Here is a 72,089-nt window from a genome sequence, read left to right on the forward strand (position 1 = left end):
CCATGCATGATTAGATTAGGTTCTCGAATATGCCCCTTCATCCGTTACATCCAGATATTTTAGCTGAAGTGGGTAACTCCATCGTTCGTTTCATCAAGGTAGATTCAAATAGGATGGAGAAGGGTATTGTTACATTTTCCCACATATATGTAGAAATAAATATCTCTAGTGAGTTTCTATATAATATACCTCTTCACTCGAAAGGATTGACTTATACACAACCATTGGTCTATGAAAATACTTTCCATTGTAGGATTTTTCAACATATGAGTCATCTTTAGAATGTCTTTCCTTATTCTTAAGGGTGCTCTCCCCCTTCGACTACCAAGAATAAACCCTGAGGATGGAAAGATACAAAAGTTTCCATGGAATCTAAGAAATTTGTAGACCAAATAACTCTCAACACCCAAAAACCTCCATAGACAAATCGAGTCCTTTAGATTCAGCTCAGCCACATGTAGCGCCATCACATCCTACGGATGTTGGTGTCCATCCCTTGAATGATGCCGCATGAGACACAACTATGGTTTTAGCTTCGTCAATAAGCAGACACAAACACTTCCATGAATCGGATCACTTAGATAGTGATAAGGAAGCAACTACAAATGCAGACCCCCCATTACTGTAGTTGACTCAAGAAAACACTAAATCTTCTCTTGAAAATTCCTTAGGGTGGATAGGAGAAACCATCCTTGGAGGGATCCATGATCATTCCTGGGTTCAACACTTGGGATATAAGTAATGTATGAGCTAGGTAGTAAGGCAAGGAGGTAGTGAATACATTTTTGTGTATTGTACTTACTAATGATGGAAAAATTGTTGTGATTGGATATTTTGAGGTAGTAAAAAAATTTACAATTAAAACAAATATTTCCAAAACATAACTTTGAATGTACTTTAAACCATAATTGAATTTTTTCAATTCTAAAGCTTCTTTTTTTTTTGATAAATCTTGGTTTTTATCATTAGTGACATAGGGTAAAATTAATATTATTTTCTATTTTCGATTTTGATTCAAAATCATAAATTTAAATTTTCTTTAAAATCAACTTGTATCTTTACTTCTAAGTCCTACATGTATTTCAAATAATAATAATGTGAGTAATTTGACTTAATTTAAAGTTATCTAATGCTTTGCAACAACATATCTCTCTTATTATTTTTTAATTTAACATTATTTAAAACTACATGAAAACATCTTTCCCTTATTATTTTTTAATTTAAGTCTATCTAATGCTACATGACAACATTTCTCTCATATTGGGTAGTAGGGCATCCTTTAATGCAATAAACACTAAGTGAAGGTCCAAAGCAACCTTTGCTCCACTCTCAAACCCCAATTACCAATGTCCCACGTGTGTAATGATGTGACAGCCCCGGTTACTTTCCACTAATGTATACAATGTAAATATTTGATTGAAAAAAGGGGTTGAGTTAAAGGGACAGAAATTCCAGAGTTGACGGGGTTACCTGCTTGAGATATTTTAAGGTATCCTTTTAGCAAGAAAAATGAGTTGGTTCATAGCAATTGAAATTTGTGCAAAAAGGCACAATTTGTATTATCTTATTAGTTGGACAAATAAATGTGCTTCTTTGCAACAATATACAAGGAATCATGGATGAGAATTAAAAAGGAAAATGGTCAAGCTATGAGCTCGTAAGGTGTGTGGGCCACCCATTGTAACAAATTAGCCAACACAAACAAACCTAGGGTACATACACGCAGGTGGCATCATTCGATACGCTGGCAAGAATTTGACAGACAAAGGAAAATGTATGAAGGACTATGTAAGGGACAGAGGAAAAGATCATTAGATCAACCTAGTACGAGAGAGGAGAATGTTGTTGTGGAATCAGGGGATAACTAGAACAAGGGGAAGGAAGCATAACTTGGGAATGACAGACCAAGAGGAGGGATATCAAAGGCAATGAGGGACATGCAAATGTAATAAGGAAATCAATTTTCAGTTGGCAAGATGGCACGAAGAAATTGCTCTCAGGTGAGGAAAAATGGGCTCTCAATTCCCTGTTAGCCAGAGGGTGGAGATGGTTTTCTTTGGAGTTCCTTGATGGCTGGGGTGGAGGATTATTCCTTAGATTCCTAAAAGGGGGATTTTTGAAGGCCTTTCTTATTGTGGTTATTTTTATAGTGGATTTTGGATTTCCCAATATGGGGGAAAATACTATGTGGTAATTGAAGGGTGGAGGTAACATACTTCTGGAATCCCTGTGTATTGTTGACTACTTAAGTAGTTGGTGGTTGGAGGTGGTAGAAGGTCTAGAATCCCTGTATCAATTGGCAGTTGGAGTTTAATCCCTTGAGCATAAATCCCCTCAGTCTTTGGAATCTGGCTTAGGGGTGACAACTGCAAGTGAGAATTAGCTGCAACTTGTCTATGGTTGGGTGGAGATTCGTTGTCCCAGACTCAGTTGCCTAGTCTTATTTTGGAGGTAAACGTGCCTCCGATTTGATTTGTAAAATGGACTTCAAGTTATGTTTGATATGATTGTTTACATGGTTCTGGATACTAATCTTTTACAATGCTTGTATAATGTCAAATGTGATGGAATTTATAGTTGGTGAGATACTTGGAAATAAGATACTTATTGCTATATGTGAATGAGTTGACCCGATGATTGGTTGCCTTAACAAGAAACTATGGACTTGGAAATTGCTTAGAAGAGAATTTACAACCCTATATTTACATATGTATATATATCTTTGTGTAATATAAGGATAATTGCAGGTATGTGATTTTGAACCCTAAAGCATGCATATTCATAAATATCCGATCAATGTAAGTGTACAACCTTTGTTCTTCTCATGCCAAGGAAAAACCATAACCCGTTGTAACACCTCACCCCACATTTACCTGCTTTTACAAGCTCACTAGGATAAACATGAGTTAAGAGTTACTATACATGACCCGACATCCAAGTTCCATTTATGGAAGTGGGGCATATTATCCTGAAATTTATTGCAACCTCCTAGGGACACCTAATCACCTAGATATCAGACAACACCCACTAGTGATCTTTCCCTGAGTTGGAACTACCTTTTTAACTGAATTTACAACCCAATCGCATGCATGCAGGTCAGTGCATGTGGCTATAAGGCTCCAACAACACTCACAAGTTGTCCTCCATGCGGCTACAACCAAAATTTTCTAGTTAAGAGGGTGTGGCTAGAAGCTTTGTTCTGGATTTTTAGGCTAGTCTTCAGGCCAATTGCCTAGATCTACCCAAAAATTTCTAGAACTCTATCATTAACCTGTAGTAGTCTTCATTCTTTATTCTTGACTCTATTCCTGCTCAATCTTGGCAGATACATGATAATCATTTCTACAAACACTTGGTAAACAAAACACCTGTGTGTCATGAATGCATATAAGTTCACGGATTCTTTAGTTTCATCATAGGTTCATCAAGAAGGCTCACTACCTTCTCTTCTTAGTTGCAACAACACATATTAGCTCATACATTCATAAAAATAACCAAGAGCATGTTAAACCATGGAATAGAACCATAACAAGAGAACATCATAGAATGAGATATATACCATGCATGTAACCAATATTTAAATAGAATGAAACCATGAAAAACTAGTCATAAAATCACACAACAAACCAAAACATGTGCTCATTTCTCTTAATAAGAAATAACACATACTAACATATGCATAATGCCAACCAAGTCAGGGACTTCCCCATACCACCTGACCATAGATTGGGACTGAACCAAATATTTCTTCCAGCCCAATCACCCTAGTGCCATATTCCAAGCATGAATGTGGGATCACATGTGATGAACCAAACACAACCAAATAGGTAATCCAAAGGTTAAAACACTTCCACCCTCAAGACACCTTGATTTCTCCTAAATCGATACATAAATCACCAAAACCAATACAATCTTGGATGCCTTAGGATTTGTTCACCATACCGAGAGGAATTTTCTTGTCTCCACCCACCTATCAAGAGCTTCCTAGAGAAAACCATATCCACTCTCGACCCTTGGGATTTTCCTGAGACCACCTCAACACGGATCTGAAATCTACTATCAATCTAAATCTCAACCAAATATAAAACCCACTACATCACGACTATCTAGGAAATAGCATAAGCAAAGGTTGTACACCACTGTCAATCTAGGAAATATCCATTCCAATGACCAATAAACTGATGCATGAACCATGCATCCAAATCCTAACAAGATAATCACACATGCAAATTGTTACCTACAACAATCCTCTTGTTGGTTGCTCTTTTCCTTACTTGATTTCTTCCCTTTCTTTCTATTGATCTAATTCCTCTTGCGCTCCTTGCTTTCCTTACCTGTCTATTGCTTGTTTCTTCCTTTTTTCCAAGCACTCTCTCCCATTCCCTTGTCGTCGAGTACTTATTGTTGTAGTATTCTCTCTCTTTCTCCCTCATTTTCCCCAAAAGAGAATGCTAGAATGATGTCTCTCCAATTTCTTTTGTTTTTCTTTTAATTTTCCTTCATTTTCCCTTGCAAGCATATTATTGTCTCTTCATCTTCCTTTTCTCTTATTTTCCTTTATTTCTTGAATCAATTGCCATTTATTGCCCTTTGCCTTTTCCAATGTCAATGCCAATGCCAATTTCCATAGCCAATAAATAATTAACCACAAGTGACCCCCAATGTGATGTTTTCCCCTCATTCAGCTTGGAATATGTGTCCCATGGCCTTGGTTTGATTTTTTTTTTCCTTTTTACATGGAATAACCAGAGGCTATTACACCCGTGAATTGTAATGACAACTATGCTACGCTGGTTACAGGAAGAGATATGTATCTCTTTAACTACATTATATATATACGAGACCTTGTCCTTTACTTACCTTAGTGCTTTATGTTAAGAGATTTGGGATATTAAGATTTTCAAGTCATTATTTAAGCCATGAGAACCATGCCCAAGCAAGCCAATGTGAGATTCTGGATGAGGGCCAAAGTTAGACCCCCCTTTAATTGTTCTATTAACCTCCTCTATCATCCTCTAAGCTGCAAAATTAATTGAATTCTCTAGTAACCATTCTTGAGCACCTAAAGATGTACAATTTAAATAATAAGTATAATATTTTGTGCAAGAGTGTGTTTCAATTTTGGATCTTCGTAAGTACATGACAGTAGCCTAAGAGGCATGGATATATATATATATATATATATATATATATATACATATATGTGTATATATCATCGACACCAACATAAATAAATAAATCACCGTAAGGAGGGACAATTGGGCACAAGCACATTTAATTATTATCGAGGAAACCTACGTGCATGTAATTTTTTTACAGGTTTCTATGAAGTGGAATGAGTGTATTACTGTAAGGTCTCAGTCCCATGTAAATGTGGAATACTTAACTAGCTTAGAACTTGATTCAGATATGGCCATACATCTCATTTGTGTGTTGCATTATTGTCCCTACACCAACTATGAGTAATCCTATTTTTGCAGATGATAAAGATTTATTATGAGATCGATGACCAGGGAAAATAGTGCCCCCCCACCCCTATGACATTAGCAGGGGGGTGGGACTATTGAGTTTAAATTGTAGGATGATTCAAGTTGCAGGGAACCATCAAATCTCCACCCTAGAACCATGAAATGGAACCAAGACAGCTGAGCCTCCCCCCTCTGACGTTAGTGAGGGGATGGGGTCACGCTTTTAATTGTTGCCATTATTTGAGTTGTAATATTTGGTTTGTTAGATGGTGTAGGACTACAAAGGGTGGGCCCATCGTTAAACACATGCAAGCATTAGTGGCTAAATGTGTAAGCGTTAGAATGTGTGTGTGTGTGTGTGTGTGTTCCACCATTATATATATACATATATATATATATATATATATATATATATATATATATATATATATATATATATGTATATATATATATGTATATATATATATATATATATATATATATATATAGATATATATATATATATATATATATATATATATGTATATATATATATAATATATATGTATATATATATATATATATATATATAGATATATATATATATATATGTATATATATATATATATATATATATATATATATATATATATATATCTAATAAGCATATGTATATATGTATATATATATATATATATATATATATATATATATATATATATATATATATATATATATATATATATATATATATATATATATATATATATATATATATATATATATATATATATATATATATATATATATATATATATATATATATATATATATATATATATATATATATATATCTAACGCAAGCACCTGCCACCATGTTGTAGTGTAGAAACATGCCACGTGGGTTCCACATGGAAGGAAGGTGAGGTAATACAATTGAATTAGTAATACTTTAAAGGACCATAATTTGTAATCTTGGAGTTCAATTGGCAAAAAATTTATACCATTGGAAAAGTCTTGCCGAAGCAAATACATTGATGGTATCCAACTTGAGTTTTGGAAATTTGGGTGAAAGTAAAAATAAATTACCCCAATTCTCTAACTATACCAGGTAAGTTGGGTTAGCATATTAAATACACTCACAAGGGCGTGGGAGTGTGTTTATAGGTGGTATCAGAGCTTCCAGGTTCAACACTTGGACTAGATGGGCTATATCGTAGATGAAACAAAGCCAAGGGTGCAACTTTAAGCCTTTGGAAGCAAAAATTGGTTCCATGTTATGAAATTTAATAAAGTGGTAAGTCCAATGATTGAATCTTCGGAGATGGAATGGAGAATAAGCTTTGGGCGCATAGGTGAAGGTAAATAATGACTACATACTACTCATAGCACTGATTGTGAATTTTATTTTGTTTATGGTATTTGATTATATAATTTCATGTGGAATGTAATAATGTTGCTAGCATGTTGTTTAAGGGGGATAGTAATGCATGCAGTTACTATCTTGCGTGCTAAATGTTGTGACAACTTACTGTTATGAATTGGGATAATCATTATTTCTTTAACTGTTGCAGAACTACCTGCACGACTTTGTGCATTATTGTTGTAGTGTATTATCACAACAACTGGGATGTATGAACATGTGAATGCTTATGTGATATGAAGGATTTAGGGGAATCCTTGTATTTCTTGTGTTATTTTGTGTTTTATATAAATGTATATATTGACTGGGACGTGAGAATCCCATGGTTTGATTTTTAGATGGCAAGGAACCTTGGTGGAGGTTGACTATTTCTATAGGATGATCCTCAATTATTATGTTTTTATTTATGAATGTTTGTTATTCGTGGTTATTGCCTTCCTTGTTTAAGAAATGGGGTGTAACATATGAAAATGGATGGTTAAATCCTATAAAGGTTGTTATCTCACTATGAAATAGAGCATCCAAGTTTAATGCTTCAACTAGACGAGTTCAAAGGCAAAGGTCTTGTGTAGACTTTGTGGATAAATGATTTGTAGCTTTGCTAGAGATTGATGTTCTTGGTGATTGCTTGTTTGTGCTAGTTGTAGCACTGTGAAGGTAAATGGCATGTTGATTTCTTGCTTGTGCAAGTAGGCATTGGGTGAAATACTGTGATTGAATGCCTATATATACATTGATTGTGAGATTGCCTACATATACATGATACATTTCGTAAATGTGATTTTTTTTTTATGAAATGGAAGATGCTTATATGTTCAATGGTTTTTAACTGACCTTTGAGATTGCAGATGTTTTGTTGTTGTTGGCCTTGAATAAAGAGGTTGAATATACATACTACTATGGTTGCTTATGGAAAATTGATTCTTCGATTAGTGAAGATGGTCTCAGTAAAGAGACTAAATGAAACTAATGAAGGTTGATTGGTCTCAAAGAAGAGGATGATAGTAATTAATGCCAATAATTTTGGGTAAAATTCTGAATTTTAATCCTGTAAAGGCATGATTATACATGAATTGATATGCTCATATGCATGAAAATTCTGATTTTTGAAAAAGTTATAAAATATGCATACTTACATCCTGGATTTTGAGACATATGACTAATGAATGAATTGAGATATGTGTGATGTAGGACAACATGCTTGGTATAGCATGGCAGGGCAACAACTAATATGTGTTATGCATTGATAATATTAATAGCTAAATGAAAATGACAATGCTTAAAGAGATTGGTACAACAAGAAGAGAGTGGCTTGCAAGAGCTCTCAAGCACTTGAGGCAACAAATTTTAATGTTGCAAGAGAGGGAAGAGGAGGGGGATTTCCCTCAAGACCCTCTAATAAGTATTGAAGGACTCCTCCTGGGAGAAATTGGAGGGGAATTACAAGTTTAAAAGGGCTGCCATGAAATCTTAAAGAAGGATGGGACTAAGCTTTTATTCATGAAGCATTGAAAACATTGGAACTCATGGGGATTGAGTGGTTGTGGTTGTTGAATATTTAATATTTTGTGTTCTTCAATTGATTTTATGTTTGAATTGCCATTTTTTTATTGTTATCTATGCATGGTTGTGCTACCTTGTCTGTGGTTTTGTATTGTTCCTATGAGCTTTTATGATGTTTCCTTCATTTTCTTCTTATTCTTGCCTTCTATGTTTTTGGTGGTCTTGGTAACTTGTTGGGAAAAATAAAACTAATGGAGCTCGGGGAAAGACGCGTGGAGCCCAACAAGAAATGTAAGACCTCAATATATACCAGAGCATGAATAAAGGGAAACTAAAGGTAGGAAGGAAAAATATGACAACTAGTTGGGCTAGTTGGGTTTATAGAAATAAATGGACAATGGCAAGACGACCATGAAAAAGGGAGCAAAAGGAAGATTTCTAATATTTTAAATGCATGTGTATTTGTGTGTCTATATATATGCATCCCTTGTATTATTATGCGGTGAAGGAATAATGATGTTGGCTGGTATGACATGATTTTAGTTGAAAGCCACCATAGTAGCAGGATAAGCCTAGTTATCCTTAAAAATATGATAATGCAAATGGAAAAAAATTGTGATTGCTATGTTTTGGTAACTGGTGAAGGTACCTAAGGGGTTCCAAATAACATGGAGCAATATTGGGAAAGTGCGGAGGAAAGGCCATTGCCAAAAACTTTGTTGGAATGACGTTCCTGAGTGTGAACAACTCGATAAAGAAATACGAAGTTCACGAAAATATTGGTGATTGTAGCAACAATAATATCAATTAATAATGTTGATGGTAGTAAAAAGGAAAGGTAAAATAAATGGATTTGGGGTAACAAACTCCTAGATCCAATTGGGAACTATTGTTCAATGTTGTGCATGCTTTGCATGGATAAAGGAAGTTCTCTTAACCTTGACTTTATGGACACATGTAATTGTGTTGTATTCATGATCATGTTGATGAATGAATAAATGTATATGATGCCATTGTGATTGATAGGTTATTGTCTAGAATGTTCTTGTGAAAGAATGATTGATCATGCTTATGCATTTAACATATGAATGGATGGCATGTTTGTGATTCCTGGTTATGTGAGGAATCAATTGGGAAAGAAGTAGCCTTGACCGATTTATGATCTTGATGTCATGCAATTATGATTCTCATACTATGCCCATGCTTGCATTATGAATAGGGAATGTTGAAGGATATATCAAAAAAATGAAAGTAGTGTGATCTGTGGCATGTTGGGACAAGCATGGACAATTAAAGGAGACACAGATCCATGATTTGAGTTGTGGTTTCACGTGGAAAAAAAATGGAAAAAATAATGTTCAGGTGAAGGAACACGGTCCTCTAGATTTCAAGTTTGGGTGGAGGCCTTGTATCCTTTGGATTCTCAATTTATACAGGTGGACATGGTATAGTTTTTGGATTCACAATGATATATACATGCTTGCAATTAGTAGTGTTGTACATTTTGTATTGTGCCAAGTGTACGTGTTATGTTGTATATGCGTATACATTGTATTGTGCCACATGTATATGTGTATATGTTGTATAATGTGTTGGGACAAGCAGGTATGGGATTGTCTAGGCCTTTGTGTTGTGTAATGTGTCGAGTGAAGGCGAGTTAACCTTTGGATTCTGGATGATAATATTTTGGCGACAAAAGACGACCTAGTTTGGTAGCAACTACCTAGTTTGGTAATGCCCATAGTCATGAATGGGTTTATATATATAATCATCATTGGGTGGAGGTATAAATCTTTGGATTCCATTGATGATTCAAGGTGGAGGTGTGCCTTTGGATTCCCCTGTTGCTTTGGAAACATATCCAACATGACTGTGGGGTTGGTAACTTAGCATTTAGCCTAGAGGGTATGTGGAGTCCTGGAGTAGCATGATTATTGAGTTGGTACCTTGAAAAATAGTTTGGAGGGTACCTGGAGCCTTGGAGCAGCCACTTTGGGTTGACACCTTAGTGGTGGAGGACATGTTATTATCTATGATTGGGTGCTTGCCAGGTGTTGAAGCCCCGAAAATCGGGTCTACAACAAGGGGGATACCTGCCCGGTCCGGACCTTGGTTGGCAGCTCCTTATCCGTTTGATATAGCGGGTCCAACTGGGGATATGGGACCAGTTTCCCAATCTATGAGTGTGTGTGTGTAGATTTTGATGTTCCTTATCTAACAGTTCCTAATTAAGATATTCTAATTCTAAATTTAATCTAATGCTATGCTATTGTAATCTAATAAGCAGCAACATCTAAGTCTAGACTAACCCGGGATGTAATTCTTCTATTATGCAATCTAAAAAGATTTCAAATAACAACTAGTAATAAAGATCATTCAGCTATTATGAGAAAATAAATCAATAAGGATGAACCACTTCGTATAAAAAGTTAGACGAAACAGTTGGAAAAACATATCGCATAATGAGCTATTCATACATTGAGCATAAATAAATAGCTATCACCGTACAAAAGTGCCAAATGATAACTTAGGCATTCATGCAGTAATACATAAACAACTAAAAGCTGTATATCACTTTAACACATAAGCAGAAATGGTCAAAAGATAAAAGTACCATTTATGACTAGTCCTACTCATGAGCTTCAAGCGACAATGATTTATCTCTCTTTGCTCTAACATCCACTAAGAGTACAGAAGTGCAACATCAGTAGCAGATATCAAATGCAAACATCAACAAATCTTGTTCCATTCATTCACCAAAACCTCCTCTGAGGGTGCAAAAGTGCATGTTCTGAGGACAAGTTTTTGATAAATTTCTGGACCCTTCTCTAAATGCATGAGAAGGGTTTAAATACTACTAACTAAATAACTTAATTACATAGATTCAGGATACGGTTTAAATGACCGCCCTTTTTCTAAGCAAAAATAAATCAAAACTATTTCTAAAAATTAAATCTAATATCTAACTATTTCTACATTTGCTCCTTAATGTTGCAAGCATTCAGTATTTGCCTGAGTAGAGTCGGCTGACTGTCTTCCGCTTTTGGTTGAGCTAAGCAAACAAAATTGGTAAGAGCTGGCACCATTTTCTCAGCAAAATCGATGATATACTCGAGAGTCATCCTCTGACTATGTGGCTTTACCGCGTGTGCCCAGTAATATTCTCAGTTCAACTTGGTTAACCCTTTGGATTGCTTCTGCCTTTTCTTTAGCTTTCTGTTTCTAGTTTGTTTTTTACCATTGCTTTCTTTCATTTTTCGGGCTTACAGGTGACTGAGCAGTTAGAGGCTTTCCTTCTTGAGCAATTTTCTCAGCGACGCTAATCGTGCATCGAAAACTGCCTCCGTTCTTTGATCCGGGCTTCTCTGATGCGTCTTTCGCCTTTTGCGCCTCTTCATCTTTATCAGATATAAAGCTTCAAAATTTGTAAAAATAATGACCTCGTGAGCTCTTGACCCTGAGCATTAAACTGCCTGTTGATATCAGCATCGCTTAGTACCCATTTAATCATGGTTGTATATGAGAGACCTGTAATGGATGGCTCAACAACATTCTATGAATCTGTGGCTCTGCTACATGCGGTCTCTATTTATGAGGGTGTCTTTTCTCTGTCTTTGAACATTGGAGCTCTACCCTTTTTCCTCATAGCTTCCTGCACATTGCTTTGTGTAACTTTTGTTTTTCGTTCCTGCAGTTCACAAGTGAGGAGAGAGTAATGATAATAAATAATGACAGGAAAGCTTTAAATGCTACAGATATGCAAAAACACGCCACCTTACGTGAACTGGCTCTTTGAACAACACAAAACCATATTTTATTAACAACTGGCATATAAATCATTAATTATCATTAAAGCACGTATCCAGTTCTTGGTTCATGGAAAAATTTTTCTTGAATATTGAGCCAGGAAAATCTGCGATGGAATGTTTCTGCGATCTGCATTGCAGTATCGCATTTCGCTGTATCGCATTACCGCAATCTCATCGTGTTGTTCTATCGCAAGGATCGCAGATCGCAATATCGCAAGGATCTTTGATCGCGCTATCGCAAGGATCGCAGATCACAGTATCGTTTAATCGTTATGTGTCCTCCATGCAATTTTGCGATATGCGATATCGCATATCGGCGATTTTTAAGGTTTTCCAACGTGAGCGTTTCTTAATGCATGCGATGCGATGGAGTTCGCGTCGCAATCTCACATTTTATCATTTTGACTCATAAGAAAATGCCCTATCATTCTTTGCGCGATGCGATATTTCTTAAGGAGTGACATATATGAGCACTAATTGATTTTTTGAATTTTTTGACTAAGGGTCCTCACTTACATAGTGTTATTGCTAATACTAAATAAGGAGGGGGGTTGTTGGTGGCCACAACACCAGGATAGGCAATTGACTCCGTGTGTACGAGAAAAGAGAAAGCCATCGAACTCAAGATAAGTACCAATACTTTTTTGATTTCTAAATTTTGATTCAACGCTCTGATTTACAATAGTTGGGTTCTTAGCTAACCTGATGTGATATTTTGATGGTTTTATTTATAAAATAACCTGATTTTGTTGTGATAGGAATCAAATAAATTTCAAGTTCACCTCATGGATAAGTTTTTTTTTTTTTTTTTTTTTTGTTAAGACTAACCTACGCACCCACGGGGATTTGAACCGGTGACCTATCGCAAGGAGTGCCTTAACAGCGCACCCATTCACCGTCAATCCAAAGCCCCGTGGGCCACCTCATGGATAAGTTACCAATGAGGTATGATTTAAATTCATTACAATTACTTTATGAGGAGTCTCATGGAAATTATGTGTTATGATGTAGGAAAGCATGGAAACTGCCTATTTTGGGTGGTTGGAGTTGGCTACAAGATTGATAGAAGAAACAACAAAATAATTAAAGCATGCAATAATATGTTGGTAAAAGATTTTAGGAACACGACCATTGTGGGACACTAGCACCAATGGTGCCAACTGATTGCCATAAAGCATGTAATGACCAGTATGATAGTTTTGAGGCATGGATATGGCTTGGATGTAAGACCCTTCTAATGCGAGGAAACCTTGCCAAGGAATGGATAGCCCAAGGGACTGAGAAGCAGAGAAGTGGATGTCTAAACATAGAAGGTGAGTGACTGCATGAAAGGGGGATGACCAGATTGCCCAAGGGACTAGGAAGTAGAGAAGGGAAGGCCAATAAATAAATTTGTTTTTGGTCATGAGAATAGTTGATTGGAATCAAAGGCACATTGGGGTGTGCTTGGAAAAAAATGAGTCAGGAACTGTTTATAGAAGGAACAAAGAGCACAAGATAACGATGCTAGACTTTAAAGGTAGGAAACACTCCATAGAAAGGGAACAAATATAAGTTGGATTGAATGTATCTAAAGCATCAAAACACTACAAAGAGGACCATTGGAAGATGGTTGAATTATAAATTAATGTTTTTTGTTTGTTGGTTGAAGAAAATGTATATAATTTTGTAAATATTTTACAGAGTTGTGTATATAAAGCTCCATAAATAGTATGTTTGTTTTTAAGCATGTCTTTTGTGTTGTATACAGACAAAGAACACTGAGGACGACATTCCCCCAAGGGGGAGGGGTTTATGATAACCCTGATTACTTTCCACCAATGTATATGATGTACATATTTGATTAAAAAAATGGGTTGAGTCAAATGAACACAAATTCTGGAGCTAGGCGGTTACTTGCTTGGGATATTTTAAGGTTTACTTACAACAAGAAATATGCATTGGTTCATGGTAGCCGACAACTATGCAAAAAGGGAAAATTTCAATTATCTTATCAGTTGGATGCAGATGACAAAAAAATGTGCTTCTTTGTAGCAGTATAGAAGGAATCAAGGATGAGAATTAAAAAGGAAAATGGGCAAGTTGCCAGCTCTTAAGGTGTGTTGAACACCCACTATAAAAAAATTAACCATTGAAAACAAACTTGGGGGAAATATAGACAAGTGGCACCATTCGATAGATTGGCAAGATTTTGGCAGACAAAGGAAATTGTCTTAAGGAATTCGTAAGGGATAGAGGAAAAAAACATTCGAAAGACCTGCTACAAGAGAGGATAACGTTGTTATGGAATTGGGGGCTGGCTGGAAAAAATGGGAGGAAGCATAACTTGGGAATGAGAGATAAAGAGGAGGGATCTCGAAGGCAGGGAGGAACACATAGATGCAATAGGTAAATCAATTTTCGGTTGACAAAATGGAACAAAAAAATTGCTCTCTGGTGAGGAACATTGGCCTCTCGATTCCCTATTATCTAGAGGGTGGAGATGGTTTTCTATGGAGTACCTTGATGGTTGGGGTGGAGGATTATTCCTTAGATTTCCGAAAGGAGGATTTTTGAAGGCCTTTCTTCTTGTGGTTATTTTTATAGTGGGTTTTGGATTTTCCAAGATGGGTGGAAATACTGTGTGGTAATTGAAAGGTGGAGGTAACATGCCTCTGGACTCCATGTGCATTGTTGACTACTTAAGTAGTTGGTGGTTGGAGGTGGTAGAACATCTGGAATCCCTGTATCAATTAGTAGTTGGAGTTTAATCCCTTGAGCAAAAATATCCTCAGTCTACGGAATCTGTCTTGGGGGTGACAACTGCAAGTGAGAATGAACTGTAGCTTGTCTATGGTTGGGTGGAGAGTCATTGTCCCAGACTTAGTTGCCCAGTCTTAATTTGAGATAAGTGAGCCTCTGGTTTGATTTATATAATGAACTTCAATTTATGTTAGATATGATTGTTTACATGGTTCTGGATACTAATATTTTATAATGCTAGTATAATGTCGAATGTGATGACATTCATAGTTGGCGAGATACTTGAACACAAGATACTCAGAGTTATATGTGAATGAGTTGACCTAATGATTGGTTAGCTTAACAAGAAACTTTGGACTTAGAAATTGCTTAGAAGAGAATTTACAACCTTATATTTATTTATATATGTATATATCATTGTGCAATAAAAGGAAATAATTTCAGGCATGTGAGTTTGAATCCTGAAGCATGCATATGCGCAGATATGTGATCAATGTATGTGTAAAACCTATGTTCCTCTCATACCAGGGAAAAGCCCATAACCCGTGAATCAACCAACTACAACAAGATTCTTTGCAGGTATCGATTTGCATGTGTGTTTTCCTTACTAGATTTGGCATGCATGGTATTGCATGTGGTTCTTTGCTATTATGGCATGGGTTTTGCTAGGTGTGACAGTGTTTTCAGCCTAGCCTTTCCATTTCCGGATAGCCATGGTGTGACGGGGTTCTCATGTTTTAGTTGAGATGGATTGCTAGATGGATTCGAAGTTGAGTGAGGTGGATCTCTAAAAGAAAGAACACATGGCCTAGTGATCCCTGAACTGGACTATGGATTGTGGTAAAGCCACTGGCCTAGTGACCCCTGAACCAAACTGTGGGTTGCAGTAAAGCCATGTATTGTGTGCCTCGGTGGGCCTAGGAATCCTCGACTAGTTAATGGCGGGATATATGGTAAATCCTAGAGGTGGTTTCCCTTGATTAGGCATAGGAATCCTTGCTAGTGAATGGCGGGATATACGGTAAAGCCTAGAGGGTGGTGTCTCGGTTTAGGGCCTAGTGATCCCTGGATCAGACTATGGATTATGGTAAAGCCTGAGAGACTAGGAGATAGGAAAATTCCTCACAGTGTAGGTGGATAAATCGGTGGCATCCATGCTTATTTTGGCCTAGTGATCTGGTGGAGATCATGGTAAAGCCTGTTATTACATGTTTATTATTTGGCCTAGTGATCCGAGATTGATTGTGGTAAAGCTTGGTTTCTATTGATGAGGGTGAGGTGGTTTAGCCTAAGGATGTCGTAGTTGGTTCTTTTGGTTTGAGTCCCACATTCATGCTTGGAATATGGCACGGGGGTGAATGGCTGAAGAGAGAATTGGCTCAACCATTCTATGGTCAAGTGGAACGTGGTAGTCCCATCCCAGGTTGGATTTTGCATTCATTAATAAGAGGTTCTTTCCTTGTATCTTATGTGTAAATGTATTGGTTTATATGTAGATTCTATGGCTGATGTATCCTTGATATTTCTGTTGTTATTATGTTGGTCATAAGCATGCATTATGACAATGGTGATGTATGGCTCTCCTAATGTTTTGATTTGTAAATGAATGAACAATGTATCTATGCCCTAATAGATGATAACATAGATAATGATATAAGGGATCAATGCTTTTTAGAGATTCTCAAATAAGTATGAGATCCCTTTGCTCAGATCTGTTGTTTACTCCTATAGATTACATATTTGTGATATGTTTGACAAAGTGCCTGTCATGGTTAGTAGGGGTCTAGTCAAGTCCTTATTCAAGTAATTTCATTTGTATCATTATTGTGTTGTTATATTTCATATCTGAAGGTGTCATTTAGTTCTGGGCAGTGAACTGGGTTCTGGGCTTGAAAAAGTAGCTAAAATCTTGGGGATGCAGGCACAAAAATGGGCAGAAAAGTCCCTGGATGTTGACATACCCTTGTTGTGGGAGCGTCTAGAGCCTCATGGACGCATGCATGCCCATATTAAGGGAGCATCCGAGAGTTAAATAGTGTAAAAACTCTTTGGGACCTAGGGGGTGGTTACCTAAGAGGATGGGATGGTTCCTGGGAGTCTTGTTGCTGATGTGGAAGTTTTGTATGGTGTGTTTCCATCAGTTCCACTATCTTAAGGTGACTTAGGAGGTCGAATCATCTCATAGTAACTTCTCATCACATGTTTACCCTAGTTAGCCAGTTACTTGGGTAGACGTGAGAGGAGGGTGTTACAGAGTGGTAACGGAGCATGGTTCACTCCTCTGGCTGGATGGGCGGTGTGTGTTGGTCATGCATTCATGTCGGTTGCACATGTGTTAATCATCCTTGTGGTCTATATGCTTGTTGCATATGCATGGTGTCAGTCATGGTTGTAGTGATGTCGCCATGTGAATGAGGATGTTTTTGTTGTGAAGTGTGTCATCATGAGTGTATGATTGGTTACATGTTGTTTATGCTTGTGTATTGTCAATGTACATTGGTATGGTTGTTATTGTCATGCATGAGGTCATGGTATGTGTAGTTGATATGGTCATGCATTGATGACTGGACTCTAGCTAGAATGATGGTTATATGGTTATGTGCTTATGTATTATATGTATATATGTTGTCATGATTATGTTATACATGTATTACGCTGATTTGGATGATCTTGCAGATGAGATATCCTCCTTGAATTTTGCTAAGGTATGTTGGTTTATTGTGATTTGGTTTAGCTAACATAGTATGCCTTGTAGGAAAGAGATCAAAAATGGCTAGCAAGATGGTAGACTACAAAATTCTCCCTATGAATTAGATGGGTAGCGTGGCGTTGGGAACTCTTCTGATTTAGCATATATATTGAGAAGCTTGAAGGAAGAAATAAGGAGTTGTAAGGCATACATTGAAAAAATCATGCATGCACAAGAGAACCAAGTATAGGTTAATGAAATACTCCTTCAAAGTTTGTTAGAATTGCAGCGACAAGGGCCACTTCGGATCAACCATAGATAAGAGGATAGAACTAATGGGGCATATGGCAATAGGTCTCGTGGTGGTCACAAGTCAGATATAGATGACACAGTGAGAGATGACATGTTTTTGGATACTCTAGATAGGAGAGGTGATGGATACAAGTATTATTCTAGTTCTGGTTCTGATAGGCATCATGTTCATCATCGTTATCATCCTTACAGGAGGAGTGATAGGGGATACTTTCCAGATGAGTTTAAGAAAGAAAATCCACCTACTTTTGACGGAGACTTGAAGAAACCATAAGATGCATAGGCTTGGATACTTGGGATGAACAAGTTCTTTGAGTTGCATGAGTACACAGAAAACATGAAGGCCAAAATTGCTATCTTCAGCTTGAAAGGTAAAGCAAATATCTAGTGGGAAGATGTGAAGTGGGTCAGAGACATCGGGATGGAGGACTTGAATTGGCATGAGTTCAAGAGGCTTTTTAGGAAGAAGTACTTGTCAGAAAGGTACTACAATAGTAAGGCCAAATAATTCTATGAGTTAAAGATGGGATCAATGACAAACAAAGAGTAGACTAAGTTCCTAGATCTATTAAGGTATGTACCATATCTTAAATATGAGAATTCTAAAGTTCATCAATTTTGTTAGTGGTTTTCCATTAGAATTTAGAGATCGGATTGAGTATGATGAGTCTCGGTCACTAGAGGAAGTTATTGGGAAACTGAAGCATTGCCATGAACAGTCAAAGCATAAGAATGAATCTCAACAAGGATGGAAATAGAAGGATGAGGATAAAGGTAAGGGTAAATGTTAGCCGAAAAGAACAAGGCCTCATAATGTAGAAGCGAAAGAAAATGTGGCACCACAAAAGAAGTTCAATGCAGCTAGATAGGGACATGGATCACAACATCAATGTAGAGGTGTTGGTACTGGATGGTTGGAGTGTTGGACATGTGGTAAGGAACACCTTAAGAGAGATTTCCCACATAATCAGGGTGGTAGGCCTCAAATATATAGTGCAAAAGAGGCACAGACTGTTGGGGATGTTGGTTAGAGTGTTCCTCGTATCTATGCAACACTGGACAAAAGACATGCAGACCATCAAGCATCGAGATGGACAGTAAGCTTTGTGAGCAAGTTGTTTCTATTTTGATTGACCCTGGATCTAATTATAGTTATGTTAGTCCTGACTTGGTGGATAAGTGTAGTTTGAATAAAGAAGTGCATGTAGAATCTTAGTTAGTGCAATTGGCTATAGGTACAAAGAAGCAAGTTCATCATTGGGTAAGAACTTGTGCATTTGATTTGAATGGTATGCCTACCACGACACACCTGAATGTATTATTGTTTGGATCATATAGTATGTTATTTGGTATGGACTGACTATACCTTCATAGGACCAAGGTGGATTGTTATGACAGAGCCATTTAGTGCGTGGATGACAATGGGGAACCAAGATTTTTACAGGGAAAGAAGAAAGCCACATCAGTTAGGATGGTGTCAGCTATGCAGGCAAAGCATAGTCATAGGAAAGGGTGTGTGTTATTTGCAGTGCATATCTCTAGTGAAAAAGGTAAGGAAATTGAGGATGCAGATGTTTTGAGCAGGTGCCAAATTCTACATCAATTTCAGGATGTGTTTCTAGCAAAGATTTCAGAGTTTCCACCTCACAAGGAAGTAGACTTTTCTATTGAGTTGGTGCTAGGGGCAACTCCAACATCAAAAGTACCTTACAGTATGAGCACACCTGAGTTGGTAGAGTTGAAGTTGTAGTTGAAGGAAATGTTGGACAAGGGATACATTAGGCCAAGTGTATGACCATGGGGCGCATCAACATTATTTGTGAAGAAGAAGGATGGTACTCTCATATTATGCATTGACTACAGGTAGTTGAACAAAGTGACCATCAAGAATAGGTATCCATTGCCAAGGATTGATGAATTATTTAATCAGCTAAAGGGAGCAGAAGTGTTCTTGAAGATCGACTTGAGATCGGGATACCATTAGGTTCACATTAAGGAAGAGGGCATTTACAAGAAAAAATTTTGGACCAGATATGGGCATTATGAGTTTGTTGTAGTTCCATTCGATTTGATTAATGCTCTAGCTACATTTATGTGCTTAATGAATAGTGCGTTGCGTCCCTATTTGGACAATTTTGTTATTGTGTTCATTGATGACAGATTGGTATACTCTAAAAATGAGGAAGAGCATGCTGATCATTTAGCAGCAGTGTTGAGGTTGTTGAGAGAGCATCAGTTGTATGCTAAGCTCAACAAGTGCAGTTTATTTCAAACTAAGGTACATTACTTGGGACATGTTGTTTCCAAGGAGGGCATAACAGTAAATCCAGAAAAGATAAGGGTCATTATGGAGTGGGCAGCTCCCAGGAATGTGGATGAGGTGAGATCTTTCATGGGGTTAGTAGGTTATTACAAGAGATTCATTAGGAACTTATCATAGATTACTTATCCTATTACATCGTTGTAGAGGAAAGGTAAGAAGTTTGAATGAACAAAGGAGTGTGAGACCAGTTTTGAACAACTTAAGCAATTGTTGACACATGCACCAATGTTAAAGATTGCAAATCTAGACAAAGAATTTGTAGTATGTACAAATGCTTACAAGAGAGGACTTGGTGGAGTCCTTATACATGAAGGAAAAGTAGTGTGCTATGAGTCACAACAACTGAATGAACACGAGTAGAACTATCTAATGCATGATCTTGAGCTAGAAACGATCATACATGCATTGAAGATGTGGAGGCACTATCTTCTTGGAAGGAGGTTTGTATTGATGAATGATCAAAATGATTTGTGATATCTATTTGACCAACCAAATTTGAATGGCAAACAGGGTCAATGGTTGGACACAATCAGTGAGTTTGATTTTGAAACTAGATACATCAAAGGAAAGGAGAATAGGGCTGCAAATGCTCCTAGTAGGCAGTTACATGTAAATCATATAGAAACTATGAGTTCCTATGAGACAAATCTACATGATAGAATCTTGCAAGCAGGTCAGCAAGATGTCAGGTATATGGAGATTGTGCACAAGTTGCAACAGAGTATAGGTATAGGTACATGTAGTGGTACATGTACATGTACTAGTAGTAGTATAGGTACAGGTGCAGGTGAACAAGATGTTGACTATCATCTTATAGTGGATGGATTGGTTAGGTTTAGAGACATGATATATGTGCCAGACATCAGTGAGCTCAAGAAGGTGATCTTAAGGGAGTTTCATGCGAAACCATATTCAGGTCACCCAGGCTATCATAAGACATTGACTGCGGTGAAGAAGTTTTATTAGTGGCCAAATCTGAAGAAGGATGTAGTAGAGTTTGTGGCTAAGTATTTTGATTGTCAGCAGGTGAAGGCAGAGTGTAAGCACCTAGGTGGACTGCTACAACTGATTGCAATTCCAGAATGGAAATGGCAGGTCATTTCCATGGACTTTATCATTGGTGTGCCAAGGACAGTGAGACAACATGATTCCATCATGGTTGTTGTGGACAGGTTGACAAAGATAACACACTTCATTCCTGTGAAGTCTACATTCTCAACGAGTGATGTAGCACAGGTATTCATCAGGGACATGGTCAGATTGCATGGAGTTCTGAAGAAGATTGTATCATACAGGGACAAGAAGTTCACTTCCAAGTTTTGGAAGGAGTTATTTGCAGGTTTGGGCACAAAGTTGGCCTTCAGTACAACTTATCATTACAGACAGATGGAAAAATAGAGAGGGTCAACAAGATATAGGAGGACATGTTGAGGATGTATGTGATGCATCAACATCAAAAGTGGGAAGAGTAACTTCCTTTAGTAGAGTTCACATACAACATTGGGTGTTAGGAGTCACTCAGGATGAGCCCGAGGGATTGTATGGGCGGAGTTGCAATACTCCCATCAGTTGGAGTGATCCAGTTAATAGGGTGTTTATTGGACCAGACATGTCGGCAGAAATGGAACAAGAAATGTAGGTAATTAAGAAGAATTTGAAAGCAACACAAGATAGGAAGAAGAACTATTCAGATCTGAATAGGTTGTTCAAGGAGTTCTAGGTTGGGGAACATGTGTACTTGCGTATCAAACTGAAGAATAGATCCTAGTGGGTTGGATCATGTGCCAAGCTGACACCCCGATTTTGTGGACCTTTCAGGATTACTGAGAGGATCGAACCAATAGCCTATCGACTTGCATTGCCTCTGACAGTAAAAGTCCATGATATTTTCCATGTGTCATTGCTTAAGAAGTATGTTACAGATGTTGATCATGTGATTGACTAGTTTGTATTGTAGGTGGATCTAGATGGAGAATTCTAGCTAGAGCCTTAGTGTATATTGCAAAGAAAGGTTCTCATGCTTTGGAACTGAGCAATCGAGCAGGTTAAAGTGCAGTGGAAGCACTTTGGGCTCAATGAAGCTACATGGGAGATGGCGGATCAGATGTGGGCTATGTATCCTTCATTTTTTTCCGGTTGAGGCAAAGCAGTTTTGGTATGATGTTTGGTATATGTTTGGGTGATGTTTTGATATATGTAAATATGTATATGGATGTAAATATTGCCATGAGCTATGTTATAAAGCTCCAATAAGTGGTATGTGTGTCATGTCATTATAGTTGTCATGTTGTTATGTTGTCATGTTGGTTTGCTTTTCAATAGGGTGATCATTGTAAATACTGCATCGAGCTATGTTATAAAGCTCCATGGGCAGTATGTTTTCTTTTTAGTGGTTTTGCTGAGGTATAGGTGTGGTTGAACACCGAGGATGGTGTCCCCCAAGGGGGAGGGTTTTGTAACAACCCTGGTGAAAATTCCATGTAATAAAAGTTAATAAAGGAAAAAACAATAACCACGGTTGATGGAACACTTATTCCAAGCTGAATGTTGGGCAAAACATCCTAGTTTGGGTGTTTATTTGGTTTATTATGGCTAAGGAAATTGGCAAAGGCAATGGCAATGGCTAAGGCTTTGGAAGGAAAATGGCATTTTGGCACATTTATTCATGAAAATAATGGAAATTAGGAGAAAAGGAAGGTGAAAGGTCACAGGTTGCATGTGAGGAGGAAAATGAAGAAAATATAGGCCTAATTGATAAAAAGGATTATGAGGATTAGTTTGTAACCTTTTGTCAGTTCAGTTTTGGAGCTCTCTCATTTCTCTCTCTCTCTCTCTCTCTCACACACACACACTCTTCGACACTTAGAATTTTCTTGGAGCACTCTTGGAGCACTTTGGCATTGGATCAAGAAAGGCAAAGAAGGCAAGAGGAAGGAAGGAGCAAGTAAGGAAGAGCATGATCAAGCATCTACAACATGATTCTTTGCAGGTATCGATTTGCATGTGTGTTTTCCTTGCTAGATTTGGCATGCATGGTATTGCATGTGGTTATTTGCTGTTACGACATGGGTTTTGCCAGGCGTGACAATGTTTTCAGCCTAGCCTTGCCATTCCAGATAGCCATGGTGTGATGGGGTTCTCATGTTTTGGTTGAGTTGGATTGCTGGATGGATTTGAAGTTGTGTGAGGTGGATCTTTGAAGGAAAGAACACATGGCCTAGTGATCCCTGAACTAGAGTGTGGATTGCGGTAAAGCCACTGGCATAGTGACCCTTGAACCAAACTGTTGGTTGCTATAAAGCCAGGTATTGTGTGCCTTGGTGGGCCTAGGAATCCTCGATTGATTAATGACGGGATATATGGTAAAGCCTAGAGGTGGTTTCCCTTGATTAGGCCTAGGAATCCTTACCAGTGAATGGCAGAATATACGGTAGAGCCTAGAGTGTTTTGTCTTGGTTTAGGGCTTAGTGATCCCTGGATCGGACTATGGATTATGGTAAATCCTGTGAGAATAGGAGACAAGAAAATTCCTCACGGTGTAGATGGAGAAATCCAATGGCATCCATGCTTGTTTTGGCCTAATGATCTAGTGGAGATAATGGTAAATCCTGTTATTACATGTTTATTTTTTGGCCTAATGATCCGGGATGGATTACGGTAAAGCTTGGTTTCTATTGATGAAGGTGAGGTGGTTTAGCCTTGGGATGCCCTGGTTGGTTCTTTTGGTTTGATTCCCACATTCATGCTTGGAATATGTCACAGGGGTAAATGGCTGAAGAGAGAATTCGCTCAACCATTCTATGGTTGGGTGGAACATGGTAGTTCCATTCCGGGTTGGCTTTTGCATTCATTAATAAGACATTCTTTCCTTGATATCTTATGTATAAATGTACTAGTTTATATGTGGATTTTATGGCTGATGTATCCTTGATATTTATGTTGTTATTATGCTGGTTATAAGCATGTATTATGACAGTGATGATGTATGGCTCTCCTCATGTTTTGATTTGTAAATGAATGAACAATGTATCTATGACCTAATAGATGATAATGCAATTAATGATATAAGGGATCAATGCTTCTTAGATAAGTATGAGACCCCTATGCTCAGATATGTTGTTTACTCCTGTAGATTACATATTTGTGATATGTTTGACGAAATGCCTGTCATGGTTAGTAGGGGTCTAGTCAAGTCCTTGTTCAAGTAATTTCATTTGTATCATTATTCCACTATTATATTTCATATATGAAGGTGTCATTTAGTTTTGGGTAGTGACCTGGGCTCTGGTCCTGAAAAAGTGGCTCAAATCCTGGGGACACAGGCACAACACTAGGCAGAAAAGTCCCTGGATGCTGGCATACCATGCTGTGGGAGCATCTAGAGCCTCCTGGACGCATGCATGCCCATATCAAGGGAGCGTCCGGAAGTTAAATGGTCTAAAAACTCAGTGGGACCCAGGGGCTGGTTACTTGAGAGGTTGGGATGGTTCCTGGGAGTCCTGTTGCTGATGTGGAAGGTTTGTATGTGTTTCCATCGGTTCCACTTCCTTAAGGTGACTTAGGAGGTTGAATCATATCATACTAACTTCTTGTCACATGTTTACCTCGGTTGGCCGGTTACTTGGGTAGATGTGGGAGGAGGGTGTTACACTACACTAGCTATGAGTAATCTTATTTTCACAGACGATGAAGATTTATTTATGCAATTGACGACCAAGGACAATAATGCTACCCACACCCCATGCATTCTGACATCAGTAAGGGGAGGGGGGATGACATTATTGAGTTTAGACTGTTAGATGATTAAAGTCATAGTGAACCGTCAGATATCCACCCTGGAACCGTGAAGTAGAACCAAGATAGCAGGGCCTCCCCCCTGTGATGTCAATAAGGGGAGTGGGGGTCACGCTTTTAATTGTAGTCATTGATTGAGTCATTTAATTTGGTCTGTAGAATGGCAGCGGACTGCAAAGGGTGGGCCCATCATTAAATGCACGTGAGCATTGATGGCTATATGTGTAAGTGTTTAGAGTGATATATATATGTGTGTGTGTGCATACACACCACCACCACCTTATATATATATATATATATATATATATATATATATATAAATATAAATATATATATATATATAATAGGATCACATGTGACATGCCATTTAGGCATGTGCCATTAAACCACAAGAGCCCGTCACCATGTGATAGTGTAAAAACATACCACATGGGCAACACGTGGGTGCCATGTGGTAGGAAGGTGATATGCTACAATTGAATTAGTAATACTTTAAAGGAGCATAATTTGTAACCTTGGAGTCCAATTAGGAAAAAAATTATATCACTGGAAAGGTCTTGCCGAAACAAATACGTTGATGGCATCCAAGTTGAGTTCGGGAAATTTGAGAGAAAGTAAAAAAAAAAATTACCCCATTTCTCTAACTGTACTAGGGAATATGGGTTAGCATACTAAATACACTCGAAAGGATAAGGGGGTGTGTTTACACATGCTTCCCACATGCTTCTTGTGATCTTCAAGAGGAACCTTATTATGGTTTGGGTGGGTGGTAGTGTAGTGAGAGTGAGATAAGAGGTGCCTCTCATATTTCTCTTTGCTCCATCTTTCCCGGGGCAAGGCAGTTCTCTCGGGTGAGGGATATTTTCCATGCACAATTTGTGTTGACCCTAATGCCTTAAAAATTAGTCGTTACACACCATATGCTGTAAGTACACTTAGTAACTAGGGAGAGATATCTACCACACATAATTTTTGTTGATCCCAATGCCTTAGAGGTTGGTTGCACCATTGCATATCATTGGATATATATATGATTTTTTGACATTATTATTTATAGTATCCAATTAATATTTGACGAGATCTTTCCATTTTAATAATATCATGTCAATTGTTTGATTTCTTAGGTATAATGGTTACTTTGAGTTAGTATCAATTAATTCTCATTGATGGTAATTCTTGCCTACTATTTTAAACTTATGGCTAATTTCCTAATGATGCATGGAGTGTCCACTTGAAACATTGAAAGCATTTTAAAACTCAAACAAAGTTTACTTCCATAAAATCTTTCACAATTATGAGCAATGTGAAAATCTACATTCTTAGGGCTTCTATGACTTGTATGTGAGAAGGTACACCTTATAGATGTACTACATATATGCTAGCATAAACACCTATACCATATTTCTTAGATACATTCACTTATTTCATTGAATAACTATTTAGTCTCATTGATGATTACTCTTCTCTACTATTAAAACTTATGATTAATTCCCTGATCACTAATAAAATGTCCACTTGAAATGTTGACAACAATTTAACACTCAAATATAACTTAGTACATAAAATCTTTCATAATTATGAACAATTGTAGAAATCATTGTTCTCATAATTTTTATGACCAATATGTGTCAATGTCCACCTAACATACATATGATGTACTAACCTAAACACCTACAACTTGGAAAGTGTCCCTATATATGAAAGGTACACCCAACAAACATACTTCAAGCATTTGATATGGGTGTTAAGATCACCCCATTTTAAAAAAGTTCCATTTCCATTCATTCTTATCATTTTTTTTTGGAAAAACTTTGAGTCCAAAACCCTCAAAACCAAGTTTTATGAACAAGACTTCCCTTACACCAATAAAACTTAAACTTTCGACATAATTCCAACCAAATTTAGAAAAATATAAAATAATTTATCCTTACTCATATGCCATGCTAAACGGTTTAAAAATATATAACCAGTGTTAAGCTATCTTTTGGTGAAAATCACATAATAAACCAAATTTAAACAAAAAAATGTATAACTGATTAGGCATCTAAGGCTAACTTCTATCCTTGAATGCACAAATTGGGCGTGGTGCGGATCTCTGATTCTCTCCCCAGCAGGATCGATTTGATCATCAAATATGGTTAAAATTCAATTTTACCATCAATTCCCTTCGTTACGGTTGTGAATCGTTATGAATTTAAACGAACTTTATCATTTTAAAATCCTTACCTGCTTCTTAGCGTCTTGGGTGACTACAAGAAATTTGGCTTCTCCTCTTAGAAAAGAAGGAATTGTCGCTTGACAGTCGCGTGTACTCAAAATTATCCCGGGAACAAGAACACCAACTATTGTGGCAAGCGACAATTCTTCATAATCTTTCGTGGAATGACAGAACACTATTCCCAAGTATATATGCGGCGGTGATCAGCTTTGCTGGCACGCAGAGCATAAGTGCAAGACCAATCTATATAGATAATCGCATTGTTCTATTGAATAAATCAATTCTCCAGTTGCAGTCACAGGACATCTGATCTATACATCAAATCTCGCCTAACAGGTGCATAAAAGCCCCGCTTTTGCCTTTTTTGGTTTTTTTTTAAGGTTGTTGAAAATGTTGATCAGAGTACGAAGTCGAGATGGATTGGAGAGAGTTAAGGTAGATAGGCCAAATGCCACAGTAGGGGAATTCAAATTTCTCATTCAAGCGCAACTCCAAGTCCCAATTGCCAGCCAAATCCTTTCGACCAATCAGAACCTGTTGCTGGCCAAGGACGATAGTACCCAACAATTTAAGGACATGGAGGACCCCAACGTTCCCCTTTCTTCATTGGGTATAGGGCACGGCCACATAGTTTTCCTCTCATACGAAGGCGAGAGGTCCGTATCCGGACCCCGGGTAAATGTAAATCCTGCTGGGAGCTATGGCAAAAAGATGACCATGGATGATCTGATTGCTAGACAGGTGAGAATTGAGCGCCAGGAGAAACCCCACAGTGTCTCTGCCTCATTTGATAGAGATGCTGCCAATGTCTTCCAGCAGTATGTGAATGAAAATCTTGCATTTGCTGTCAAGAGAGGAGGGTTTATGTATGGGACGGTGAGTGAGGATGGTGAGGTTGCTGTCAATTTCATTTACGAGCCTCCCCAGCAGGGGACAGAGGACAGCTTGTTACTGTTCAGAGATCAAGATGAGGAAAAGCAGGTGGAGGCCATTGCCATTGGGCTGGGGATGAGGAGAGTTGGTTTTATTTTCACTCAGACTATCAGTCAGGGAAAGAAGGATTATACTCTCACGAATGCCGAGATTCGGCAGGCTGTGGAGCTCCATGCTGAGAGTGAATTGAAGGAATTTGTTACTGCTTTGGTGAAGTTGGAGGTGAACGAGGAAGGTGGCGCTGATGTCCATTTCGAGGCCTTTCAGTTGAGTGACCAGTGTGTTAAGCTTTTTAAAGAAGGGTGGTTCGTTGACGATTATACTGGTTTGGATCTGAAGATTACAAGGTTGAAGAAGGATGTGGTGATCCTGGGGAAGGATACCAAGGATGTTGACAATGATTTCTTTCTGGTGCTGGTAAAGATTCTTGATCATCAGGTATTTATTCCCCCTCTTTACCCGTACATGTGCATTTTTGATTTTGATGATTGAAATTTGAAAGTGGCTTGTGAGATTGGAGTTGAAATTTAATGAGCAAAATATATCAATGGGACTCTAGAATATGATAAGTCCTAACATCTGTTAAGTTATGTTTAAAGTTTTGACCCTCAGCTTCCCAACTCAAAAGATGCATATGCAAGCACCTTCATACTATATTCTTTCGCCAACACTTTCTTTATGTAATTCCTTGAAACTCACTCAATTAGATAATCGATCCATAGGTTCCCTCTGTCTCAAAAGTAGAGAACACGCCTATTATGATTTCTATAAGATTTCAATTCTCTGTGAATAGTGAAACTGCATAAACTCCTATTATTGGACCCCCACTGGACTGTAATTGATTGACTTGAAGTGAACGCTTTTCTTCAATGCCTCTTTTTACGCGGAGCTATATTTGCAGTTCATGAAAGGGCATTATTCCCATTGAATTCCATTATGCAATGACGTTAGTGACTTTTTGAATTTTTCAGTGGAAACTGGTGACAGGAGTCCTGATGAGATCACAATGTTTTGTGGTTTAAATTGCATTTTTGAATGCAGAAATGGAATCAGTGCCCTGAAAACACCCAGGGCACTCGAATTATGCTGACTGAACAACTTAAAACTATAATTTTCCAATTTCTGACTGGATTTCAGGAATTGACCAGAAAATCTCGCTGTGAAAGGGCCAAAAAATCACCTCATTAGATTACTGCTATTTATATGCTTATATTGTTAACAATTTCATCCTTGGAGCTGCTGCTGGTTGAAATTTAATTCATGGTACTCAGATCTGCGGTGAAGAAACTCTAACTAAAACTGATTAAACACCTATCAAAATAGTGGACTGTTTACACTCAGAAATCAGGACTGTAAATTTACGAGTTCAGACATTGCAATGATTGCATTAGATGGAAAACTGAGAACAGCAGACTGTTGTGTGTTAATCTGCCTAAAAATCAGTTTTCTGGAAATTGTAACATGTAGATAGCGACACTCAATCACTCATAATTTGGAGCATGCAGAAAAGAGGAAAGTTATAAAAGCAATTGCTCAAAATTGAATGTCTCACACTCACCTTTCTTTTATAGACTAGAAAATGCTATAGTTTATAACGATAACTCATGCAATGGTGTGCATCCATTAGGAGAAGAAACCCTAACCCCAACTTATAATAATGCACCCTCCCTGTATGGATAATGCTGCCTATATTAGAGTGCCCACCAGAGAAGACTAGATGCATGCATGCATATCTTCTAATCTTGCAGAAAATGACCTACCTAAGTCTGAAGATTCCATGATCTGTGCATCCCATCTAAACTTAAAACAACAGCTGACCAAAGATAAGAAAGGCATATTCAAAATATGCAAAAAAAAAAATTTAACTCTGCTTCTAAGGATTGCACATGCATGCTCAGTGCCTCTTATAGGCTTCTGTAATACTGTGCCTCCTTCACTATTATCATAACTGTAAGGATCTATTGAAGTGCACTATGTTGAATGAGAATCACCTTTGCAGCAACTAAGTAAAGCTAACACTTCCTTTCTGTTAAGAATGTGTTTTCCACCAGACCATGTTACTCTCTTTTTGTCTCAATTCTCTTGTATCTTCAATGTGTACTTTCCTTGTTCAAGGAATACTGCATCAGCAACTGCATGCTTAGAATCAAGCACTGATACCATAGCAGGCTTTGGAATTGTCTCCCAGACATCATACTCCATCATATTATCTTGCCATACATTCACTTTAGTTGCTTCCTCACTGCTTGAAGGCTGTGTCAATGATAGCAGACATCAGTGCAATGTGTGTTGGAAAATTCTGAGGGGAATTACTCGTCTGAATTGTAGCTTTAGGTTCCCCCACTTGTTCCTGAGCCTTTTGCAATCTCTAGGTAAACCATCTCTACTTGATTGAATTGGATGGTATCTGGGTCTGATTCTTTCATCAGAACTTTATTGATCTGAATTTGATTCTTTTGCATCTTTTTGATAAGCATTTGGGACAAACAAGCTTATCTCCCTCCTCTACCTTTATTGGAGGCTCCTGGGACTCAGAGGATCATCATTTCTAATTAAATTTAACATCTTCATTCATCATGTTGTGTTGGAATAGATTGGGTAAGCCTTGAAGGTCTCACTGTAACCAACAATTATACTCTTGATGCTCGAGGCTTCAAATTTAGCCCTTTTTTTGTCAAGCAGATGAATATAAACATGAAAACAAAATAAATGAAAGAGTGATACTTGAGGTTTCTCACTAGTGAAGGCTTTCTTTGGTGTTTTGTCCTTCAATATCTTGTTTCTGCCCATAGATAGAAGGACAAATCCGCATTGTGGATCATTGCTTTGGCTGTCTTGATAATAGACTGGTTCTTCCTCTCTGCATCATCGTTCTGTAGTGGGTTTTATGGTATTGTCAGTTCCCTCTTTATCCTTGCTTCCTTGAAAAAGGCATCTGAGTCCTTGGAGGTGTACTCCCCTCCATTTTTAGACTTTATGCCTTTATCTTTCTTACTATTTGATTCTCAACCAAAGCCTTCAACTTTGTGAAGACACCAATCCACACAATTTTATTAATCAAATCAAGAATCTTTCTTGATCTGCGTTTGACTTTTTTGGAAAAACTGTCTTGAAATGCTTGTTGAGTGCACATCCTGTGCATGCTTTTGTCTTCTTGCTTGTTGAGTGCACATCCCATGCATGCTTTTGTCTTCTCTATCTTAAAATCCAACAATCGAACCATGTCCTTAGAGAGTGGTAGAGCTCCATAGTGCAGGCTGTTACCCCTCATCTTGCATGGGAGTAACTCTAGAGATTTTCGTCACAAGATATGATTTGCAGTATGGTACCCATGGAGTTTTTGATGGATTGGGGGTACACACTCTACTTCTTTTCTCGTGGATGATGCTTTTCTTGGTTGATGTTTTGGGTTGGAGGAGATTTACTTCTCCTTGTTAGATGATCATGCTAGTTGGCTTATGGTTTAATGGCTTCTTCCATATTTGCATGCCTTTGGTTGATGGATCACCCTCTTGGTATATACTTTTGATCATGGAGCATGTTGCATCATCATGGTGCTTGGACATCGTTTATATGTTGTGATTATCCTTGCACATAGACCCCCTTTTGACATTATTCGAACATGATTTATTGGTCTAACTGATGTGGCATTAATGTGGTTGGGGTTTTCTTATGTGAGTGCCCTAGCTTACTTTGGGGTTTTTTGCTATACATTACACTTTATTATGGCATGTGCTATAATCCTGTGTGGTGCAGTACACCGTAGGCACATTTGGATGATGATTGCATCATTTAATGGTGGTTTTGGCTCTCCTTTGAAGGCCTATCTCTTGATTTCCCTATCTCATCTTAGTATTATTGACATTAGAGGTGGTTTGTTATGTTGGTTTGACGTGGAGTGCTCACCTTGTTGGCACACATGAAGCATCATCACATTTGGCTGTCCCCTCTCCTTGGAGTTGATTGGGGCATTATTATATGGATTGTTGACTTGTCATCACCTTGGAGACTACACTATCTATTGTTTTATGGTTATCTTGATGCAATGTCTTCCCTTTGGAGCTACTAGTGCCATATGGAGCATGCATTCCACAATTTTCATGTTGTTTGATGAGATAACCTAGCCCTGCAAGCCACACGTGTGGTTTGAGTTGGCTACAGTGCACATTTATGGAGATTTTTTTTGTAGCGGTTTCTCTTGGAGTGGTTTGAAGAGGTCATTGGATTTTTACTTGTTCATCGTACTATTTTAGATGGCATATGTGAGAGTGTGCTGCAGTTTGATCATTTATTCCACATGGAGAAGCATACCCTTGATATTTATTTAATTTTATTGTTGGTTGGTGCACATATGGTGGCTTATCTCATGGTCAGCCAACCACCCCACTCATTTAGAGGATGTGTCCCAACTTGTGCTATTCTTGGAGGGTGTTCCATAACCAACTCCATTATTTTACTATTGTTGACTTGTCTCATGTAGTTGGTTATATGAGAGCATTATTGTATTGTTTTCCTTGGATATTCTATTGTTTCTTCTTTGAGAAGAATATGAATCTCAAAAATTCATTGCTATATATTTAGTAAGGAAGTTCTTGGAGAACTAATGGATCTAGGAAACAAATACTTCTTTATTGTTGAGAAGACAGAGCTGAAACCTAAGGGTTTTCTCTCCATTTGATGTATGGTTGGAATCTGGATTAGAGGAGCTCTCCCATTCGAGCTTTTGTTGAAGATCTTGAAGGCAATGGATGGTTACAAGCTTTCTACTTTTGGGACGTATGTTCTTGGGGTTGATATTGTTGAATACTAATGTTGGAGGTCACTTGCATAAGGATGTTTTAATGGTGGAAATGATAGTTCCCTTGTTAAGAAGACTTTGATTGTGGTTCATTCCCCTCTTGTTTATTTTTGCGTTTATGGTTCGTAATATAATGTAACATCCTTTGTCTTAATTTGAATTTGCTTCTATGCTTATGTTTTGCATTTTTGACATACCTTCATACATGCATTGTTGGTATTCCTCATTAAGAATTCTTGCAAATAGTTTTCTACATTTGTTGGCAGCAAGATAAATAGTTTGTAGACCCTTTATTAGGGTTATCTCCATGTTCAACCCCATAGTTATTGCCCTTGGTAATTGATTCTTGACTCCACTTGCCCAATGGACTTGACCCTCCCATCACATTTTAAAATCTATTCTACAATACTTGTTTTGCTAAAGCCACTCTTCACTTTACCATGAACCCTTATTGCTTAAGCTTTAACCATCCTACCTTAAGAAAGCCCCCTTTGAGTTGGAGAAAGTCCTTCCGAATTTGTGAAGAGAGTCGGTGAGGTGACATTGGCCTCCATATTAGCTATTCTTAAGTTAGTACTAATCTTTGGAATTTAATCTAATGGTGCTAGTTTGTGCGATAACATAGGTGACCAAATTGGTTGTGCCTGTGCCATGATTTGCAAATATTCTCTCATGCACTAATGCCTCATGCCTCCCTAGTTTTGCTAACAACGTATAAAGGCCACCTTCATGTACGCCTTTTGGTCAAAACTCGACTAGGTTCAATATTGTGTTTTTAAATAATCACTTGTTGATCATCCACTTCAGCCATATACTGTAGATTTGTCTTTCAGGAAAATGAAAGAAGATTCTTTGTTAAAATTTAAACCAAGAACATACAAGATATTGTGCCTCTAGAACATCACTTAAGGCATGTGGAATGCGACAATCATCCTCATCATTGTATATATCATATATGGCATCATCACACAGGTCGAGCTATATGCATATTTTGTTATTGAAGTTTGTAGAAGGCCTTCTTTTGAAGGTCATGTGTTTTGGTTCTCTACTACTCATGGACCATCTACACCAAAAATGTTGTTAGTGGGAAGGATCGATACTATGGAGAAAGCTATTTGAAGTTTGGATGCTAACTCATTTACTCCTACATTCCTCACAATTGCTTTTGTTGCCTATATTTCTTCTTTTTAGGACATTGAGATGCATAGTAGCCCATCTTATGGCACTATCATTGGAGTCTTTCTTCCCTTAGTTTGAAGAACTAGAAATCTTCCTCCTTACCCCTATTGGGTCCTCCTTATTTGCCTCCTCTCCTCATCTTCCCAATGAGGGCTAGGTTTTGGATCTCCTCCACTTTGGTTGAAATCATCTCTAGCCTTGTCTCTTTTTGGATGAAATCATCCCAAAGCTTCTCAAAGTTGGGTAGTGTTTCACCGACACATACACCTCAAACAAAAGGGTTCCAAGGTGAAGAGAATGCATTTGGTGCTGTGGGCATTAACTTCTCATCCTCAATCTTCATCTTGATAGTAACAAGGTCTCTCTAGTCATTGGGTTTTTTTTTTGGTTAAATTGTTGTTTCTTGGATGATAGAGGATTTTGGAGACAACTTCCAATGCTACATTTTCTTTGTTGTGTATTAATATGGCCTGGCACAATTGGTTATAACCGTGATGCAAGGTCTCTCAAGTCATTGGGTTTTTTTTTGTTAAATTGTTGTTTCTTGGATGATAGAGGATTTTGGAGACAATTTCCAACGCTTCATTTTCTTTGTTGTGTATTGATATGGCCTGGCGCAATTGGTTATAACTGTGATGCATAGAAGACGTTTGAGTATTAGTTATATCTACATATAAGGCTACACTATACACAATTTTCTTTACAAGAACTATTAGTTATTATACACGAATTTTCTTACAAGAAAATTGCCAACCTACTTCCAATTATGTTTTAGAGTTTAGATTTGTTGAAAATATTATAAGAAGTGCATCACAGTCCTTGCTACTCACTATTGCGTTTGACATTTGCCCTTTTTAAGGTTGTTTTGTTTTAATGGCAATGATAGATGGGCACTCTACACTCTCTTTCACCCTTTCTTATGCGTGAAATCAAAACTCCTATCCAACCAGGTGGGAAGTGTTGGGATTCATTCATGTTATTTCAAGCAACACATACACTTGGTAAATAAAGATTTATGAGCCTTGGAGGCATTTTTTAGTTCAATTTCTCTTGCAATTTTGAGAAGGCTTCTTAGGGACGAGTGAAGTCTATGTAATTGCATGAGTCTAAACAAAATCTTCCCTTTTGGTAGCATTCATAATATAGTTCTTGCAAAGTTGTCATACCTTACCTATCTTAAAGCATTAAATAAATCCATCACCACGCTTTAGGGAAATCCACCTTTAATTCATCTCTTCTTTTTTGGTATTCTCTTTTTGAGCATCTTTGAAGGTGACCATATGCTTTTGAAAAGAAGACAAAATGGGACATTGAGGGGAAAGGATGTGGAATCACAATTTTTATGTGGGAATGATTGTCATCAAGGAAAACCTTGCATTGGTTCATATACCCATGTGAGAAGGCATCTTTGTGGGCTATTGTAGATTGATGATAATAAAGGGGCCAGTGTGATTTCAATTCGCCCAAAGCTATCATAAGGAGGACAAAAAAATACATTAAGATGGAAGCTGCAAAATGAATGCATGGTTTGTGGAACCTCGGGTGGATCTAGAAGAATGATAGTAGATTTCCTTGATGGTTGTGGTAGAGATGAAGTGGATGCAAAAATGGTGCATGTAGTTTCTCTATGTATGTGGTAAATCATTTTAATATTATTTGCTCTCTCTATTAGCATGATATGGTTCATGTCATCAGCAAAGATCCCCAAGGATACAAGAGCCCTAGGTATGAGAGCTAGAATTGTGTTGTTTCTTAGGGAAAGAGCAAAACCCCAAAGAGTTCAACATGGATTACATATGAGTGGGAAGATAGTGAAGAGCCCTGATTTAATAATATAACCAGGGACTAAAATTTGATAATCAATAACAGAATGAAAGCATGAAAGCCCTAATTCAACCATTTATCCAGAAATGGAGCCATAAATTTATGGCTCAACTAGATATTCTTAAATTTTAACAAATCATTAAATTTTAGCAAATCATTAGCAAGTACTTACCTGAAAATTTGTTTGGAGATGTTCCTGAGCTGTTTTTGCTCCCATTCATGCTACCAAATTGACCCTTTTCCTCCCAAACTATCTGGGATCAACCTCTTTGGTTCCCAGACCCAGAAGACTATGAAATAGCAGTGTTTTGGCCCTCGTTCCCAAAACCCAAGAACAATTGCTCAAGCCTCTGTGTTTCTATCCATATGATTACAGTCTTGCTTCTCCCACTGTTAGAAATGAGACCCCCCCCTTCGTGTTTTCCTCTCCTTGTTCTTCCCTTCCCTTTCTCCTTATATTGCTGAGGTTCCTCCACCGCCCCATCTCTCCACCGCATTCCATTGTATTTTCTATTGAATTTGCAGGTGGTTCTTGCCCTTGAATACTGTGGATTAATTATTTGAGGTCGCTGCTTTATTTTGACAACATGACTTAAAATGTCTTGAAGAGTTATATTTATTTTGAATGTATTACCTTTAGTAAATATAATATATAATGACTTATTTTAGTTTGAATTTGATTAACAAATAAATATATTATTTTTAATTCTCTTTTTTATATAATAAATATATTATTTTTTTAATTCCCTTTTTTATAAAATATGTTATATTCCAATATATTTGTTATGTTATATATGTTTAATTGCAGATACATATGATAGTTTCTTTTGTTAGTATAATATATATATGTTTTATAGTTTCTCAAATCTTTTGGTTTGGGTGTTTGGTGTAAGACAACCTTGGGTATGATTGTGATGAGTGGAATGACTTGAGCATCGAAAGAGAGGGTGCTAATGTAGTGAAGGAAATTTTTCTTGATAGTCATTTTTGGTCATAGGTGCGGTATGTTATGTAGTTCTCCAAGCCAATTTATAACATGGTTCAGTTTCCAAATTTAGATTGGCCAATCATTGGGGAGGTTTATTAGTGAATGGACACTATGCTATGCTAGATGAAGGATATTCTTAAGCCTAATGATGTGAACTTGTATAATCATATTTGTATAGACTCTAGAGATGGAAAAAATGGTGGGAAAACCTAAATATTCTATTATATGTAACATGCCTTTGCATATGTGCTTACTCCAGAATACTATCATATATCATGGTTGTGGGCATCGACACTTCGTGTTTTAGTGAAGAAAAAACCACACAAGATCTAGAAGTTTAGGTTGGGATCAACCATGCAATTAGAGATTGAGGGAATTTGACTTCTCTCAAGTGGTCGAACATGCATGGTGGCTTTGCTCGACAACTACAATATTTGCCAACATGGGTGTTTTTGTAAGTGGTAAATACTTATATAGAGAGGTTTTGGAGCACCTATAGTTCTATTGATGGTGTTAGAAGAAATTGGTTGATGTAAATCAATCAGAGAGCTTTATTTATGTGTATGACAACTTGCAATTGTTGTCCCATTACTATGACAAGTCAAAGATGGATAAAGCATAGAAGACTTGGGACAACGATCTAGAGAAGCATAATTTGGAGGATGGAGCATTGGTTTTGGAGCCATGGAGAGTGCTCTTTTTGATGATGATGATTATGGTGAGATGCCACCCCCATCTACTACCATGGCTTCTTTGATCAAGACTCCAATAGTGGGGACATCATGTTTAGTTCCACTTCCATCTACAAAATTACCTTTGATTTTGGCTTGAGTTTTGGCTTCGATTCCACTACCACGTGGAGGCTCATAGGGAAATTGTGGTGGTGCAAATAGGGAGGGAGTGTAGGTAGTAATTAGAATAATTGTTTCTCCATTATCACTACTTTGTATGTCATAGATGTTAGTTCAATTTAGTCTTTTGGCCCTTGAACCTTTCAATGAACATCTCAGTTAAATTTGAACCCTAAACCACTTTCTCCACAAAATTTGATTTAACCAACTATACCAAAATCATTTCTATGTTAGTATTTCTAATTGCATGGATTGAGGAAGGGATTTTTTCAGTCCATGGGCACACAAGGTTTTGTTCAAGGCCATCTACAAGAAAAAAGAAGCTGTGCTCATCTATTTTCTGCTCGGTGCAACCATCTAATCCAATTAGTTTGCTTGTTCTTTGTGTGGTGAAGCCAATACTTATCTTGAAGGTAAATCATGCTAATTTGAAAAGCCTTGTTGCAAGTGACTTACAAAATCCCTACCACAAGAATCCTTACTTGAGGAGGGTGGTAGGTATGTGAAGTCCATAGATACCTGTACCCTCTTATGATTAAGGCTTTTACTAGGAGTGAATATCCTTGCTTCTAAGGGTCATGAGTCCAAAATGGACTTTCTAAAATGTGATTAGAGTTGATGGTTTGAGAATTTTAGTTTGATAGCACTCACAACCTTTTTGTTTAAAGGAGAGAAATATCCCTTGGTGATTTGTGGAGTACATCCTCTATGAATCTACCATTGAATATTGAGGTCAACATCCACCCTTCAAATGTACCTAATATAAAGCAATGTTGCAAAAGTCAGATTTGGGAATAAATTGACAAGGGTCCAAAAATTGAAAAGGTATAGTGAAAATTGAAAAAACTGGCAATAAATCAGCCAAAAATTGGCAAAATTAAAAGATACTGGTTAAAAACTCATCCAGTGGAAAAACTCATTATTTGGGGATTTTATCAGGATTTTGATTACAATGATATAAAGTTGTTCTCAAGGGTATAGCCTATGACCATAAGTTCTACATTATGGAGTACACCTTCATAGGAATGTGTTTGTGGCTCGAGAAACTGATGGGAAGCATCAAGAAATATTAAAATGGAGGTCCCCTATCTTTTAACTTGTTTCTAGGATATTCAATGTACTACTAGTACCAACCATGAATAGGATATTGTGTTGTTTGATGTGGGCAAAAATATTATAGATGTCAAATTATGAACCCTAGTCATTCTAGCAAGTGAAATTGAGTGTTCTATTTTCCCTATTGCTACAGGGATTGGTTTATAATGTTCACCTTGTGCATTTTTGTTCAAGATTATAATGTTCAGCTTATGCACTTGTTCAGCATGTCTATTGAGGAATAAATAGACTGTTTTCAAGCATTGAAAAGGCAATACTACCTCCCAACCATGTTCAAGACATTACATATCAAACCTTGAGCCCATGAATCAAAACAAAGATAAAGATTTTTTGAACTTGATTCTTTTGATAAAGCCATTAATGTAGCTAGGAAAAACACACCATGTTAGAGCCTTTGAGAATAAGATTTCCCCTCAGGTAAGAGGGACCATGCAAAGTTCACAAGACCTCGCAAACCAATACATTGCATAACACCATTGTAAGCCTATGGACGCAAGTTACTTGTAGTCCATGTGAGTTTTTGTATTGAGATGTCTTAGGCCTATTATGGTCAGCCATAACTGGTGCCTTTGGTTCTCACTCCTAGCTCCTTTTGTCTTGTATAGGATTGGAGGACTTGCACTGGATCACATTGGAACACATGGTTTATGGGAGCATTTTGTTATGTGGGGGAGATCACAGTTTTAGGGGTCAGCCCAGCCCATGTCATGCACACTCATCTTACCATATGTGTGTCATAGAGTTTGTATCCATCCCTGGCCTTACTGCAATATTTATCAGCTAGTTCTCAACATGGCAATCTCAATTTCAATAGTTTTCAATGTTGGAGGTAGTGCATGTTTCCCAAGGCATGTGGTCTTGGAAGGCAAACAGTCAACTTGGTCTCTGATCACGTAGACCTTTTTTTTAAATGTAAAGGCATCATTAAGAAAATGCCATCAAAGGTGGTCCAACATCACATGGGGGTTCTAGGGGGCAAAACAGGGTCAAATCTTAACCAAATGAGACTTGCATCATGTTAAAAGTTTTCTACAAATTTGGTTGGACAAAACCCAAGCAATAGATTTCTCCTTTTTCCTAGAGTGTCAGAGATCCTCATTTATTGCATGATTATGTCCTCACTATATGTCACGTGGGGTCAAGAAACTTGACATCAAAAGTTATGTAAAAAATTAGTTGAACAAAACAGTGGTAGAATTCCTCAAATTCTCAAGGGTGTTGCTGATCTAGCATCCCTGCAAGGTGATATCCTTCCTTTGTGCCACGTGAGGGTCAAGCTAGCTGTTACACAGGGTCAAACTAGTTGTTTGGAGTCAAATGGATTGTTGGACCATGTGTGGAACAAATTATAGTTGTTGCAAAGTCAGGTCATCTTCTTTTCCATTGAAGGAAACTTCGATGGACCAAATCAAGCCAAATTTAGTGGAGAAAATTACCAAAAAGAGCCATTGAGTTACCTTGAGGAAGATGTTGGGCAATTTAAGTCTCTATTCTTCACCTTTTGCCTTTTTGGGGTCAAGTCAAAGGGAATGTTGCCTTCTAAGGGACAAATTAGTTAAGTGACCTTTTGCCTTTTTGGGGTTAAGTCAAAGGGAATGTTGCACTTCTAAGGGACAAATTAGTTAAGTGACAAGTCAAACTCCTGGTGGACAATTATTGTATCAAAAATATTTATTTTGCATTTACTTTGTCTCGAGGTTGCCGATGACAAGTAAAATTATTATTAATATTATTAAAGAAAAAGACAAAAGGCTATAATATTTTGCAAACATTTTGTTGTCAATTTCTATTTCATTTTTTCTTCCTTCTTGTCATAAATACTAGGTTGCACGAAACGGGGAAACGGGTATACGAAATGCGACCTCCCCAAATTTTGGAAACGGGGAAACGCGAATATATATATATATATATATATTGAAAATATATATATATATATATATATATATGTGCAACCATAAAGCATGAATGATACATTATAATTTATTACACTTAAACATTAAGATTTAATTTACGTCACATTTACTCATGAATGATCACATAATAAAAATAAAAATATCGGAATATCCAAAAGCAACCTTTATTATATATCCAAATATCAAAATCATCCTTTATTTATATTAATATATGAGGCTGCAAGTACAATAAAGACTATAAGGCTGCAAGAGAGAGATCCAAATCAGGATTTTCTGCATCCACATCCCATTCTTTAGAAGGACCACTGTGGTATTGGGAGTCTCCTCCTACATAGTCGAACGACCTTAGTGCTCTTGATTAAATACAAGTTTCATACCCTAGTACCCTACATGATCTTGATTATTGGGAGTTTCCCCTACATAGAGGGCTTGGTTTTCTTGATTAAATACAAGTTCCATACCCTAGTACATGATAAAATCCAATGGAAACATTGCAATTCCCCCAATCCTGAAAACCTGAAAAACAGATAAGTCTGTTGGATTTTGAGTGAGATCTAAAATTCTACTTTCTCCATATGAAATCCAATGAGGGCGAAACCACTCTCAAACATCCTGAGTCATTTCATGGTAATGTTAAAAATTTAATTAAAAGGATGAAAATGAAAAATAAAGGAGAATATCACTTTTACTTAAACATTACCATGAACTGCATATGCTCAAACTTCCTCAAACTTCCTGATGAACTGCGTATCAACACTAGGGAAAAAATTCACTTTTATAACTTTAGACACGCATCTAGAAGCAACTAGAAGTCACTAACATACCCTAAAAATAAATTAAAAAAAATTAAAACAAAACACAAGTTAATGAGGAAACGTGGGTCGTACGGCCGTGAAACACGTTTCTGTCTGTATTGGCCACGTTTCTGTTTTGGGAAACGTGGCAGTACGGCTAGAAACGTGTTTCACGGTCGTACCAAACGCATTTCCGCGTTTCGTACCAGTTTCCGTACAGAAACGGACCTCTATACCACGTTTCCTGCGACATAGCATAAATATTAGCACATAAGATAATCACAGGTACATTTAGTTTACCCAAATATTGGAGGGATGATACATTGTGAGGCTACATAGCCATGTGGAGGGAATTGCCAAGGCGCTAGTTTTTGCTACTTTCCCTGTTGGAGGTTGAAGAATCTTCTTTTACCCTGTAGTTAATTCGAAGATTTTAGACACTTATTGAAGTTGCTCCTTGTTGGATTTGGAAGGTCATGGAGATTTTTGACATACGTGGGGGCAATGGTCTTCTTGACTCCAAGCTCACTTCAGTGTCTAGGTTGCAAGATCAACTTTAAAATGAATGAGATTCACAACCCAACACTTCAGAGGTAAAGTTGTGGCCAAGGTGAGCATTTTTCAACAACCACTCTTTTTATTAAAAAATGCAAAAACCTTTTTATCTTTCGTTTTGTTAAAACTTCACTAGCTTGTAATTTTCTTATTTCTTAAATTTAACTAGTAATTCCTGGGGTTTTTAAGTGGGATTTAATCCCAAAACCTTTGTAACAGTTTTTGACTGCTGGTAACTCGTATTTGTTGCAAGTCTAAAGCTTAGGAAGGGTCTAAAGTGATCTAACATTTCTGTCCCAGCTTCACCAACTAGCACTATTGATTGGCCCTATAAAGGGAAATTTGCTGTTGTTTTGTATGCCTTTCTGCAGATTTTCAGATCTGCAGTCACATGTTAGCAAACAAAAATACTATGAACACCCCATTACCAAGGTCCTATATCAAGAAAAACTCACCCCATTACCAATGGCCTATATGAAGAAAAACTTGTAGATTTGGTAAATATATTAAATTTTCACTCATTTGAGTGGTAAATATATTAAATTCTCACTCATTTGAGCGGTAAATATATTAAATTCTCACTCATTTGAGCTTTTTCGTGTTGTTTATCTTCAGTTTTGAGTGAATTATCTTGTTGATTCACATTAAATTCCTGCGTAAAGTACATTTCCAGATCAATAAATCAGTAAAATTTATAGTTTGTTGAAATTTGATAACTAAAAAGTTTCCTCCACTCCCATTTAGTTAAATGCCCTTTCCCATAAACATACATTCAACATATAGAATTCTGGAAATGAAATTTTTAGATTAAAACACATGGGATTGTCAACACATGCTGAAAATAAATATGGACATAAAGAGACCAGCAACATACATAAAAATACACACACAGATTTTTGGTCAACTTAGATCCAGGCAAAACCCCTTCAATCTTCTCCGGGGAGGCAAAACCATATCAATCTTCTCCGAGGAAAACCTGTTAGATAGCTCTTCAAATTTATTTATCTTTCAAGTTCAAGAAAAATACATTTGCAGACAAAACAAAACAACAAAATACAACTTATTTATTTAGCCCAAAACTTGTCTCTTCAACCCAAAACTCCTTGAAAACTGTGCCCACTTTGCCTCGATTTCTATGCCCACTTGAAGCTGAAAATATGAACTGTACGGAATGCACTGTATTGATTCCGTACTATTGTACGGACTGTACAGATTTTTTTCAAATTTTTTCAAAAACTTCTCTCGAGTAGTGTGTAACTCACAACATTATGTATTGTACGTATACAACTGTACGAAATGCACTGTATGGATTCCGTACTGTTGTATGGATTGTACAGAGTTTTTTCAAAAACTTCTCTCGAACAACGTGTAACTCACAACATTAATACTGTACCTTATGTTGTCTTCTATGCTTTGATTTATGTGCCCAACTTTGCCCAAAAATCACTCCTAGCTTGCTGCAACAAATTTCTTCGGGGAGGCAAAACACTATCAATCTTCTCCGGGAAAACCTGTTAGAGAGCTCTTCAAATTTATTTATCTTTCAAGTCCAGGAAAAATACATTTGTAGACAAAACAAAACAACAAAATACATCTTATCTCATTAGCCCAAAACTTATCTCTTCAGCCAAAACTCCTTGAAAACTGTGCCCACTTTGCCTCGATTTCTATGTCCACTTGAAGTTGAAAATATGTATTGTTTGTATACCACTGTATGAAATGTACTGTATGGATTCCGTGCTGTTGTACGGACTATACAATTTTTTTTCAATTTTTTTAAAACTTCTCTCGAACAACGTGTAACTCACAACATTAAATGCTATTCGTATTGTACCTTATGTTGTCTTCTATGCCTTGATTTATGTGCCCAACTTTGCCCAAAAATCACTCCTAGCTTGCTGCAACAAATTTCTTCTATGCCTTGATTTATGTGCCCAACTTTGTCCAAAAATCACTCCTTTAGCTTGCTGCAACAAATTTCTCCTTCAGAATTTTTCTCCAGCTCTCAGCCTCCTCCTTTCTCCAATCTGCGCATGAAGAATGAATATAGTCTCTATTTTTCCCCCTTTTGTTTCCCTAAATGACTTTTGGGAAACCCTAAGATCTAATGGCTTAGATTTATTTAGATAAGGGATGAGAATAAATGTGCATTTAATTCTCACTTTCTATTTTTTAACTCACCCATTAAATAAAGTATCCACATTGTACTTTATGTCAAAAGCCACTTTTCACTTTATATAAGTTAACATTGACTTTACCACTAATAAAGTCACTTTCACTTTGTAAACACACTTACGAATAATTATTTTGGACACTTTTCCCTAGGTAGAGACTAACCCATTAGAAACCACTTGTCCAAGGTACATTAAAAATCAACATATTCCTCTCTTCACCCAAGACCCCTTTCATGGCACTAGTCAATCTTTTGTTGGGTGAAGTTGTCTCACGTAGGGAATCCTCCTGTAGCCATTCTAGGAGTTGGGCTTAAAGAGTGGGTACTTGTGTTGATGTTACAATGAGCGCTTGTCGTGTGTGCCTTCTTAGTAGCTTGTAAGGACCTTGGCAAGTCTGCAAGTTTGGGTGCTAATAAGACCTAATTGTAGACCCCTATAATTGTTATAGGAGCAACAATCCTCGCAACAATTGTTATGGGGGTTGAAAATGTTAAAATTGGCAACTAGGGCCAAATTCCATGTGGGTCATCTTATTCAGGGCTGATAAATATTTTTATTAGACTCCTTTTGTTGAGAGGTGTAGGATTGATCTAAAGATCATCTGATTTCGATAAGTATTTATGGAGATATGAATTTATTTTGATTATGAAATTATTATCAAGCCTATCAAATTAGACTCCTTTTGTCGAGAGGTGTAGGATTGATCTAAAGATCATCCGATTTCGATAAGTATTTATGGAGATATGAATTTATTTTGATTATGGAATTATTATCAAGCCTACCAACAACTCATGTAGGCTCAGAAGCCCAACAGTCGCACCTATTCAATTATCATCAAATGTGTATAAATACAGGAGGACTTTTCCTCATTTGGACTCACTCAACTCATCACATCTCTCTCTCTCTCCAACGCAAAAAAGAGTCTCTTCTCTCCTGCGCAGTAGGTGACTCTCTCTCACACAGGTGGAAGGAAGGACGCAAAATTTAGTGCTGCAACTGCAGAAACAAAGTTTGACCAGTGTTGACCTGAAGACTCCCTCCTCAGAACTGCGCTGTAGGTCCATCTGGACCTCCTCTGAAGGCTGCATTTTTTGGTGGTGGAATCAAGCCGATCCGATGGTCGGTTTGCAAGATATCGACTGCCCTAGTTTTGATGATGAAGTCGCTAATGTTGATGTTGCTGATCTAGGGTTTGCTATTGCTAATATAAATCAGATTTCTTTGTACTATTTCTCTCTGCTGAATTTTTAAAGATAAAAGAAGATTTGATCAAAGGGTTCCCCATATTGGGGTTTGTCTTTGGCTAGTCGCCACATCTTGTGTTTCTTGTCTTGGCTTGTTTTCTGTTGATCGTTTAATGTTCTATATGCACTTTACTTATGCACATGTGATTGCTAATCTGTGAATAATAATAAGAAAGAGAAGTAAATTGCTCTAAGCATAGAACATACCATAAATTAACATGGTATTGGAGCTGAGGTGAAGACAAAGCTCAAGCAAGAGCAAGAGCAATCACCGAAGAGAAGATTGGCAAGGCTATCCTAAAAGAACTATGGGGTCTTCATCACTCTTTTCTGTCGAAGACAAGCTCCGTGAGAAAGCTGACTATCACGGATGGAAGATGTCTATCGATCTAACCTTAGAAGATCAAGGAGTCTTGGACCATGTGAAAGGCAATATTGTTGAGCCTCCACCAAATGCAATTGTTGCTGCCAAGAACAAATGGAAAACCGGTGAAGTCAAAACAAAGAAGATCATCCGGGACTCTATCGACAAGCGCTTGGTGGCCTACATCTCCGACCTGAACACCTCCAAGGAAATCTACGATAGACTGGTGAGTTTATTTAAAGTTAATGGTGCAAATCAAGTTTTGTTTCTTAGAAATAAGCTGAAGGAAATTAAGAAGGGCAAAGATGAGAGTATGCAAGCATATTTCTTAAGAATCATCGAGATCAGGAACGATCTCCTATCTATTGGGGAGACTATTATTGATAGGGAAATGACACTCACGACTCTTGGAGGATTACCATTCGAATGGTACGCGTTCAGGTTTACTTTTCTGAACAATAATGTAATTCCTGATTTTGAGGAATTAATGGCTAGATGCATTCAAGAAGAAACAAGGGTTGAAGAGCAAGAAATGCCCATGCCTAAAGGTCCTCTTGCTGCTTTTTCTTCTCATGCTAAGAAAAGGAAAAATTTTGGGACTAAATAAAAAAGAAACGTTGGACCTAAGGGTGGAAGAAAAAGACGATGTTACATTTGCGATAAAACAGGTCACTATTCAAGGGAGTGCCTTGATAGAAAGGACTCACACCGCGACGATGATCAAAATCCATTTCATGGCAATCAAAGGAATGGCGAATTCAATAGCAAAGGTAAAAGGAGTGCTGGTAATCAAGGAAGAGGACAACCATTCAAGAAGGCTAGAAATACCAGGTATGATTCCAACATTGTTGAAAATAAGCAGGATGAATATTATCTACCAGCTGCTCTATCTACCTCTACTCCTTTAGACTCAATGGGAATTTGGCTCATTGATAGTGGTGCTTCAAGGCACTTCACTGGTTACAAAGAAGTTCTCCATAATCTGATAGAGAAAGAAACTAACCTGGAAATTGTCCTTGGAGATAATATGAAATATCCCGTGAAAGGTGTAGGCAATGTCTCTCTTAAATTGAATCAAGGTAACACGATCCACTTATAGGATGTATTATATGTACTTGACCTTAAAAAGAACCTGGTGTCCATCTCGGCAATGGAAGACAAAGGCTACAAGGTGAACTTCAGCGATGGCAAGGTACGTATATGGAAAAACAATGTTAAAGATGCTTTCACTCTTGGGTTTCGAGTTGATTCATTATATCAGGTCGGTGGAAGTCCGCTAGGTGTCATGTCTTGTGACACATCTCTTCAGTCCGAACTTTGGCATCGTAGGTTTGCCCACCTTCATTATAAAGCTGTACCCGATGTAAGACAAATGGTGACAGGGATGCTCGAATTTCGAGTAGAGAAAAGTGTATGTCTGGGATGTGCCGAAGGAAAGCTCTAAAGGGGACCATTCCCCTCAAGCCAAAGCAAGACCTTCGACATATTACAACTGGTTCACTCAGACATATCTGGTATGATGCCTGTGAACTCCTTGGGAGGATATTTATATTACCTTGCTTTTACAGATGACTATTCTCGAAAGACTTGGATATTCTTCTTGAATAAAAAGGATGAAGTGTTCTCTTGGTTTCGACACTTCAAAGCCTTGATCAAGAATCAAACCGAAAAGAAGATCAAGATCTTAAGGACTGATAATGGGACTGAATATGAATCTAATGAGTTTCATGACTTTTGTAAAGAGGCTGGCATCAAGAGGGAGACTACTACACCATATACTCATGAACAGAATGGTGTGGCGGAAAGGAAGAACCATATGATTGTGGAAGCTGTTCGTGCCATTCTCCATGATCAAAGACTTTCGAAGTTTCTATGGGATGAAGCTGCAAACACTACCGTTTATGTACAAAACCGATGCCCTCATCAAGCATTGGGTTCCAAGACTCCTAAAGAAATGTTCACTGGTAAGAAACTTGACGTATCTCATTTTAGAATTTTTGGAAGCCCCGTATATTTTCATGTGCCGAAAGAGAAAAGGAATAAATTGGGTGCATCTAGAAAGAAAGGAATCTTCGTGGGCTATGGTGAAAATACTAAGGGCTATAGAATCTATGTTGCCGGTCAAAGGGAAGTCGTGATTAGTCATGATGTCACCTTTGACGAAGATATGGCTCTCAGCAAGGTGGACAATCTTCCAACTTTGAGGAGCTCGCAAGAAGCCGACACCAGGAAACTCAAAGAAAAGGATGATGAATCAATGCCTGATGTGGAACAACCCATGGATCTTATTGATCCACCTGAGCCTTCCTCTTCTAGGAAGAGGCCCTCTTGGCTTAGGGGGCTACTCGATGATGCTGAAGGACACACTGCACCCCGAGGAACCTTCCGTGAAAGTAAGAAACCCAACAGGTATCAGGGATACCTGACCATCATGAGCACGATCATACAAAATGAGCCTTCATCATTCTCAGATGCCATCAAGCATCAAGTATGGAAGGATGCTATGACCGAAGAATATGATTCTATTATGAAGAATGATGTTTGGGAAGTAGTTCCCAAACCCCAGGACAAGACAATTGTCACTTCTAAATGGCTTTACAAGATAAAGCATGCAGTAGATGGAAGTACGGAAAAATATAAGGCTCGTTTTGTCGCTCGTGGCTTCTCCCAGAAGGAAGGTATAGACTATGACGAGATATTTGCACCTGTTGCCAAATATACCACCATCCGCTCAATCATAGCCCTTGCAGCTTCACAAGGATGGAATCTACATCAGATGGATGTCAAGACCGTGTTCTTGCATGGTTCGATCAAAGAAGAGGTCTACGTGGAGCAACCCAAAGGATTTGAGATTTATGATCGAAAATCTCATGTATGCAGGTTGAAGAAAGCCTTCTATGGGCTGAAGCAAGTACCCCGAGCATGGTATGAGAGAATCGATAGCTACTTGATGAAGCTGGGATTCACTAGGAGTGAAGCCAATCCTAAACTTTACTTTAAGGTTGAAGATGACAAACCTCTCATACTGGCGTTGTATGTGGATGACCTCTTCCTAACAGGTGCAGACCCTCTCATTCACAAATGTAAGAGGGAGTTGACTTCTGAATTTGAAATGAAGGACCTAGGACTGTGTACTATTTCCTAGGACTTGAAGTTTGGCAGAAGCCAGGGGAAATTTTCCTATCTCAAGGAAAATATGTGGTGAAGATTCTGGAAAGATTTTGTATGGTGGACTGCAAGCCCGTAACTACCCGGATGGAGTTTGACTTCAAAAAGTTAAGCGGTAGTGCTGTTTTACGAAATGCCACCAAGTATCGTCAACTCGTCAGAGCATTAATGTTCTTGGTGAACTCCTGTCCAGACATGTTTTGCAATCAACACATTGAGTCAACATATGGTTGAACCTCACCACATACATTGGATTGGTGCCAAGAATCTGTTGAGATATCTTCGTGGCATAATCACTTATGGGTTAAGATACATTGTCGGAGATGTGAGACTACTTGGATATACTGATGCTGATTGGGCAGGCAGTGTGGTGGACCATAAGAGCACTTCCAGGTGCTGTTTCACCTTGGGATCTGCTTCGATACCTTGAATGAGCAAGAAGCAGAAGTCGGTGGCTTTGAGCACCGTCGAGGCTGAGTATATTGCTGCTAGCATGGCCTCTTGTGAGGCAATTTGGTGCGGAAGCTCTTCAGTGAGCTGTTTGGATTTACACTGGATACCACCATGATCCTATGTGACAACCAGAGTGGGATTCGTTTGTTAGAGAATCTCGTATTTCATGATTGCTCCAAGCATATCGATATCAGGTACCACTATATTCGAGATATGGTGCAGCGGGGAGCTATAAGGCTCCAACCTATCGGTACAGATGAACAGGTCGTCGACATTCTGACAAAGCCCTTAGGGAAAGTCAAATTCCTGACTTCCTGAGAACAACCTGGTGTTGTTCAAAGACCCTCTGATGAGGGTCCTATATGATGCATTAAGCTCTGGGAGCTCCGGGGGGTGCGAGGTACTTCTTGGAGCGACATATGACCACAGGATGATTCACTATCCCCTAGTGGGGTACATGTACACCCCGTGGCGACTATGTAGCAGGGTGATTAGTTCTCCTGTGAGGTCTGGATGATGCGTTCTCCATGATGATTATGTAGCAGGATGATTAGTTCTCCTGTGAGGCCTGGATGATGTGTTCTCCATGGCGATTATGTAGCAGGATGATTAGTTCTCTTGTGAGGACATGATTGATTAAGTTCTCCTGTCAAGGCATCCTACCCATGCAGTCTGGGACTCATGGGAAGTACCTCTCATCTGATCAATGAGCAGGGAAATGAGGATAGGGACCATAGTAGTACCGATGGACGCATCGCTGTATCTACTGTACTCCCTATGCTAGGATGACCTTCATTGATTTGGGATCAATGATACTGGTCTAGGATCAGTGGTAGGAGTGGTACATACTATGACGTTGACTTCGGGTCGGTTGAGACTGGTCTAGGACCAGTGGTACACACTACTGACTTTAAGTTAGTAGAGGATGATACTGGTTTGGGACTAGTGGTAGGAGTTGTACTCACTATGAAGCTGACTTCGGGTTGGTTGAGATTGGTCTGGGATCAATGGTACATACTCTGAGACTGACTTTGAGTCAGTATGATGCATCCTCGATCATTTCTTCTTCTTCATAATTCGGACAAAAGCAGAGCAGAACAGAACAAAGCAGAGTAGAGCAGAACAGAGCAAAACAATACAGATTAGTACAGGGCAGAACAAGACAAAGAAGAACAGGCGGAATAGAGCAGAGCAGGGCAAGGGTCAAGCTGTACAGGGCAGTGCATTTGATGGATGAATAGTAGCAACTGACAGACAGATCGCAAATGGAGTTCTCCCTAGTTGAGAGGGAGTGTTAAAATTGGCAACTAGGGTCAAACTCCATGTGGGTCATTTTATTCACGGTTGATAATATTTTTATTAGACTCCTCTCATCGAGAGGTGTAGGATTGATCTAAAGATCATCCGATTCCGATAAGTATTTATGGAGATATGAATTTATTTTGATTATGGAATTATTATCAAGCCTACCAACAACTCATGTAGGCTCAGAAGCCCAACAGTCGCACCTATTCAATTATCATTAGATGTGTATAAATACAGGAGGACTTTTCCTCATTTGGACTCACTCAACTCATCACATCTCTCTCTCTCCAGTGCATAAAAGAGTCTCTTCTCTCCTGCGCAATAGGTGACTCTCTCTCACATAGGGGGAAGGAAGGACGCAGAATTTAGTGCTGCAATTGCAGAAACAAAGTTTGACCAGCGTTGACTTGAAGACACCCTCCTCAGAACTGCGTTGTAGCTCCATCTGGACCCCCTCTGAAGGCCGCATTTTTTGGTGGTGGAATCAAGTTGATCCGATGGTCGATTTGCGAGATATCAACTGCCCTAGTTTTGATGATGAAGCTGCTAATGTTGATGCCGCTGATCTAGGGTTTGCTACTGTTGATATAAATCAGATTTCTTTGTACTATTTCTCTCTGTTGAATTATTGAAGATAAAAGAAGATTTGATCAAAGGGTTTCCCCATATTGGGGCTTGTCCCTGGCTAGCTGCCACATCTTGTGTCTCTTGTCTTGGCTTGTTTTTTGTTGATCGTTTAATGTTCTATCTGCACTTTTCTTATTCACATGTGATTGCTAATCTGTGAATAATGATAAGAAAGAGAAGTAAATTGCTCTAAGCATAGAACATACCATAAATTAACAAAAAACTACTATAATAGGTAGATGCTATTATGGAGGTTAAAATTTGTCAATACTCAATATAAGCTTGACGCACCCACAGAAACTATAAGTGAAGAATAGGTTTTGTTAGTACCTTGCCAATGCCATATTAATCTTCCTGAAAGCTACCTCAATGATATTCAATATAATCAGTAGCCACATCTTGTAAAACCCACGTGTGTTGGAATTTGAACCTAAGTCATTGTCACAACAGTTGCTCTAGGATGTCACAAATGCTTCCCAACATTTGTTGATGGCATCCCTTGTAAACCTATCAATGTAGACTAGTGTGTTTCACACTGTTGGATTCAAATTGGGCACTTGCCAACACAATACTAGCCAAATGCTTAGCAACATTGATGACAATCAATTGAGCAAGAGCCTTGGGTTGTGTGTGTGTATTACAAATTATACTGTTTATAATTATTTATATTTTATAATATATACATTAAATATCATCCATATAATATTAGATAATGATAATCATAATATTGATTTATATATAATGTATTTTATATATTATATAATATATTGTGTAGTATAGATATGTATTACATTTAGTATGAGTCATGATTGTAATATACGATTTTCATATGCAATCAAATTATGTATTATTTTTCTAAAATTTCTAATTATTTTACATTTTTTTTTATGCGCGATGCATCCCTATACCCATACACATATCTATTTATAAAGAGGTATTCTTGCCTTCTAGTTAGGAATGTCCTACACTTAGAGGGCAAATTTGATACTTGGCCACATGCACATCAGCATCACCTTCCAATTCATATTGTGAAATTCTCATTTAAAGGTTACATGAAAGCTTCTTGGGATTGAAATTTCTTTTCCAATCATGTCTTCATTCTCCACAAGATATTTTATAGTGATGTGAAGAACTTTCATTTAGTGTAGGGTTTTGATATCTTTCTTTTAGAATTTCCCAAACTTCCTTAGTGAACTTTAGAAGCATACCACCAAGTTCTCCCTTGGTCACATATTCATTTCGATTTTCAATATCATTGCCTTTGTTAGCTCCCTTTCTTGGCATTCATGCTTAGTTGCTTGCCCAAATCTCAAATGAGCATTTTGGTATCGATTGAAATTTCTTTTCCAATCATGCCTTCATTCTCCACAAGATATTTTATAGTGATGTGAAGAACTTTCATTTAGTGTAGGGTTTTGATATCTTTCTTTTAGAATTTCCCAAACTTCCTTAGTGAACTTTAGAAGCATACCACCAAGTTCTCCCTTGGTCACATATTCATTTCGATTTTCAATATCATTGCTTTTGTTAGCTCCCTTCCTTGGCATTCATGCTTGGTTGCTTGCCCAAATCTCAAATGAACATTTTGGTATCAACATGTGTCCCTATATACCTACTCATGCAATTTGTTAAAAAAAAATAATTAATAGGAAAGGATTGAAGTGCCAAAAGTACACAAAATATTGGGGATGTAGACCCAAGTGGATTGCACTTGCAAATCAAATATTTGGAGGAAGATCTCTCCAATGAGAACTTTGTTACTTAAAAAGTTATAGAAGAGGGGAGAAACCTTTATTATACAAAGAGAGAAACCCTAAATTGAGGTCCAATTTACCATTAGGGATAACTATCCCCTTACTACATAAATTGATTTTTTGTAATATATGGAAACATTATAACACAATAATGATGTTACATGGGACAATGTACCCCCCATGTTGAAAATGTAGCCAAGGAAGGTTTTCTAGCTTGTGCCTTAGCCAATAAAGATTTCAAATTTTCTCTCTAGCATGAAGTGAATTCATGAGATAGACTTTAGTATGATGAGTTGATTTTTAGTTCATTGGAATGGTCATCAATAGATTGCATGCATAGTGTTGGAGCTTCAGTTTATTGGAGTCTTCTTTAGTTAGACTACAGGATGAGGTGGCAGAGACAAGTCTAGTTAGGACGAGTTAAGATTGCAGAGACAAGTCCAGTTAGGACGAGTTAAGACTTCAGAGACAAGTGAAGAGAGGACGAGTTAAGTCCTCAGTTAACTTGGTTCACAACTAGAGGAAATCAAGGAGCAACCCGAGCTGGTTAACTAAGAGCTGGACCAAGTGTAACTGAGACTTGCTCCAATTAATTGACAAATGGAACTCGTTGCACTTGTGTGAACAAAATTTTGAACTTTGCCTCCTTGCATGAATCAAAGATCTATTAAGGCAAGAGACTCATAAGGTGTGTATTTTTACACAACATATGAGGTGGGGCACCTTCTCTCATAAAGAGGTTATGGGTATACATAAATGCCTAGGTCTTCCTTAAGCACCTATAATAATATAAATATTGTTGACCAGGTTGGCTGTTAAACCATAACATGGTAATACAATTATGAGGGTTCTCAGCCATAATGTCAGTAACCTCAAGTAAAGATTACCATCATTTCAATACCCCCTTTGCTCTATGCATAAGGTAATGGAGAAATATGATAAAGCACAAGGGATTGGGCATATCCAATTGAATAGAGAGACAATTGTAGCTACAATTAGATAGAGAGGGTTTGTGATGACTCTATTCAATACAAATGGGATAGAGGGTTTGTGATGACCATATTCAATACAAATGGAAGGGTTTTTGAATACCCAACCGTCATGAACATATAATTGCTCAGCTCCTAAAGGAATGCCGTCATTTTGTTGTTGATCATATGGGGGAATATGTTCTTTGATTTGTCCATTTGATGTCCATTTGATAAAGAATGTTGTAAAGAGGTGTAAAAACGAGAGAGAGAGAGAGAGAGAGTCAAAAGTGAGTGGGTATACCCAACTCAAGTGAGTGAGGAGTTTGTCGTGGCTGGAAGAAGAGAGTGGATTTGTCTTGACCAAGCTCAATACAAAAACGGACCCAATAATCTGTTGGAAGAATGCTTCCATCAAACTACTCATCCTTTGGTAAATTATGATACTATATTGTCCATAGCGAAGGGTTTTTGAATACCCAACCGTCATGAACACATAATTTCTTGGTGAGCCCATGCTTGCCTATGTGCACAATGACAGACAGCGAAGGCTAGAGCCCTTTCCACACAGCTGAAAGTGACAATGGAAGGAAAAATTGCTATTTAAGAGGTTCCTGCAGGTATTTTTAATGCCTTGCTGTTGGACACATCGGGACACGTTTAGGGCACATGTTTGACATGTTTTGTTTTCCGAGATTTTCCAAACATGTCTGAAGATTGACATGTGGGATGCAAACACAAGCTACCTCAGGGATTTTTCCTATTACTTAGATGAGGAGGGACTTGATGGGGTGTTTTCTTTCAGGACTTGTGCTAAACACGTCCTAGCATGTCATGTGTCTGAGTCTCTGACACATGGGATGCAAACATGGGCTCACTGAGTGATGTGTCCCATTACGTAAATGAGGAGGGACTTGATGGGACACAACTTAGTTGTTGTTCCACTGAATATTCTTCAACATGCAAATGACACCGATTCAGACAGTGACATCCCATGGTTGGTCCACATTCTTTTGTGTAGTAGCTGGATATGGAGACTAGTGGGGCTGGGGCATTGCCTTGTGTAGTGATGCTTATTTGTCATTTGACCTGTTCTTAGATCAATTATATCAATACCTAAACCTGTATCCTCTGAATTTTATTAATATAAGGAAACATGCAATGGTGATGGATGATTTGTGAATTGTTATTATGTTGTTACATCATTACATGTATCATTTGCAGTTATTATGTTGCATGTAATGACTTACGTTATTGGCATTTTGTTGTGTAAGAATTCAATGATTTATGTTTCAGTTTTCATATTTTTTAGCTTTAATTTTTTAGAATTTCGGGTGGGGTCCTCTATGACACTCCTTAGAAATTTTGGGGGTGCTTCCATGTGTACCACGGATATGTTTTATAACTCCTGCATCCCTGCATCGCAAAAACTTGGTGGACCATTACAAAATAATGAGCTGATGGACATATTATAGCTCATTAATATAAGAGTTTGCTTGCATGATTAAGATGTTGTGTTTATGTTTACAACAAACTGCTATGGGGATCTGCCTCATTCATAGGCATAAGACTGGTTCTCTTTCGAAATAAGGCCTAATTGTCATATGTAAATACTAAATACTACATAGGGTAGATAGACAGACATTGATGCACAAAATTGTTCATCCAATCCATACAAATCAGTGAACCAGGCTGGGGTTATACAGGTTGCCCCTCCCAACATAGGCAAGCAGTGCCAGTGTATCTGTCTTGTGATTTATTCCGAGTCTCAAGAGAATAAACATCTCCATGGAAAATGCCAATCCTAGTGGAAAGCTGAACTGCCAATTCTGCTTTGAATGTTTTGGTCTTACTTAACTGAAAGGGGTAGGCATCCCCATCAAATGTATCTGCTTTTTCAGAAAAACATGATGCTCATCAACCTAATGTTGTTCCATATTCCTTTTTCATATTATCTGATTATTCACACTAACCTCTCCATCAGGGAGGGGAGTGCCCATATTCGCTAATTTATGGGAGATATCAGGAGATACCATAATGCGGCCACAGCAAAAATATGGAAATAGGGGGCCAAGGAAAACCCTATAGGCCATTTGAGCAGAATCTCCTCAAGTCCTTATTAACAAAAAACTCTGGTTGAGAAAGCAGCTTCCAGGAGATATCCTAAGGCATCGACAACAAAAATTTACAAATGAGAGGGCAATGAACACCCTTGCTTGATAGACCTTTGGAGCAGAATCACCTATGGCAAGTTCTTGTTGACACAAACTCCTTTTGAGAACCTCTTCAATTTGTTGATGTTATCTTTGCTCCCATATTAATGAATACAGTCTCTTTTTTCTGCTGCTTTGTCTTTCTGTTTGGACAACTTTATAACATTTTCATCAATATTTTTGTACCCTTGTACTATTTTCCTTTTTGACCCAATTTGCTAGCCATTTTTCACTTAAAATTTAAAATTAAAATTTGATAGTAGTGCTTGGATAACTGTTTTTAACATTTTAGACATGTACAGTTTGCATGCCTTTATAGGTTGCTTCAGTGCTGTCTTTTGCTTATTGTTCCTGGTATGGTTTAATTTTTATCTCTTCCTGCATATAACTGGTTTCTATCTCCTGCAGGGTCCCCTGTCATCAACATTTCCTATTGAGAACAGAGCATCTCCTGTCACTTTAAGGGCATTAAAGAATCACCTTGACAAGACAAAAAATTTGTCCTTTGTGAAACGCATATCTGATTTTCACTTATTGCTTCTTCTAGCAAAATATCTTGATATTAATGAGGATGTTCCTCAGTTAGCAGCACATGTGCAAGCGCAAGCCTCAGTACCAGAAGGATATCAAATCATTATAGATTCTCTAGCAAGTAACTCTGGAAATTGAAGCTTGTGTAGAAAAACAAGTGGTTACAGTGTATTCAGAATATTCTGGTGAATCAGAACTTTTCATCTGTACGTGTCCCAGTTATGATCATGATATGTAAAATCATTTCAGTTTGCATTCATTATAAAATGTTATTTATCTAATTGCGTGCTCATTTCAACAGTTCTAACTTCTGATTGATGAATTTGCTGCAAGCAGCATACTTCTATTTGAGTTAGATCTGTACTATATACATGTTATGTGCATTTATGAGGCACAACTAGAGAAATACTGGAGTAGAAGTGTATGATCATGATATGTAAAATCATTTCAGTTTGCATTCATTATAAAATGTTATTTATCTAATTGTGTGCTCATTTCAACAGTTCTGATTGATGAACTTGTTGCAAGCAGCATACTTTTACTATTTGAGTCAGATCTGTACTATATACATGTTATGTGCATTTATGAGGCACAACTAGAGAAACACTGGAGGAGAAGTGTATTGCAATTTTGTGAAATAGTTTGTTTAGATGTGTGCACACACATGCGATCTTCATTATTCCGTGTGTAATTCATCTGTGACAGAGTGCAATCCTCTGAATAAATGGCCAAGAAGAATCATTGAATAAATTTCTATTTCCCACAGAGCACTGAAGCTGAGAATAAATCTTTTCTACTTCATTTATGAGTCACAGGTTAAACTGTCCTCGGCGAGGATTTGTTATTATGGTAACTTGGGAATGGCCCAATAATGATAGAAGCCTACTTTTAGTTTGTGAAATACTGTCTTGTATTTCTTGTAGACATTCCATCATGTCTATATATTGTTTTGCACTGCCTCTGTTTTTCCTTTTGGGTAGTGCTCTCTGAGTAAGGTATTTGATCTTCCAGAAAGGGGTATTACTCTATTATTAAAAGGGACCAATATCCTCCATAGGAGGCCGTCCGAGCTTTGTTTAGGAGGAGGCCATGTTTGAAAAGACCTTGATGCCTTAAAAGGGCTGTCGATCCTTCCTGCAAAAGAGGCTGATGGCTTTGTGTAAGTCTGCCCAAGTCTGCCCAATTCCTTCACTACGAAGGCATCGATGGCCTTGGTTCAAAAGGGAGCTGATCTGTTGAGTTGACTTGGTTTTCAAAAGAGCCCAGTACCATGCTAATATTATTACGACGCAGGTCATAGCCCTCTCAGTGAACATTGGTCATGTTGATTGAATGGAGTTGTAAACAGCGTATTCTAGTCTAAACGTTATGTTTTTCATTTTTTTGGTATATGTTGTTGATAAGTTTTGTGCAAAATTGAGTTAAAAATTCTGAATTTGCAGATTTTAGTTGTTGAGGTGCGTTGGGTGTATTTGAGGATTCTGAATCAATTTATGCATATAAAAATGTCATTTAAACAATGTAAAATCACTAACAATTACACTGATGGATTTTGGTGTGGTTGCTGGAAAAGGTCAAATTGCAAACACTTAATTGAAAAGGTCATACTCTTCATAATGAGTAATTGGTTGTACCTTTGAACATGAAAATAATAGTTGGTCTTCACCCTTCATTTGGCAAAACCCAACTTGCTTAAAGTCCAAAAAGATTGACTAACTTTGTTATGTATGCAATGATTCAATGGAGAAATTGAGGGATCTAGCACAATCAACAATTAGTGAAGAGAGTGTGAAAGCACAAATGAATGGAATTTGAAGGGGTAAGAGAAAATTCAAATGAACATATGGAGTTCTTTAAATTTCTCAACAAAGGAGACTAAGGGGTTGGGACTTTGGAAGAGAATTGAGCTGTTCTTTGGGTTTTTGAGAAGTGTTTTGATTGAGCTCATTTAGGTCACAATAGAGATTGACTGGGGATAATTGGAGAATTCACGCTTACTTGGAGTTTTATAGTGGGTTTTCCCTTTTGAAAGTGATTGCAAATGGAGACAGAGACAATAGTACATTGTAGTAGCCAAGAGTTTGTCTATTATAAAATTCCCTTGAAAGAATCAGTAAAGCGCAGACCAAAGCCCTTCCAATTTGGTGTTCTGTTATTCATTTTCTTTCAGTAATTACGTAGTGAAAACACATCACTAGTTTATTAATCAATTATAGAACTAATCAAATTCAAGATCATTTATGACAAATTGGTTAGAGGGATCCCTACGTTAGTGTATTGATCACATTGGCATTTGAGTTAGTTTTCTTGAAGGTCAGAAGGGCTCATTTTGTGTTGAATGCATACAATATTATAGACATTGCAAGGTGGAGAGATCTTTCCAGAGGACCTTGAGATTGGAGTAAAGAGGGATTAAATAGCTTCAAGATCTGGAACTGGGAAAGATTTGAGAGTACATGAGACAAAAACTAGATCATCAAATCTAGAGGCTTAAATGACCTGAGTTTCTTTGAATGTGTCTCTTGCGACCGTAGGAATGTTGAAGATGAACAAGAACATCACCAGATTGGTAGCAACAATGATGCCTAAGAAAATTTGTAAGCTACCTCACTAATCAAGTTCTAAAGAAAGAAGCTTAACAAAAGGAGAATCCAAAGTCAGAAAAATAAAAATTGGAGAGAGGAGATTGCAACAAGATAAGGAGCCATTCAGAGTGGAGCTGAAGATAGATATAGAGTCATATGTAAGTGAGTTTGACACCCTCAAACTAAAGAGAAAAATAAAAATTGGACAGAGATAACCTACCTCACTAGTCAAGTTCTAAAAAAAGAAGCTTAACAAGAATCCGAAGTCAGAAAAATAAAAATTGGAGAGAGGAGATTGCAACAAGGAACCATTCATAGTGGAGCTGAAGATAGATATCGAGCCATATGTAGGTGAGATTGACACCCTCAAAACTAATGAGATAAAAATTGTAGATTAGATTGCAACAAGGAACCAATCATAATGGCACTGAAGATAAATATCGAGCAATAGTTTTAAGTATTTTAGTGTGCATGAAGTGAGTCGAGCACATAAAAATTATTTTGCCCATTTCAAGTTGAAAGGCCATGCTTTGACATGGTGGAAAAGTGACGTGACCACTCAAATATTTGAGTCCGAAGATCCAATTAAGTCATAGTTTATCCTTTTGGATATGAGGAGGAACAAAAGATACATTGTCAATATCTTAAGAAAAGATATGGATAGAATGTGGAAGATTACACCATATCATTTTGCAAGAGAGCAATTTAGTTGAGTATTTTTCAAGCTAAAAAGGTTCATTAATTACTTAGGATTCTTGCATAGTCATATAAAGGAAGGTGACGCTCTTCAAGCCAGAGTCCACTGATGATTCTTGTATCTAAACTTAGTACATCAAAGGGGATAAACAAAAGACAGTTTGGAGTTAGAAACAAGCAGGAGCCCAAGCAAGGATGGAGGAAGTAGTAACATATTTAGGGGAAAAAAGTGGAAGCTACTACATAATAAGACCTGAATTTTAATCATGCTATAAACACTATGATGTTGATGGGGCACTTGGAGGGCAAACACTGTAACGTGCATCCAAAACTTTGCCCAAAGCACCATAGTGTGAAAAGAAGGCTTTATTAGTAGCAAAAATTGGAAACCAGACTCAGCAATTTTAAGTTAAGTTTGTGTACTCGTAGTCTTGAAGAGGAAAGGGAGATGTCCAAGATTTCCCAAGTAAAAATTCAGCTTAAGCAAATCCTGGTTTGTAGTCAAATTTAGCATCAATTTGTTTAGTAGAAAAGCTTAGATTGGTATTACTAGACCAACCTTGACCTTATTCTTCTAGACGGGTAAGTCAAGATATGGAATTAAGAGTCACCAAAAAATGCAAGTTCAAATTTTCAATTGATGTGAAATTTGATGAGCTAGGTGTAGATGTAATACCTCTTCATATGAAGGGTAATACTTGGGAGCCCATACACGTATGTGTGTGACACATCTTCAAACAAATTGTAACTTCAAACAAAGGGTAAGCCAATATCACCTGGTAAAGGATGGTTGGTGTTTCATTGCCAATCCTCAAAAATCCAAATCACATCTTTAAACAAATGGTAACTTCAAACAAAGGGTAAGCCAATATCACTTGGTAAAGGATGGTTGGTGTTTCATTGCCAATCCTCAAAAATCCAAATCACAACTCTCCTTGATAAGTGCACAACGATGAGAAATGCAGATTGGTAAAATGAAGGTTGAAGCATCCTTAGAACATTGTAGTAAGATGCAGAAATAAAAACTAGAACAACTTGTAGAAGTACAACAAAGTGTTTCAAGAACCCAAAGCATTGTGACCAAAGAGGGAGGTTGAACATGAAATCCAATGGCCTTGTGAATCTCCATTGCCTAACATTGGATTGTATCATCAATGATGCTATAACAACAATTTCTGGAAACGGGAGTCATGAAGCCATGCATTTTGCATTGTGGGTTTCCAATTATCATCATGCCCTAGAAGGATGAAAGTTAGAGAATCTACATTGACTACCATGCATTAAACAAGATCATCGTCAAGATTTGTTACCCATTGTTATAGATTGATGATTTGTTAGATCAACTACACGAAGTGAAGTACTTCACCAAGCTGGACCTAAGTGCAGATGAAAGAAGAAGATGCTTGGAACACTATCAAAACACAACAATGTCTTATGCCGTTTAGTTTATGTAACACACCAACCACTTTTATGCTTTGGATGAATGATGTATTTCATCCTTTTATTGACTCTTTTGTAATCGTATATTTGGATGAAATATTGCTCTTTAGTACTATGTGGAAAGTGCATGTTTCTCATTTGACAAAGGTATTGGAGGCACCAAAGAAGATATAGTTGTTGGCAAACCTAAAGAAACATGGGTTTTCTAAACCATACTCGTTTACCTTGGAAACATGATATATAGAAGTGAATTCAAGATTTGAGTTCATCTGTGAATACCTTGTACCTATTGTTGTATTGGAGGTGAGAAGCTTCATAAGGGTAGTGCAATACATGAGAAGTTCATTGCATTGGTTTTAGCGATTGCTAGTCCATTTCACATAGGAACACAAATGTGCAAAATTTTTATTGGGTAGTCTTTCAAAGCATTATAAGTAAAGATCAATGAGGCACTAATTCAGGAGATGTATAATTTGCATCAACTATTTGAAATTGAAATTGATAGAAGTGGGTATGCCAAGGGTGCTCTCATTATGTTGGGAGGAAGACAAACACTTCGATTGTTCCATAGAGCCATGTTGAAATATCTCACATATGATTAGTTAATGTAGGGGGTGAAGAAATGGAAGCACAATGCAAGGAAGTTGTGATCCATATTGACCACCAACTACTCTAGTTTCATGGTTGTACCAAATTGCAATAGACAAAGCATTCCAAGTGAATGAAATTCCTACAACAATTTCAGCACCTAAACATTTATAATAAGGGAAAAATTAACAAGGTAGCATATATGCTACTAGACCACCCATGAATATTTCCAATGTAGACACAATAATGAAGCTTGGACCATTTTCTCATGAAGTTTGTGATGTAGAGTATATGAGGTATGCTGATTTTGGAGGTGCATATTATCAACTAAATAACAAAATAACCATTGAGTTTGAAAGGAATGAATACCATCTTTATGATGTACTATCGTATAAGTTGGGAAAGCTTTGCTTCCCATAGAATGGAAGGATTCGGCTCATGAGAAGTTCATGCTTCGAGAATTGATGGACATTGTAATGTGGAAATTTGTAGTGAATTGATCGAGGTATGTCTATTGGCAAAATGTGCAAGAGCATGTTCTGAATTTATACACAATTGTGTATTATGTAGTACCAACAACTCCAACAATTAAAAAATTGGACTCTAATCCTTTGCTTGTCCCCAGCTAGCCATGGAAATGTATCTCTATGGATTCTATTGGAGGAGGCCAATGACAAGGTGAGGACATGATTATTAAATTGTAGTCATGGAGAGATTGATCAAAATGTGTATGCTTATTCTATGAAAGAAGACCATCAAGGGTCATGGATAGAATGGGTACAAAGATAACACATTGCACAATGTTTCATCTCTAGATAGATGGGTAGGGATAAGAGAAACTATGGTTCCATTGTTGGCAGGTTACAATTGGAAGCATCCAAAGAATCAAAATGAGTCACGAGTTTTTATGTAACATGTTTATAATAGGGCCTTTCATTCTTTCGCCCCAAAAAGACCCCTTTGAAATTTCCTTTAGTTATTTGCAACCATCACCTTTTGATGTCGTATATGAGAAACATTAGGAAGATAAGACTACGAAAATTGATTGAAGAGGTAAGCAAAGAAATTAGGTTCATTGTCTTGGATAGTTGGCATTGTTAGGATGGCAGGTGGCATCAAGTGTGTTGGAATTGATGTCAACTGGGCTGACATTGATGACAATTGGGTTAGGATGGTAGATGCATAATGTGCCTAGCATTGATGTGGTGTGTTTTTTGTTCAGGGGGAGTTGGAGCCTTGGCAAGAGCCAAAGGGGGAGATATAGATTTGAATGATTTTCTTCCTTAGGAGATCAGTTCAGATGCTATTGGAAATGAAATACTTGAATGTTTCTCAAAAAGAGCTTTCCAATGGTACGCTGAAGTCTGAAAAAGGATTCATGGATCAAAAGATATGGCCAATCAAAGTTGCAGACCAAAAGCGTCAAAGTGTAGAAATTTTGAATAATATGACACTTATTCACAGAGATTATCCTGATTATACACTATTGCGGAATGCATGCATAATACATAATCTCTTCTACGTTGATCATCAATTTTGCGGAATTAAAAACAATGAAACATCAATCGCATGCGCACATTAACACAGTGTGTAACCCGGGGAAAACATACAGCTGAAAACCCCACACTATCTATATATTATAATGATTGAGAACATGTAACAATACATAGTAGAATACTCCTCACAAGTACTCAGTACTATCTCCACCTGTTACACCACAAACTAGCTCAGATCTGATGCCTCAAATCTCCTCCACTGTTTGCTTGCCTCCACTGCGCAATCCTGCATGAGAATGGAAGAGAATGGCTGATCCAAACTCATATTTTCCTTGGCTGAACCACGCAATCCTCATTGGCAATTACTCAATCCATGCATGTGCAAATCTCATGCACAACTATAGTCACAACTGACAACTGTCTTGCCCTTTCACTCACCTCTAACACCTGTCTCCACTGAACTGTCCATGCACTGAGTTAACTGATGTATTCTTTAGTTGATTTATGAGTTAATAATTAGTGAATTAATTAATAATTAATTCACATCACTCATCACTAGTGTATTCTGCAGTTAAACTAAATACAACTAGTTCAACCAAGTCAAACTGAACACAACTCCATCAACTCCTCAATCAACTCCACCAAACTCAACCACTTGAGTTCTAACTCAAGTCCATCATGCAATCGCTCAACTGACCCATAAGAAAAACACATTTCCTTCTGACAGCTGCATGTGCCACATCCGTAGCTCTAACTGAAGTGCTCCAAGAGGATAAGATAATGTTTATAGTCCAAATATTATTAAGAGCTAATAATATTCGATTGTTAAATTTTTAGCCTGGCAGTCTAAAAATAGACTCTACCCATATGTCTAAAAATAGAAGTCCATCTATTTTTACCAACATGACCAATCATCCACAAATAGCATCCTGCAACTCATAGACCATGATCCATATGTCTAAAAATAGACATAGTTTAAAAATAGACTTTGCGCCAAAAATAGCCTGCAGGCCCACTTAGTGAAGGGGACTTCTATTCACTAAGCTCCATCATCTTGTTGCATTTTCAACACTCCCTCTCAACAAGATATGGATTATCTGCAACCCTATCCTGCAACTCTGGAATGTTCTGCATGCAACACATTTGCCCCGTCCACTTGCTCCAACAACACTTGGAACAAAAAACACTCCCAACTGACCACTCTGTTGGGCTAGGAACATACTCTGATGCTGAAGCTCTACCTGCTGCTGACAAGTGCTCCCTCTCTAACATCTCCACTACTGCAACATCTCCATGCATCTCGCACCATTGCACACCTCTTTGTGCCACCTAGCACTGTGCAAAACATTTGTGCCTCTCGCATTGCTGCAGCCTGCTAGCTATGCGCTGTCCTGGGATTCCCTACACTGTCGCTCTCTCTGCTGCTCCATCCGCATCTGTCTCTACCCAATCAACCAGTTCCTGCTACTCCACATCGGGGCTCCCGTAGCAAGGTCTCATCCAAGAGGTTGGGTACTGTTATGAAACAAGCTCAAGAAAAGATAGAAAAGTAGATCAACGCCTTAGAATTCAGCCTCTTCGAGGGGGCAACCTCCTTTACATTACATAAATGAACAATTCTTGGATGATACAAATGACAAATCCTCCTTTCTATATATAGGAGTCTAAGGAGTCACAATATAATCCAGCCGACCTAACAATAATAATATAAAGCCACAAAAATAACAATAGAGGGATTTTATGGGCACATTAATAACAATATGGGGGCAATGGGGGCACAACAATATAAATAAGGGGTATAACTACAATAGTAATGGGGTAATCACTAGTATTATAGGAATAAGGGGTATAACTACAATAGTAATGGGGTAATCACTAGTATTATAGGGACCCAACATGCCCCTCTCCTTCAAAAAAGTGTTGTCCTCAACGCTTGAGTAGTTCTGGATACTTCTGCATAAAATTCTCATCCTCCCATGTGGAATCTTCAGCGGATAAGTTCTTCCACTTGATAAGGTACTCTGAAATTGATCGATTTCGTAGCTGTCGAGTTCTTGTTTCTATAACTGCTTCCGGTTCCAATATAATTTTTCCTTCCTCGTCAAGTTCTGGCAATATTGTTTGAACTGGGAGCTTGTCGCCTATAACCTTCTTTAAGCATGAAACATGGAAAACTGGGTGCAATCGAGAAGCTCCAATTTGTATGCCATAGTACCAATATTTTGCAACACCTTGTACGGACCATAATACTTTGGTGATAATTTATTATCCTTCTTAGCTTGCTTGAGGGACATTTGCTTATATGGTTGTAGCCGTAGGAATACCCAATCACCTACATCAAAACTTCTTTCACTGCGATGTTGATCTCCCTGTTGTTTCATTCTATTCTGTGCCAACACAAGGTTATCCTTTAAGAGTTGGAGGACTTGTTGTTGATGTTCGATGTGATGTTCCACTGCCTGAACCTTAGAATTTTCTCTTAAATATGATGTGATGGATGGTGGTTGATACCCATAAAGTGCCATAAATGGGGTCATTTTTGTTGTTGTATGAAAGGAAGTGTTATACCACCATTCAACCAGAGGCAACCATTTGACCCATTGTGTCTGTTTATCAGATACAAAGCAACGAAGATATCCTTCCAAACATTTGTTTACTATCTCAGTTTGCCCATCAGATTGAGGATGATAAGATGAGCTATGAGCTAACTGAGTACCAAGACAAGAAAATAATTCTGTCCAAAAATTTCCAGTGAAAATGGGATCTCTGTCACTTACAATAATCTTTGGGTTTCCATGTAGCTTTTGAATTGTTTCCATAAATGCAGTAGAAACTGTACTGGCTTTAAATGGATGTGATAATGCACAAAAGTGTGCATACTTGGTAAGTCTGTCAACTACCACCATGATGACACTCTTTCCCTCAGACTTGGGTAAACCTGTGATAAAATCCATTGAAACCTCCTCCCAACGTTGGCTTGGAATGGATAAAGGTTGTAATAGACCTGGTGTCTTAATTGTTTCAACTTTATTTTGTTGGCAAACCAAACATTTTGCCACAAACTTTTGAATATCTGATTTAAGGCCATCCCAAAAAAATTCCTTCTTAACCCTGTGGTAAGTTTTTAAAAATCCTGAGTGCCCTCCTAAGGGAGAAGTGTGCAATTCCATAAGAATCTTTTGTTTTAGCTGGGAATTCTTACAGAGGTATAAGCGATCTTTGTACCATAACGAATCATTTTTCCAGCTAAATGTATCAGACGTACTGGAATCTTGTTGTAGCTTTCGAATAAGTGCCCACACTTCTTTGTCATTCTTCCATTCCTCCCTTGCTTCATTTATCCAATCTGGTTGGATAATAGAAATAGCGCACAACAATGCTTCCACATCCTCATCCTTTCTTGAGAGTGCATCTGCCACCACATTTTGCTTCCCTTTTTTGTAGATGATTTCAAAGTCATAACCCAACATCTTTGTGACCCACTTTTGTTGCTCTTCAGAGGATAATCTTTGTTCTAAAAAGTATTTAAGGCTATCATGATCCGTTTTTACCTTGAAGTGTCTTCCCATTAGGTAGGGTCGCCATTTCTTAAGTGCATGGAGTATTGCCAACATTTCCTTCTCATAAATAGCTTTGCTTAAAAACTTTCCCTTGATTGGACGACTTTCAAAAGCAATGGGTCTTTCATCTTGCATTAGAACAGCACCAATTCCATTTCCTGAAGCATCACATTCCACAATAAAGGTTTTTGTGAAGTCTGGTGTAGCTAAGACCGGTGCTTGGCACATTGCCTCTTTAAGATGTTCAAAGGCCTTTGTTGCTTCCGGAGTCCATGAAAATGCATCTTTCTTCAATAATGTTGTTAGAGGTGCTGCTATTCTCCCATAATTCTTAACAAACTTGCGATAATACCCTGTCAACCCAAGAAATCCTCGCAAATGCTTTATGGATGTGGGGATTTTCCATTCCTTAATGGCTTTAATTTTGCTAGGGTCTACCTTAACTCCTTCATGAGATACAATATGACCCAAATATTCCACCTCTTGGACTCCAAAGAAACATTTGGATCTTTTGGCATATAATTGTTTCTCCTCCAATAGTTGTAGCACCCTGTCAACATGTTCAACATGATCCTTCCAAGACTTGCTGTAGATAAGTATATCATCAAAAAATACTAACACAAATTTTCTAAGGAATGGTTTGAAAATTGAATTCATCAAACCTTGAAATGTTGAAGGTGCATTGGTAAGGCCAAAAGGCATGACCAAAAATTCATAATGACCCTCATGAGTTCTAAATGCCGTTTTCGGAATGTCTTCAATCTTCATTCTGATTTGATGATACCCTGAACGAAGATCCAACTTGGTGAAGTAAATTGATCCATGCAATTCATCCAGTAATTCATCAATGACAGGAATGGGGAACTTATCTTTAATAGTGAGCTTGTTGAGCTCCCTATAATCCGGACACATGCACCATGATCCATCCTTCTTGTGCACCAATACTACTGGAGCAGAGAAAGAACTTTGACTCGGTTGAATTATACCAGCCTCTAGCATTTCTGCAACCATACGTTCAATTTCACTTTTTTGGACATAGGGATATCTGTACGGCCTGATGTTTGGAGGAACACTTCCTGGAATCAGATGAATAGCATGATCATGATCACGCATAGGTGGGAGACCTTTGGGAGTCTCAAATACCTTGGAATGATTGTCCAGGACTTTTTGGAGATCTGGAGAAATAGATGATTCCAATGTGGAAACATCTAGCGAACATAATTGTGCAATTACACCCCTTTGCTCCTTTTTTAGAAGCTTTGTCATACCATTAGAGCTGATTATCTTTCCTGGTTTCCCTGCAATACCCCTTAATTCAACTTCCTTTCCTTCCGTAGAAAATTTGATGAAAAGTTCTTGAAAATTAAAAGCTATTGTACCCAAGGATTGTAGCCATTGGACTCCTAGTACAACATCAACACCTCCCATTGGAATGGAAAGCATTGGGCTAGTCAATACATATTCTCCCATGGATAGCTTGATATTATGGCACTTTCCAGAGCAATTTATTGTTCCTCCATTTGCAATCATCACTTGACACTCTGGTGCTGGATATAGGAAGCAATTCAATTCTTTTGCTACCCTACAATGAATAAAATTGTGGGTGCTTCCTGAATCAATCAACACTATTACCTTTTTCTTCTTGATTTGTCCTTCTATCTTGATGGTTTGAGGAGTGGTAATTCCTGCCAATGCATTACAAGATATGGTCGGATTTATTTGTTCTTCATCTAGGCTTTGTTCCTGGAGAATATCCTCTTCTTTTGACCTTTCTTGCTCCTTTTCTTCTTCCTCTTCACAATCTATGTAGAATAATTTCTTCTCAGCACACTTATGACCTTTAGTGTATTTGCTATCACAACTGTAACAAAGCCCTTTTGCTCTTTTTTCTTCCAATTTTTGTGGTGTCAACCTTATAGGTTGTGGAAGACTAGGGGCAACAACACTTCCGTCTTTATAGTTGTGAGTGGTATGCTTCCTGGTTGCCATAATTTTGCTTTCCATTTTTTTTGCTAACCTGAATGCCTTCTCTAATGAATCAGGTTCCCAAAGGCGAACATCATGTTGGATATTATCTTTTAAAGACCCTATGAACACATCAATCCTGCTGCTGTGGAATATCTTTTACCCTTATGTTCAATTTTTGGAACTCCTCAATGTGCTCCATTATTGAACCCTTTTGTTTGAGACTTATCAATTGGCTAAAAAAAGTGTTGCTTTTTGTATCCTCATAATGTGCTATCAATTCTTCCGTAAAAATTGCCCAAGTGATAAATTGTTTACGAGAGCAAAGCCATTGATACCATACAAACTGATTTGGTTCCAAATATAAAGTTGCCATACGTACCTTTTGTGTGTTTTGCACATTATTGAGATCGAAGAACTGCTCCATCTGTAATATCCATGTGGCGGGATCCTTGCCATCAAACTTCCTCATATCGATTTTTGGAATATGGTGGGTCTTTGATCCAACATTAGAGTCTATGGAATCATGATTAACATTTCTTTTGTTCACATCATGAGTTTCCTTTACAACCTTTTCACCATTAGTAAGTATTTCTTGTAGAAAATTTGTCAAATCTGTCTTCAAATCTGCCATGTCTGTCTTCAAATCTGTCTTCAGATCATCCATCTTAGCTTCCATGCCCTTTATCTTAGATTCCACGCCATTTATCTTAGCATCTGTTAGCTTTTGTGAGCGTGACATTTGTTGCACTTGTTCTTGTAATTTTGATATATCATGTAGCATTTCTTCCTCTTCTTCATGAGTCATGCTAGAGCTTTCAGGTTCCTTACTAGGTGTTTGCATTTTCTTTCCTCGGGGCATCAATTACTGATAATAATGCTTTACTATGCCCTTTGAATTCCTTCAAACCAAGCTTATGCAAAAATTAAAAAAAAAACTACACACATTTTTTTACTTTGTAGAAGCCTGATATTGAATCTGATGTATCTCTGTAATTTCGAATCATCCAGTTTTGAAATTGTGACCTGTAGTAGCCTTGTATGTCCTCTTTCTGCCACTAGTCTGATCCAAATTGGATTCTCCAAGAAATAGTTATGCACAATCTCCCGCAGTGACCTGATTATAGACTAGTTCAGTAGAGCGAACTTGTATGAAGTGCCACGTGTCACTGTTTCAACCTTTGACTCTGAAAAATATATAAAAGAAAACTACAGTCCGTCCTCTTTCTGTACCTTCTTACGAAATTTCAATCCGATGCTCAGAAAGAAAGTTATGACGATTTTCCCCAGGTCACCTGTTTTGAGTGTAATTCAGGAGTCTGCAAAAAGACCAACTTCCTTAGATCATATCTCCGAAAATATCACGCGAAAAGCTCTGAAATTCGGACCCAAGGTTCAACGCGATTTCTTCTCAAATGGGTTTTTTTGCGACTTCTGAAACGTCACAGAAAAAAGTTATAGCGAAAATGCCACGATGACTTGTTTGGAGCAGCGAAACCCTAGAATCCAAAGCCTCTGATACCAAATGTTATGAAACAAGCTCAAGAAAAGATAGAAAAGATAGATCAACGCCTTAGAATTTAGCCTCTTCGAGGGGGCAACCTCCTTTACATTACATAAATGAACAATTCTTGGATGATACAAATGACAAATCCTCCTTTCTATATATAGGAGTCTAAGGAATCACAATATAATCCAGCCGACCTAACAATAATAATATAAAGCCACAAAAATAACAATAGAGGGATTCTATGGGCACATTAATAACAATATGAGGGCAATGGGGGCACAACAATATAAATAAGGGGTGTAACTACAATAGTAATGGGGTAATCACTAGTATTATAGGGACCCAACAGGTACCTCAAGGATCCTGCCCCTGCTCCTTGGGATGATCACTCTATATCGCTCCACCTCCTACCTGGAGGTATGGCTGCATGTGATCCCTCTGCGCACTTGGCTCAAAGTTTCCCCCTACTGGAGGTCTCTGCATGAGTAGATGTCTCTACTCGATCTCCTCTCAGCTTCCCTTGTTGTGGCTGCTCCACAACCTCCTGAAGCTGCCGCACCAATCGTGGCTCCTCCCCAATCATCTGAGACTTCTTCTGGCTCTGCATGTTGAGAGGTAATATACGCTCCCTCTCAACCACCAAGTCTCCATCAGTTGCCTCACTGCTTAAGGCTTTGCATGCATCTTGAATCTCAAGAGAATACAGGTTCTTGACCCGTGAACCAATCTGCTTCACCTGTCTAGTGATGATGTGTCCAAGGAAAACCTTTCCCTTACTGAAGACTACATCATAGCCTCTGTCTTCCAGCATCGCGATTGATACCAAGTTTCTCTTCAGTCTTGGTACATACTTGACATTGGTTAAGGTAAGGCGAGCTCCATTCTCCCTCTGAAAAATTACCGTGCCTACACCTGAGACACTATACTTCTCATCATTACCCATCACTATGAGTATCTGGAGATCTTTCTCCTCCAAAGTACTGAACAAACTCTTGTCATCGGTCATGTGGAAAGAAGCTCCACTGTCAAGAAACCAACCACTTCCCACCATGGATGAAACCATGCATGCGAAGAGTGTGAAATCCAACTCAAACTGTGAAGCAAGTGCCTCACCTTCAGATCCTTCCCCGGATCCCTTCTTGGATTTCCTCCGTGGACAATTTGCAGCATAATGGCCCACCTCATGACAACGAAAGCATCGCACTTTCGATTTGTCAACCTTCTTCCCATCATTGGA

At 37.9% G+C, this 72,089-nt stretch overlaps 1 protein-coding gene across 1 annotated transcript; it reads left to right on the forward strand.

The window, feature by feature from the left end:
- The first annotated feature begins 27,172 nt into the window (after positions 1–27,172).
- On the forward strand, positions 27,173–57,293 carry LOC149159706 (NPL4-like protein B). Its single transcript, XM_089436549.1, has 2 exons — positions 27,173–28,631; positions 56,890–57,293. Exons 1-2 carry the CDS (start codon positions 27,651–27,653, stop codon positions 57,148–57,150), a joined length of 1,242 nt encoding a protein of 413 aa, XP_089292675.1. The 5' UTR covers positions 27,173–27,650; the 3' UTR covers positions 57,151–57,293.
- Positions 57,294–72,089: the final 14,796 nt, after the last annotated feature.

Source organism: Pinus tabuliformis, chromosome 5_2 (assembly GCF_031772625.1).
Source record: "Pinus tabuliformis cultivar Carrire ecotype Pingquan chromosome 5_2, CPIR1, whole genome shotgun sequence".
Lineage (NCBI taxonomy): Eukaryota > Viridiplantae > Streptophyta > Pinopsida > Pinales > Pinaceae > Pinus > Pinus tabuliformis.

Coding starts and splice junctions, on each gene's coding strand:
- LOC149159706 (XM_089436549.1), top strand. CDS start 27,651: ATGTTGATCAGAGTACGAAGTCGAGATGGATTGGAGAGAGTTAAGGTA. Junction 28,632..56,889: donor TAAAGATTCTTGATCATCAG/GTATTTATTCCC, acceptor TATCTCCTGCAG/GGTCCCCTGTCATCAACATT.